Source organism: Hemiscyllium ocellatum, chromosome 9 (genome assembly GCF_020745735.1).
Source record: "Hemiscyllium ocellatum isolate sHemOce1 chromosome 9, sHemOce1.pat.X.cur, whole genome shotgun sequence".
NCBI lineage: Eukaryota > Metazoa > Chordata > Chondrichthyes > Orectolobiformes > Hemiscylliidae > Hemiscyllium > Hemiscyllium ocellatum.
The window spans coordinates 44,468,533-44,540,621 of record NC_083409.1 but is presented as its reverse complement, the minus strand read 5'-3'; the positions used below and the strand labels follow the sequence as shown (position 1 = coordinate 44,540,621).

At 39.9% G+C, this 72,089-nt stretch overlaps 2 long non-coding RNA genes across 3 annotated transcripts in view; both read left to right on the top strand.

Annotated features, from left to right (window-relative positions):
- The first annotated feature begins 18,434 nt into the window (after window positions 1-18,434).
- LOC132818685 (uncharacterized) lies at window positions 18,435-61,188 on the top strand. The gene is made up of 3 exons (XR_009645007.1): window positions 18,435-18,599; window positions 31,008-31,093; window positions 61,106-61,188. It is a non-coding gene; the product is annotated as an uncharacterized LOC132818685 (long non-coding RNA).
- Window positions 61,189-68,466: 7,278 nt separating this feature from the next.
- Window positions 68,467-72,089, top strand: part of LOC132818686 (uncharacterized) — a 21,582-nt gene continuing 17,959 nt past the window's right edge. The window contains exon 1 of one of the 2 annotated variants that reach the window (XR_009645008.1): window positions 68,467-68,522. This is a non-coding gene — a long non-coding RNA (uncharacterized LOC132818686). Of the gene's footprint in view, window positions 68,534-72,089 lie in introns of both variants that reach the window. The other variant, XR_009645009.1, reaches the window with a different exon arrangement.

Sequence of the window (72,089 nt, the reverse complement as noted above, 5' to 3'; positions counted from 1 at the left end):
TGTTTCATCACTGTTTTGGAGATTTTCAAGAATTCTCAGGGATCTTCACAGGCCTCTGAGAGTCACACTCAGAACTCTTCTACAGATCCTGTTACAGACCTGATCAGACCCACTCAAAATATATTATGAAGATAGCCTAGACCCGAACTTGTTCTTATTTTAAAGGTAGCTGTAAGACTTTGCATTCCAAATGCAATTCGATTGGTCAAACTACTCCGCTTTAAGAAAAACATATTTTATTTTTACACTACAGTTAAAATACAGACAAAATAAAAATAAAAAGAATTGGCATAATGCTGTTGAAATGCTTAACAAAATAATATATCCTTAAACTATTAATAAATAAATGTTCCATTTCAATAACATCATAATTGTTGGATACCATCAGGCTTTTGCACCATTACTATGGGTGAGCTCCAGTGCTTGCAACTCACTTCAATTATATTGCTTTTGAGCATGTATTCAATCTCCTTTTGAACATGTGCCAAATTAAGGAGGTTAAGTCTATAAGGATGTTGCTTAATTGGAATAGCATTTCCTATACCGACATCATACATACTTAGAATAATACTCAGCAGTTTATTTCTGCATATCTCCCCATGTGATTGTCATAATTCTTTCAGAACTGAAAATGTGTTGCTGGAAAAACACAGCAGGTCAGGCAGCATCCAAGGAACAGGAGAGTCGACGTTTCAGGCTTGAGCCCTTCTTCAGGAATGAGGCAAGTGTGTCCAGCAGGCTAAGATAAAAGGTAGGGAGGAGGGACTTGGGGAGGGGCGTTGGAAATGCGATAGGTGGAAGGAGGTCAAGGGGAGGGTGATCTGAGTTCATCCCTTGTGGTTGGAGGGTTCCTAGGGGGAAGATGAGGTGCTCTTCCTCCAGCCGTCGTGTTGCTATGGTCAAATCTGTTTGAGAACGTGGCTGCAGAGCTTCTGGGCAGAGGAAATGACCTGGGGTGTGCAGTGAGAGAGGAACTCACTGAAATCCTTGTAGAGGGAGGAAGAGAGCTTCTTCAAGGAAGGCATCCTTACAAGGGGATTCGCAGAAGGTTAAAATCTTCTAGGAAAAAGTGAGGACTGCCGATGCTGGAGATCAGAGCTGAAAATGTGTTCAGAGACTGTAGATGCTGCAGATCAGAGCTGGAAAAGTGCAACACAACGGCTGGAGGAAGTGCGCCTCATCTTCCGCCTAAGAACCCTCCAACCACAAGGGATGAACTCGGATCACCCTCATCTTGACCTCCTTCCACCTATCGCATTTCCAATGCCCCTCCCCCAAGTCCCTCCTCCCTACCTTTTATCTAAGCCTGCTGGACACACTTTCCTCATTCCTGAGGAAGGGCTCATGCCCAAAACGTCGATTCTCCTGCTCCTTGGATGCTGCATGACCTGCTGCGCTTTTCCAGCAACATATTTTCAGCTCTGATCTCCAGCATCGGCAGTCCTCACTTTCTCCTAGAAGATTTTAACCTGGTGCGAGTCCTCTTGCAAGGATGCCTTCCTTGAAGAAGTTCTCTTCCTCCCTCTACAAGGATTTCAGTGAGTCCCTCTCTTACTGCACACCCCAGGTCATCTCCTCTGCCCAGAAGCTCTTCAGCCACGTTCTCAAACAGAGTTGACCATAGCAACATGATGGCTGAAGGAAGAGTGCCTCATCTTCCGCCTAGGAACCCTCCAACCACAAGGGATGAACTCAGATCACCCTCACCTTGGCCTCCTTCCACCTATCACATTGCCAACGCCCCTCCCCCAAGTCCCTCCTCCCTACCTTTTATCTAAGCCTGCTGGACACACTTTCCTCATTCCTGAAGAAGGGGTCATGCCCAAAACGTCGACTCTCCTGCTCCTTGGATGCTGCCTGACCTGCTGCATTTTTCCAGCAACACATTTTCAGCTCTGATCTCCAGCATCTGCAGTCCTCACTTTCTCCTCATAATTCTTTCGGGTCATTTCAATTTTCCTCTGGAACGTAACTCAATAATTTATCCCAATTTTTGAGAATGTCTTCATTGTCCAATTTAATTTGAAGAATATCCAATTCAGAATCATCTGAACTTGGTCCTTCACTTGGTCCTTAACTGGTTTGTTACCAGTAACACATCTTCCTTTTGCTTTCCTTCCCCATCAAAATACCTTTTGATCATATTCACATGATGTAATGAGATTTCTTTGTATCTGGCCTTCTTATCAAATAATTCACCTTACTCAATTTCTTTTCAATTTGATAAGGCCCACTAAACCTTGCCTTTGAAGATTCACCTACCAATGGGGGTAACACTAGCACTTTGCCTCCACGAGCAAAATTATGAATTTTGATTTCTTGTTTGCTTTGTGTGTTATCACATGCTGAGCCACTTTCAAATTCTATCCAGCCAACTCCCCCACTCTATTTAACCTTTCCCTAAAGTCTGATGTGTAGTTCAAATGTGTGGTCTTTGAACTCTGACTCACCAATTTCTCCTCAATTAAATTCAATGATCCTGTCACTTCATGCCCAAAAACTAATTCAAATGGACTGAATTTAGTTGAATCCCTAATTGGAAAATAATACAAATGGAATTCCTTTATGTCAATCCTCAGGCAAGTCTTGACTATAAGCCCTCAACATGGTCTTTAAAGTTTGAGGCCACCTTTGATTCTGGATGGCTGCAGTGGATTTGAATTGTTTTATTCCTAAGCAATCCATAACTTCCTTGAGTAACATTGATAAAAACTTTGACCCTTAATCCAATCATGTTTCTGTGAGTAGTCTGTATCCAGTGAAAAAATTAATTAACACTTCTACAATGCTTTTAGTTGTGATATTATGTAAAGGAATGGCCTCTGGAAATCTAGGAGACACATTCATTATGGTCAACAAATACTGTTTCCCACTTTTTATTTTAGGTAGGGTCTTATGTAATCAATTAAGAGTCTTGTAAAAAGGTTCCTCAAACATGGGAATGGGTATTAAAGGTACTGTGGTTTTTTAATTAACTGACATGTATGACATGTCAGGCAAAATTCAACTGCATCCTTATGCAGTCCATACCAATGAAAATGTTTTTTGTATTTTAGCTCACATTTTCCTTATTCCCAAATGACCTCCCTACTGGTAATTCATGCGCTACCTGCAACATCTCCTTCCTGCAGCCTACCAGTAATACAACTCGATGAATTTCTGCCCATTTCACATCCACCTGAATATGTGATGATCTCCATTCCTCATCATGACTTCATTTTTAAGATTGTCCAGAATGTTCAGATTATTCAGATTCTTCATCTGTGTATGCTTTTCAATGCAACTGCTTTAGGTTTTCTTCTTTTGCCATAATTCGTCTAACTTATCTGAACTAAAAACATCCATTTTGTTCTCCGCCTGTTCTTGGTTTTTCCTTAACCATTTGATCAAACATAGTCTCTGCTAACTGAACATCAACTTCCTTATCTTTATTCTTTGATTTTTCCTCCTGTTTCCACCCTGGACTTTGCGACCCTGTTACCACATAGTCAGGAAACATCCCAGGATACACTTTGTGTGACACTTCAGTTTTGACTGGTGTTTCAACCACAACATGCATCACTCCCACCTATGATCTAGTGATATCATGACTAGGATTTGTATGTTTGGATCCAAGAATTTCTCTATTACTCCGACCATCAGTTTTCACTGGATTCTCCAACCGCACTGAAGTGATGAAATGCTTCACTTCTCACCATGAATTCTACAATTAACACTTTTTCTAGCAATGCTCCTTCTGAATGACATCTCTCATCTCTCATCAAAGATAGACTTGTTCTCGTATCTCTTAAAATCTGAATTTCATTATCGACTCCTCCTGGCATACATGAGTAAACCCTACCCACACAAAAAAGTTCTTTAAAGAGATCAGGCATTTCCTTCTCAACCAACCCCTGACCAGGTTGTACATTCTGGTGCAACATTTTAGTTTTCAACGTGCTTTCCATTACCACTTCAACAAAACTCACTGGCTTCTCCTGTTTTTTCATATCCATCTTCTCAGAGCTTTTTCTAAACTATCAACTCTGTGACTTCATGTGGCCTACTTTATTACAGTGAAAACACCTGAGCCTTTTTTTAAAACTTCGCTTTCCCCTTCGTGGGTATCCTTTTTACCCTGTAGTAAACTATTTTGCACGAGATCCCGTTTTCCCTTATCACCTGAAGATTTTCCTTTCCCGACTCAGGTGACTGACTGTGTGGAATTTGCACGTTCTCCCCTTGTCTGCGTGGGTTTCCTCCGGGTGCTCCGGTTTCCTCCCACAGTCCAAAGATGTGCGGGTCAGGTGAATTGGCCATGCTAAATTTCCCGTAGTGTTAGGTAAGGGGTAAATGTAGGGGTATGGGTGGGTTGCGCTTCGGCGGGTCGGTGTGGACTTGTTGGGCTGAAGGGCCTGTTTCCACACTGTAAGTAATCTAAGTAAGTAATCTAAGTAATCTTTTCCCAAATTTCTATCCCTCACAGATCGAAATTGATGCCAAACTTTTATTTTGGAACAAATTCAATCACCTGCCATTTCCACTGCTAATCTTGCAGTCTCAACTCTCTGCTCTTCCACACGTGTTTCCACTACTTCAAGAAGTAAATTTTGAACTGCTCCAAAATAATTCTGTCTCCAAGAGAGTCATGTTTGATCTATTTTCAATGCCCTTATCCACCTATCAAAATTACGTTGATCCCTTCAATCTCTATGCACATTTGACCAGGTTCCCTCCTCAAATTTCTAAAACATTATCTTTAGGCTTCTAGTACTACCTCGTATACACTTAAATGGCTTTTTTCACTTCATCAAACTCCCCATTTACCTCCTGTGATAGTGATCATCATTAGCTCTACCTACCAACTTTGTTTGAAGCAATAATACGCATATTTCATTTGTTACTTTGTCAAATGAAATGAAAAAGGCTTCAACATGCTCCTCATCCAGTTTAGACAATATTTGGACATATGTAAACAGATACCCATCTGGCCATTGGCTATGATGGGATTACTCTCCATCACTGCCCTCATCATTACTCCTACCTTTCACCTCTACCTCTGCCATTTTAAGTCAATTTTGAGTTTTCAATTCAAAAACTCTCACTTTCTCCCTTTCTTCTGGTAAGGTAATCTTTTCCGTCCTCCTGTGCTAGAGATATTCTGTTTCTGCATTTCTTCTGCTATCAAACATAATGCAAACTGTTTCATTTCTTTTTCATAGAATCCCTACAGTGTGGAAACAGGCCCTTCGGTCCAGCAAGTCCACACCGATCCTCCGAAGAGTAACCCAGCCAGACCCATTCCCCCTACCTTATATTTACCATGACTAATCCACCTAAACTACACATCCCTGGACACGATGGGCAATTTAGCATGGCCAATTCACCTAACCTGCACATCTTTGGATTGTGGGAGGAAACTGGAGCCCCTGGATGAAACCCACGCAGACACGGGGAGAATATGCAAACTCCACACAGACAGTTGCCCGAGGCTGGAATCGCATCCGGGTCCCTGGCACTGAGAGGCAGCAGTGTTAACCACTAAGCCACATGCCACCCATAGCCACCAAGAAGGTCTTACGAGGAAAGGCTGAGGGACTTGAGGCTATTTTTGTTAGAGAGAAGAAGGTTGAGAGGTGACTTAATTGAGAGATATCAGACAATCATACGGTTAGATAGGTTGGACAGTGAGATCCTTTCTCCTCGGATGGTGATAGCTATCACGAGGGGACATAGCTTTAAATTGCGAGGTGATGTAGAACAGATGTCAGAGGTAATTTCTCTACTTAGCATAGTAGGGGCATGGAATACACTGCTTGGAACAGTGGTAGACTCACCAACTTTAAGGGCATTTAAATGGTCATTGGATAGGCATACGGACGAGAATGGAATAGTGAAGGTTAGATGGGCTTCAGATTGGTTCCACAGGTCAGCGCAACAGCGAGGACTGAAAGGCCTGTACTGCTCTGTAACGTTCTATGTTCTAATGGTGCAATTCACAAGCATCAACCCTGGAATGAGTTACAGACTCAAATCTAATCAATGGGTTTTGGGTGGTTTATATATAGAACAACAGATACCCAGGAGTGAGTTACAGACTGGAATTTAATTGAGGGGTTCCAGATAGTTTACATATAGAACAACAGACACCTCACAGAGAGTTACTCAGGCATTACAACACTCCCTCAGCACTTATCTTCCAATCGTGCGGCACTCCCTCAGTACTGACCTTCCAATAGTGTGGCACTCCCTCAGTACTGACTGTCTGACAGTACGGCACCCCTTCAGCACTGACCCTCCCACAGTGTGGCTCTCCCTCAGCACTGACCCTCCCACAGTGCAGCACTCCCTCGACACTGACCCTCCCACAGTGCAGCACCCCTCAGTACTGATCGTCCCATAGTGTGTCATCCTTCCATAGTGACTTTCTGACAGTACGCCACTCCCTCAGTACTGACCCTTCGACAGTGTGGCACTCCCTCAGCATTGACCCTTGACAGTGCAGCACTCCCTCAGTAATGACTTTCTGACAGTACATTGCTTGTCTTTAATATGAGAATAGTGTGGTTTTCATTATCTGACATTATTCGCTCTGTTGTTTTTCAACTGCTGAATGAAACACTTGTCAGCAGCCAATGCATGCTAGAAAAATAGAGGGTGGGATCCTGGGTCACGCAGTCCCCACAATAATCCTCTCCCTGGTGTTCACTCGCATGACCGGCTTTACAAGGCCAGTGGGAGGAAAAAGCCCATGGTGGTGATTGTCAGAAATATCATGCCCACTGATGATGAATGTTAAGTACCATTTTGTCAATTGTTTACAATTTAGAGTTTCAAAGATGTATAGCACGGAAGCAGACCGTTCGGCCCAACTTGTGCATGCCAACCAGACATTCTAAATTAATCTAGTCCCATTTTCCAGAATTTGGCCTATATACCTCTAAACCCTTCCTAATTCATGGACCCATTCAGATACCTTTTAAATGCTGCAATTGTATCAGCCTCCACCACTTCCTCTGGTGGCTCTTTCCACACATGCACCACCCTCTGTGTGAAAACGTTGCCCTTTAGGTCCATTTTCCCTCTCACCCTAAATCTATGACCTTTAGTTTTGGACTCCCTTACCTTGAGGAAAATATCTTGTCTACTTACCCGATCCAGTGCTTTCATGATTCTATAAACCTCTATAATGTCACCCCTCAGCCTCTAATGCTCCAGGGAAAATAGCCCCAGCCTATTCAACCTCTCCGTGTAGTTCAAATCCTGCAACACTGGTATTATCCTTGTAAATCTTTTCTGAACCTTTTCAGGTTTCACAACATCCTTCCTATGGCAGGGAGACCAAAAATGAATGCACAAATTTCAAAAGTGGCCTAATCAATGTCCTGTATAGCCACAACGTGACCTTCCAACTCCTACACTCAATGCACTGACCAGTAAAGGCAAGCATATCAAATGTCTTCTACAATATCCTATCTTCCGACAACTTCACTTTCAAGGTGCTATGAACCTGCACTCCAAGGTCTCTTTGTGTATACGTGTATAAGTCCTGCCCTGATTTGCCTTTCCAAAATGCAGCAGTTCACATTTATCTAAATTAAACTTCATCTGCCACTGCTCAGCCCATTGGTCCATCTGGTCAAGATACCATTGTACTCTGAGGTAACCTTCTTTGCTGTCCACTACATCTCCAATTTTGGTGTCATCTGCAAACTTATTAGCCATACCTCCTATATTCACAACCAAATTATTTATATAAATGACGAATAGCATTGGATCCAGCGCCAATTCTTGTGGCACTCCATTGGTCACAGGACTCCAGTCTGAAGAGCAACCCTCCATCACCACCCTCTGTCTCCTACCTTCAAGCCAATTTTTCATCCAACTGGATAGAAATTATTACTAAACAACTTAAAATTTGATGCTATACCATCATATCCCTCTACAATCCCGAGCAGATACCATCTTCACGCCTTCTCTCTCTCACTCATACTGCATATTTCTTCTTCTCTTGTTCCAATCTCTTCTTCCGTTCTTTCTCTCTTTGTTTCATTGCCATTTTCTGTGCTCGCTTTTTCTTGTATTTTTTATCTCCATTTCAGAGGTTAGTGGTCATGTTCCAGCCGCTTCATTTATAATTGAATTTTAGCCATTTCCACATGATTCATTAGCATTTCTGGCAATCGTTAATGTCACACTATTGCTGCAATTACCTCCCCTCTTCGCCGAGACAATTCCAACTCCAAGCTTTGTCATGCTCACTTCCTGTAAAACTACTAAAGTGACTTTTTCACTCCCAAAAAACTCGTAGTAACTGATACAGCCGTTACAATACAATGCACACCCTGATTAAACCAATTGAATTCAACACCCAAAACAAAAAAAAAACCAACACTCACCACTTTTGAGGCCAATAATCCCAAACCCAACCCAGAATTAGAGAGTTTGATCCTGACAAGTGTCCCCAGTTTGCTTTGGACCAGACCAAAACACTCAAAATATATTAAGAAGGTAGCTTAGACCATATTGTTTCCTTAATTTATAGGTAAGTGTGAGGCATTGCAATCCAGATGCAATTCCACTGGTCAAACTACTCACCTTTAAACAAAACACACTTTAGTTTTACACTGCAGTCAAAATAGAAAAGAAAAGAATTAGCTTAATTGTAACTCTACCGAAATACGTAACTATATATATTAACTACTGCTAATTAACTGTTCCAATATAACAACACCCAACAAACACACCCTTGGCAAAGGCAAATTCTGCAAAATAGATAATCTCACATGCAATTCTTGCACCAGTGAGTGTATCGCAGCTTGTCATGTAACAGAGAGAGGAATAAGAGCTTCCACAGCATGTGCAGAAAGCTAAAACTGAAAATCCTGGTTTTGTGGGAGCTTGACTCCATCCATTCAGGCTGCATCTGTTGTTCCAACATTTAAAATAAAAAAGTCCTCACAAGCTATTTACTGTATTGGCTTTAAGCATGCTTCTGTCTCAACCTTTCTTCTTAGATAAAACTGGACAAAATACACCTCAAAGTCATAGTATCATTACAATCCCAACATGGAAACTTTCTCCTTTTGTTCAAAGAATCTCTCTTTTAATAGTTTAATGATTAATACCTGTAAACTAACTCAAATGGAGTAAAATCAGTGCAAATATTGCTGATCATGAACAGAAGCATTCCTAGTCCATTATTCAAATCATGGTGGTCCTCATGGGAATGTGCCCTGATCATTGATTTTAAAGTCTAATAGTACCATTCTAGTACCCTGTTTGACTGACTGATGTACTAAAGGCTTCCACTACGTCAGGCACAGGTTACACACAACTTCCTAGAATACGTTGGACATGACATTTGTGCCCTGGTCTGACTTGATCTGAATGGGCAGACCACACCAGGTGGAAAATCGGTCAATGCCCCCACCAATGATGACGGATATGATTCTTAGGGGAAACCACCTCTGGGAAATGGATATTGTCATCCCTGGAAATAAAGATATTCTGCTTATCACTTCTTCTTTAGTTAGGTGTCCCACGCAGTCCACTAGCACCTGTTGAATCGGACCTCAGAAGCTAGAACCAGAGTCACTGTATTGTTGCATGCTGGGGGGATTTCCCACAAGTTAGCAGGTGTGACAGACTCTGCTAACCCTTACAACATCCATGTGGAGCTGTCCCCAATAGGAATGCTGGTGGACATGGGTTTGGGTTTTGCATATATCAACCTACCCAGCTACAGTATTCAAATCTCATGAGCTGGCTGCGATATTTCCCTGTGTTATCTTGACAGCACAACTACCTGGTGGAATAGTGGCTACACTCATTTGCAGGTCATTGAGGGAGGTCTCCTTTCATCATCAGCACCTCATTTTGAAGATAGTGCCAGTCAGGGACTGCTTTTATCCCAGTGTCAGTGTAAGTGTTCTGAGCTGCTGTGTATTGAAGTGGGTCAGCTTGTTGGGTTGCTATTAATGAATGTATATTTGTTACTTCCTCTGGGTTTTCTGGACTCCCAAAAAACATTTGAGACAAACAGACTGGGGGGCTATTTGTTTTCAGTGCCACCTCAGCCTGCACTAGTTGAGCTTATCTGATCACAATTAGGGAAATACCAGGCACTACCCCCTGAAACTGTTCACTGTCCCTAAACTCAATAGGCTTCCCAGAGACTGCTGGGGGTGCCAGTACCTATCATACAATCCCTACAATGTGGAAGCAGGCCATTTGGCCCATCGATTCCACACTGACCCTTTGAAAAGCATCCTGCCAACATCTGTCCGCCTGCATTTCCTGAGGCTAATCTGCCTAGCCTGCACATTCCTAGACACTATGAGCAATTTAGCATGGCAAATCCACCTAACCTGCACATCTTTGGACTGTGGGAGGAAACCTGAGCACCCGGAAGGAACCCACGCAGACACAGGGAGAATGTGCAAACTCTACACAGCAGTCACCAGAGGCTGGAATTGAACTCAGGTCCCTGGTGCTGTGAGGCAGCAGTGCTAACCACCTTGCTGCCCCTAGAATGCTGTCAGGTCATTGCTGAGAAGCAATTCCATCACCTCCACAGGCAAACCAGGTATGACTTGCACAGTCACTGATCCCAATTAAAGGTACATAAGAAAATATAAGAACTAGGAACAGAAATAGGGTTTCCGGTCCTCCTAACCTGCTCTGCCATTCAATAAGATCATGGGTGATCTTTTCATGTCCTTAGGTCTGCTTACCCACCCTCTCACCATATCCCTTATTTCCTTTGCTGTTCAAAAAATGATCTATCTTAGCTTTAAAAATGTTTCCTGAAGTAGCATCGACCACTTCACTGGGCAGGGAATTCCATAGATCCACAACCCACTGGGGGAAGAAGTTCCTTCTTAATTCAGTCCTCAATCTTTTCCCCCTAGTTTTGAGGCTATGCCCCCTTGTCCTAGTTTCACCGGCCAGTGGAAACATCCTCTCTACTTCTACCTTACCTATTCCCTTCACGATTGTACATGTTTCAATAAGATCCCGCCTCATTCTTCTAAATTCCAATGAATATAGTTCCAGTTTCCTCAGTCTGTCCTCATAAGCCAATCCCCTCAACTCTGGAATCAACCTAGTGAACCTCCTCTGCACCAGTTAGTGCTCCAGATGCAGCCAGTAAAGGAGGATGAGCATGTATCCCTTCAATCCTTTCCCCAGCACCTTGGGACTTATTGCACTGTGATGGGGAGGTTATTCTTCCCCCAGCAGTAGTGTTTGGCTGGTATTCCTCAATATCACGACAAGCCTGCTTGCTTTATCCTGGGAAATGTGACCAAAATCCGAATGAAACCAGGGATTTGTTTAACCTCATCCACACTCTCTGGACTGCCTTTGCATGGATTCACAGCTTCAGTCAGAGCCATAGCCTCATCTCCTATGGTCCCACTCTCTGCATTAACTCTACATGCCCCAAGGAGTCCTGGTTTTCCGTGTGGCCTCCAGCAGTTAGCCCGGTTACACCCTGCCTTCCAGCTGTTAAAGCACACAGGCTTCCTGGCCTTACACTTTATCTCACCAGCACACCTTTCTTCACTCCCATTTGTTTCCTACCAATCTCCCCACCTCGATCCTTTCCGGCTGGATGGAGGTGACTAGGGCAAGGAGTTTTTCTGGGAGAGGGAATTGTTGATTAGCTCAAACCAATGTTGGAGCCTGCCTGGACCCAGTCACTCTCTGTTCCTTTAGGTGTCTTCTTATTGGGATGGGGATGATGTTCAAAATAATTCGCCTTGAGAAAACAAAGAGATTTCTGTAAGTGGCTTCTGTTTTAAGTGCCCATAATCCTGGTTGAAAGCAAGCTGTTTAAGCATTTCAAATTTCAGGTATGGCTGGTTAGGCCATTACTGGACAGTATCTGATTTCTGACAATATTTGGCTTTTCTGGTATCTAAACTTTAGGGGCATGGTTAATTTTGAAGGAGCATAAAGGAGATTGCAGAAGGTCATGGACAATGTAACAAAGTGGGTAAGTTAGTAGCAGATGCAGAGAAATGGAAAGCAATACTTTGGGAAATGAAAACTCAGTATATTAGAGGAGAGGTAAAAGAAAGGATACTCTAACTGGTGAGATTCTGAACAATGAAAGATCTAGGAATGCATAAATCATTAAGAGAGAGACTGTCAAGATCACAGAGCATAACCCCAGTGGATAAATACAACATGGCATTTATTTACACGCTCTGTCTTTTCAACACAATTTACATATTACAGTAAATACATCAGATCCAGAGTATTACCCTAGATATCTTTTGAACCATACACTAACTTCATCTCCACTCCACCTTTCTGTCACAATCAGTGACGATCCACTTCACACTCCGATTTTTGAATTCTATTAACTTCTCATGATATGCTTTAATTTTGAATTTTTTTTCCAGTGATTATCCTTCTGTATCCTTCTTTTGATTTCTGGTCAGGAAACATTTTGCCCACATGCTGAACAAATACTTAATAGTGAGGTCTCTAAGTAGACAATGCTTTTCAAAATTATCTCTTTAATTCGTATGCACTGATGAGAACTCTTTTAGTTTCCATTTTATGTTGTCACTAGCCTTTCATCTTTCTTGCCCAATTAACCCTTTTCTTTCTCTTATTGAACCATCTAAGATGGAAACAGACGAATTTTTGATCGACGCAGGAATTTGGAGTAACAGGGCAGGGGGTGGTGCAAAAGGTGGTGATTGTGCCACAATCAGATCAAACTGATTTTTACCGAGTAGAGGACCAAGCCAGAGGGGCTAATTGGCCAACTCTTGCTCCTCTGTTCCTACGTTTCATCTATTTGACGATGAAACCATATAGATTTTTAATTCCAATCTAACTTAGAAGTTAAGGTTCCTCACAATACCAACTCTTGTGACAATAAGCACATAACGTTGTCATAGAGTCACAGAGATGTACAGCACAGAAACAGACCCTTCGGTCCAACCCGTCCATGCCGACCAGATGTCCCAACCCAATCACCTGCCAGCACCCGGAACATATCCCTCCAAACCCTCCTATTCATATAACCATCAAAATGCCACTTAAAAGTTGCAATTGTACCAGCCTCCACCACATCCTCTGGTAGCTCATTCTATACACACACCACCCTCTACGTGCAAAGTTTGCCCCCTATGTCTCTTTTATATCTTTCCCCTCTCACCCTAAACCTATGCCCTCTAGTTCTGGACTCGCCGACCCCAAGGAAAAGACTGCCTATTTATCCTATCCATGCCCCTCATAATTTTGTAAACCTCTATAAGGTCACCCCTCAGTCTCCGACACTCCAGGGAAAACAGCCCCAGCCTGTTCAGCCTCTCCCTGTAACTCAAATCCTCCAAACCTGGCAACATTATTGTAAATCTTTTCTGAACCCTCTCAAGTTTCACAACATCTTTCCTTTAGGAAGGAGACCAGAATTGCATGCAATATTCCAACAGTGGCCTAACCAATGTCCTCTACAGCCGCAGCATGACCTCCCAACTCCTGTACTCAATATTCTGACCAATAAAGGAAAGTATACCAAATGCCTTCTTCACTATCCTATCTTCCTGCGACTCCATGTTCAAGGAGCTATGAACCTGCACTCCACGGTCTCTTTGATCAGCAACACTCCCTAGGACCTTACCATTACATTTATAAGTCCTGCTAAGATTTGCATTCCCAAAATGCAGCACCTCACATTTATCTGAATTAAACTCCATCTGCCACTTCTCAGCCCATTGGCCCATCTGGTCCAGATCCTGTTGTAATCTGAGGTAACCCTCTTCACTGTCCACAACATCTCCAATTTTGGTGTCATCTGCAAACGTACTATCTCTACCTCTAATGCTCGCATCCAAATCTTTTATGTAAATGATGAAAAGTAGAGCACCCAGCACCGATCCTTGTGGCACTCCACTGGTCACAGGCCTCCAGTCTGAAAAACAACCCTTCACCACCACCCTCTGTCTTCTACCTATGAGCCAGTTCTGTATCCAAATGGCTAGTTCTCCCTTTATTCCATGAAATCTAACCTTGCCAATCAGTCTCCCATGGGAAACCTTGTCGAACGCCTTACTGAAGTCCATATAGATCACATCTACTGCTCTGCCCTCATCAGTCTTCTTTGTTACTTCTTCAAAAAACTCAATCAAGTTTGTGAGACATGATTTCCCACACACAAAGCCATGTTGACTATCCCTAATCAGTCCTTGCCTTTCCAAATATATGCACATCCTGTCCCTCAGGATTCCCTCCAACAACTTTCCCACTACTGAGGTCAGGCTCACTGGTCTATAGTTCCCTGGCTTGTCTTTACCGCCCTTCTTAAACAGTGGCACCACGTTTGCCAACCTCCAGTCTTCCGGCACCTCACCTGTGACTATCGATGATACAAATATCTCAACAAGAGGCCCAGCAATCATTCTCTAGCTTCCCACAGAGTTCTCGGGTACACCTGATCAGGTCCTGGGGATTTATCCACCTTTAACCATTTCAAGACATCCAGCACTTCCTCCTCTGTAATCTGGACATTTTGCAAGATGTCACCATCTATTTCCCTACAGTCCATATTTCCATATCCTTTTCCACAGTAAATACTGATGCAAAATATTCATTTAGTATCTCCTCCATTTTCTGTGGCTCCACACAAAGGCTGCCTTACTGATCTTTGAGGGGCCCTATTCTCTCCCTAGTTACCCTCATGATTGGCTTATAATGCATTCTAGCAAAAGAGATACAAAGGCTACTTAAAAGTAACTCAACCAATAGGGAATGGAGATCTCCAATGGCACAAGTTGTTCAAGATAAGAATACAGGACGAAGAAAAGTATCTGTCAAGGTACCTCTGAACATAATGCTCATTGTAATCAGCAGCTGAGGATGCCATGGGGGATAAATTAAGATTTTCAAGGATCCTTTGTTCACTCTCTGTACAGTTGACAAAATCCTCCCCTATTATTTATTATGTCAGCTTATGTAGATGCCATATGAGTATCATCACCAGAAAGAATTTTGCTTTCTAAGGCTTCAATAGTGTCCATAATTATTCATCAGACCTCTTCTCTTTTTTTCTTCTCTACTCATCCTGAAAATTTTTAGAAAAAATTTTCTTTATCCCCTAAAGATGCATTTGGTTAAAATCCAGTTACTATTATGTTGTGTCTTCCATTCTAATTAGTCCTTCCCATAACTAAAACATCCATTTTATTGAGCTTTGGATATTTAAATATAGACATCATAACTCTGGCCGCATTACATTTTCACTATTTCTATATTTCTTGATGATCCTTCTGATAAACCTCTTTAATTCTCTGCAGCTTACTTTATTTGAACATTTAGCAATAGATTGTAGATGCCTTCACTATATTTATTCTCAGCTCTCCCCTCTTTTAATCCAAGATAATCCTCTCCCTTGCGCTTCAAGTTTAATTTCTGATTTCATCCTAGTATGGTGAGCATATATCAGTAAACTGCTCCTGATTTAACATCAATAGACAATCTCACATGGTCTGGTGTGGGGAATGGAAAATATTATTCTGGCACAAAAGTAATTGAAGGATACAATTAAAGCAAGGAAAAGGAAATTGAATTAACCATCATTGCACACTAGCAGGTGCATCTCATGGACAAGATGCAACTTCTAAACTCACAACCTGTACCATCTAGATGGACAAGGGCAGCAAATACATGAGGCTACTATCACCTGTAAGTTCTCCTCCAAGTCACTGAATCCAGACTTGGAAATATACTATTGTTCCTTAGTGTTGCTGGGTCAAAATCCTGGAACTCCTTCTCTAGTAACATTATGGATCTACTACCAAATGCGCTGCAGTGATTCAAAAAGACAGCTGACTGCCATCTTTACCAGGCCAGTTAGGGATGAGCAACAAACACTGGCCCAGCAAATAATGGCTACAAACCCAAATGAATAGCACGGTTGAACCAAAGTAAACATTACCACATGATCAAAGAATCGTAGAATCCCGGTAGTGCGGAAGGAAACCATTCGTTCCATGGAGTCCGAACCAACCCTCTGAAGAGCATCCCAGCCAGACCCAGCCTCCTAACTCATCACATTTCCCATGGCCAATCCACCTAACATACACATCCGTGTACACTACAAACTATTATATCAGCATGACCAGTCCACCTAACCTGCACGTCGCTGGACGGTGGGAGGAAACCCCCAGACACTGAGAGATCGTGCAAATTCCACACACAGTGGTCCAACGATGGCATTGAGCACAATCACTGTGAGGCAGCAGTGCTAACCACTGATCCACTATGCCGCCCCTAAAACGGTAAAGTGATGGGAAACTTGCTCTTGTTTTCCTTAGGACATACCCTTTTCTGATAACTGGTGTACACATCAGCTTGCACAGCAGTTTAGTGTTGCTTCAGGCTGACAACCACTGAATGACTCTTCCAGTCAACCCTGAAGTGGAAAAATGTCTTTCCCATTCCCTGATCATGTTAAACACAAAATTTAACTCCTCCACGCAACTGGCTAAACTGCTCACATTATGCATTAATGTTTGTAGCCTTGCACGGAAGTGGTCGCACAGAAGTCAGTGATTCCAAAAACACATCCAAAGGCTCCAGAGGAGACATTCCATTCAGTTCTGCAAGCAGCACAGGAACAATTTGCAGATGGGGCTGACACAAGGTTTGCAAAGGTGTCATTCACTGTAATGACATTAATGGGATTATTATGTAACCACACAGAAGCTCATCATCTTCCTTATCGCCTCATTCCCTCAATCGCCAGCCATCTTAAAAGTGCTGCACAAATTGCGGAGAGGAAAACCTAATAACATTAACATTACACTTTTTAGAACAAAACGCAGCACCTCTAACCAAGGAGAAGATGGGTTCAAGTTAATTTCGGCAGCCATATCAAACAAGCAGATATTTGCCAAAAAGAATTTGACTGGGTTCACAATTTATGCCAGATTGATAGTGCAATATTTGCGCGGGAGAATTCTTCGCGTCTGCGTTATTCCGGAATAGTGTGAAGAGGTTTTTCTCAATTGTCCACTCACTAAAGGAACAATGTAGGACACTGATGATTTTAGGTGTTGGACTACTGGGATAATATCCTCGTCGCTGAGTTTATAATTGCACAGCCCCACAAACCCAACATCTAGGCTGAGACTCCCAGATGGTTAAACTAAAACGTCCTGTCCTTCCTTCTCAGACAGATTTTTTAAAAAATCACCATCTCAAAGAGCATTTGGCTTCCTCCCCAATGTCTGGTCTAATATTAATCTTCGAACTAACACAACCTAAACAGATTCTCTGGCCACTTAACTCATTGTGGGGAATTGTTGGCACAACACGGACCCCTGTATCCTTCATGTCAAAATAGTGGCTCCACCTCCATGAGTTGTCGTGTGACTTAGAACTCCGGGAGGATGTGAAAGGCAGAATGGAAATGCAGTTGTTTTCCCCACCCCCTTCCTTTCCCGTGTGCTGTTTTGGTTTGAGTAGGCTAGAGGACAACAGGCCTTGCCAAGGGCATGGCAGAACCAAGCTAAACTCTCAACCAGTCTCTGACCGTATCCTTGCATTTCTACTGGGAAGTAGAACAAGACTGACCCCTGTTCGGACGCATACTCCAATCTCCCAATAAGGAAACGACGTGCTGCTGAGGAAGCTGGACTGGGTCACTGGTGTCAAGATTAGAGTGGTACTGGAAAAGCACGGCAGGTCAGGTAGCATCCGGGGGCAGGAAAATCGACGTTTCAGGCATAAGCCCTATATCAGGAATGAGATCCCTGGTGTGTCAGGAGCTGACCAGAGTGGGAAGCGTATCTTAAAAGGTGAAAACACTAATTGGTAAGAACAGTGTTTCAATTTTAACATCCTTTTGAGTCGCGTCATCCTTAAATAAAATTTCAATCAGATACAACCAGACATTGACCTTAAAATAATGTAAAATAAGACTCCTTGTTTGCAGTGCACTCATGCCATTGGATCCCATGAAACTAATCTAGATTGCAACTGAGGTTTCTGTCATTTAAAAGTTATGATGAGAGTTTAAGACCCAGATGATCATTGGCCCTCGCTCTATCCTGTGCACGGGTTAGCCAGTCACAAAAGCAGCAACAATGATATAGTCACTGCTAAACCAGTTAAGCTGCTCATTCCTCCTCCTCTGACCTCTGCCTAATGATGGCTTCAGATTCTTTCCCAGCTAATTCCCTTGTCAGTCTAACTCCCACACAGTCATTCTTCTGCGAAAGCGGCACAGACTGGGAGGGACCGCGTGCTGTCAATCTCCAGACGCAGCCAATGGAAGAAAGAAATGTCTCGCTTAATGATGATCAGCTGAGCCAATAATGTGAGGCGGTGTGTTCCACGTGACTACATCTTCCTTCCCCCCCCCCACTCCCCCGCCTGTCTTTCACATGAGTATTATATAGTTCAATTCAGTGTATCTGATAGAAGAAATAGTAGAGTGCTGGGGTGTTTGACTAAAGTAGTTTTAAGCTGAATTATGTTTCTTTGTATAATTAATGGAGTTTCCTGATTCCATCCCTTGCTCAGTCTGTACCCAAACCCAAATGAGGCACTGTACAGCTTTGAAGAAAATTGATGTCTATTTTGGCAACTGAACTGTAAGTATTTTATTTTGCATACACTTGCCTTCTGATATCGCTTTTCTTTGCACAGTTCCAAAAGATCTGTCATTTGGCTGAGAGACTCCTGGCCAGTGACAACGCTCAACGTGTAGAAGAACGGTGTTTTTTTTTGCTCTTGGAAGTTTTGATGAAAACCGCTCCCGTACCGCAGAGTAACCTTAGATCCTTTCTGCTGAGAGTGTGGAGGTGGTGGTGGTGTTGGTGTAGGGGAGAAAGTCGACAGCCTGAGGGAACTGTCTGTCTGTCTGACTGCAGCAGAAGCTTTTTTTAAAAAAAAGACAGCCCATTGCATTATTCAGGGTACGGGATGAGATGAAGTGGGCTTCATGTGATAACACATACACCGTGTCCAATCAGTTCCATTGCCAGCACTAAGTAGAACAAACTGGACTGACCCCGAGACGAGGGGGTACAACCCTGTCCAACCAGCTCCCAGAGTTTAGCTTACAATGAGTTGCTGAAAGGACCGGAGCCTTCAGGGACACAGCTGAGGAGCTTTCAAATTCAAACAAAGAGCAAAGAGAGGAGGATTGTGTTTTTTTTGTCGATTTATATTAATCGTTGCTATCTATTAATATACAATTGAGCAGTGTTTTTTTAAAAAAAACCTGAAGCTGTGGGGACCTTCTATATAGACATGTTTAAATTCACCTCTTGGCACACAGCTAAAATCAAACAATTTAACAGGAAATATGATTTTTTTTAAGCTTAAGTTCTTTTTGTTTCTCCCCCTTTCTTTGTCTGCCATCATGTCATTCACGGCTCCTCCTCTTCTCCCCTCCCGCCCCCCACACCACCCACTGTGAGCTAAGACACCTGAAGGCTAGACATAATGATCAACAGAGCTCTCTCCTGTCTGGCCGGCAGCTTGCTCGCCCTTTCTGTACATTCGAGGAGCCTGCGCCCAATGTCTGACGAGACTGCTCCTGCTGCACTGAGAGACCGGCAACTGTACGCCTCTATTCCTTGCAGAGTTAACTGGAGCGAGCATTTCCTCCCGGGTTTCTCTGACATCAATCGGTGTGTTTTTTTTAAAAAAGCACACAATCAGATTTCCACGTTCATCTCCGCGCCGTTCTAAGTACCATAAACTTTGTACAGAGTTTGACCAGACCAGATGGCCATGTGCCCTTTTATTATTTAGATGAGATTCTTCCTTTCAATAACATCACTCTTCCTGCTCATAAGGCCCTGCTTAAAATTTCCAACAAATGCAATCAGCTGAGTATCTTCAATACTAATTGACCATATGCAGAGGAAAAGGCTCGTGTGGCAATCAGTAGGACCATTGTAACATTACAGGGATCAAGCTGGTCTTTGTCTCCTCTGGAACACTGTGGCGGGGGGGGGGAGAATTACCAAAATATTAAATATTTTTGCAATCCTGACATGCTTTATTTCAGAGCCGTTCCATTTGACATCTCATTTATAGTAAAGCTCTGGGGCTGCTGTCGGGGAGTAAACAGACTGATGTGTTCCAGACGGTTCAATTCACTTGCTTCAGTATTACTGCAATAAAATTCTCTCTTGTAATGAGCTGTTAGTTATGGACGTGCAGACTTCCCTATTGAAACTTTGCCCCCCCCCCCGGATTCATGGGGAGGGGGGAGGCGAGAAGAAGCGGTTGAAAGTGAGTTTGTACATGTCTGTACAAATTGCGCAAGATACAAATGTTGAGTAGGGCTTGGAATCGAAGCGTGCAGGCTGGCTCAGCGGCGGTATTCAGGAGGGCAGCTTTTTATTTTGGGATCGTGATAGTGAATAGATGGGAGAGAAAGATTGGCACTGGTTTAAAATAGATCGGGACAGGCACGGCTGCTGTCTGTACCGGAATAATTCTAGTTATTCCCAGACACTACCTGACTCCCACCGTACGCGACTTGCATTTTTTTCTCTCTCCAGACAAAAAAAACTGTCTGGAGTAGACACCAAATTCTTTTTAGAATTGCTGATGCCTGTTTAAGTTTACCAGGTATTCCATACCTTCCCCCTCCAGACAAAAAAGACCATCTTCGCTGGTCAGTCTGGCTCTTCGAAAGCAAATGATTTCCACCAGAGGGAAAGAATTTAACTTTGTGGCGATCAAATGAATCCTGTTACAGCTGTACTGAAGTGCACACAATGTCCTCCTTCACAGGACAAGGTACTAGTTCGACTTACGGCCCCAAAAGAGGGGGAGTTTTTTTTCTGGGGAAAAAAAAACTTACAAGTGTCTTATTACCCGAACCCGCCCTTAATTGAACCCTCCTCCTCCTCCTCACCTGGATTTGAATGTCTGTCAGACGGACGAATACTATGCTGATAGTAAGACAGTGTTTTCTTTTAGGGGGGTGGGGGTGAAAGAGATGGCGAGAAGGCTACTACTCCTATTATGAAGCGTAACCAGAGAGGTGTCGCCAGAGGTGGCTGGTGACCTAACCCCGAGTGGTCAGGTGTGTCTGAGGAAGACACTGCTTGTTTACTCCTGTCAGGCTAGGAATTTTTAAACAAAAGATGCACAAATCTAAACTTTTTTTTTTGCAAACAAGACTCAGCTTTAAATGATGCATCTGGCGGTTGAAACAAATCCTCTCCATGCCTGAAGAGGAGCTGTGTGGAAATGAATTTCCTTTTTTTTTTGGGGGGGGGGAAATACCAAAGGCGCTGTCTTTCTCTCGATCCTTCTATCAAAGCACCAAAAAAAGCAATCTCTCTCCAGCTCCAAATAATGCGGATTTAGATCAGTTTGATGGAATTAAGAGGTAGTCATAACAAGGGGTTCCTGTGAAATCTAATCTTTATATTTGCTTTTTTTTCCCCCCAAAAAAGCACTGCCTATTAACGTTCGGAATTCTCCCAATACTGAACAAAGGGTGTTGGGGGGGGGGGGGGGAAGAGAGACTGAAGCTGGTAGATAATTACGCTGCTGGTGATCTTAAGTATATTCTTTGGATTACCACGTCTGGAAAAGAAGAAAGGCGAGTGTCGCATGATGAAATCCGCAGGGGTTGTCTGGACCTTTTTTTTTCATACAGGACAAAGTCTGTGTAGTCAGTGTCCTAGCCAGGGTCAGTGTGCGCCCTCACGCTCCTCCCTGCTCCAGGTGCAGCCTCTGTACTTACTGCCTCTGCACAGACCAAGCGGCTTGCGGATGATGTAAGGTAGGAGGAGATGGTTCAGCTACTCGGTGCCGACACGAGATCTACCTTCCGAGGCTTGGAGCTTGTACAGCGCGAACAAGTGAGCCAGACGGAGTACACGATGCTGCTACACTTCACTGTGCACCACCAAGTGTCGCAATGACCCGTTATGAAACATTTTTTTTCCCCCACAATGAGCTGGGCCACAAAGCCAGTTTTAACTCGCTTCTGTTTTTCCCTCTGCCTAAGAAATGTTGCACTTGCCGTCACTACTTAATTCTACTTTTGCGAAAGCACTTTTTTTTTTGAAAACAAAATTATTCCCCTTTTTTGAGAACGGAGATTCATGTATAAGTTAAAGGTGCTGTCATATCTTTTCTCCACCCCCCCCACCCACACACACACACACACACCCAACCCCAACACCAAGCTGTTGCCATGGCAAATGTTCCATTCAGTTCAATTTGTATCATCACTCATTGGTCTGCAATGGAGAATTTAACCTGGAACATTTCCATTCGCATGTTGTGATGTCTGGAAATGATTCTCACTGTGGGAACTGTGCACGAATTGCACTTTCACTTTTTCCCAAAACCCCCAAACTGTGTTCAGCCATAATGCATTGTCTTTAAAAAAAAAATTCCCCTTTAAATCTTTAACATTCAAGCACATAATTTCTACACTACATCACTTTCAATTAAATAGACATTTGTTTTTGGTCAGATGGGTCACATACTATTTATCCAATTGTATGATGATGGACCATGACATTTGAAAATTAAAATAAAATCAGATTGTGGTGTTATCTTAATGATTGGCTCACTCAGTACTATTTGACCATATTTTGAATTACTTCCTATTTCAAACCAAAGCCCACCCACTTTCATCCATTCATAATTTAATTCAAGCCATTAGTGTATGCTTCTAGTCAAGGCATTTTTAGCACACTTGATTATCTGCAAATCATGGGGTGATTTTCTTCCTAAGAAATGTGTTCTCTAACCCATTTTGCCACCTCTGTCTGGATGATGAAGCCAAACTTCATGACAATCAATAATTGAGCAGCTAGCAATTGAATTGTGAAGAGATGCATTTAGAATCAGGCGTTCAGACATGCTGTGAGCCTGACTGGTTGGAATGCAACAGACATGCAAACCAGTATGGAGAGCCTTTCAGCAGAGCTGTATCACTCGACTAAAACCTAGTGTTAAAGAATTCTTCCATCTCGTGCATTAATTCAACCCCTTTCAACAAACTGAGTATTACTGCACCATTGCTGATTTCAGAAATCATTAGGAAATGGGCAGTTAAGCACAAATCTTGTTAAATTTGTGACAATTCTGGTCAGTATTAGTGGACAAATTAAACTGCATCAGAAGTACAGTCAGTTGCCCATTTGTTAGACACCATGAGCTACTGAATTAACCACTACTGATCATACTTTTTTTTGTCGTTTAATATATCATTGAAAATATTCTTTTTAAGAATTTGACTCTTAAGTTTACGTTTTTCTTCCCAAAAAGCGTAACGATGCTGAAAGTATATCCAGAATTCACTTTTTTTTAAAAAACTTGACCTAGTTTTGATTACTCACTTGAGAATGCAAAAGTCCCCTGTAGCAGAATTTGATGTTTTCCCTCAGTGAAGTTTTCCTTTTTGCTGTATTATGTCATGGAAGTGCAAGGTAATGAATAACTTGGTTGTGACCGAGGGGCATCCTGTATAGCTCGACCCACTTCATTTGCTGTGCATTTGTTCCACTCCTGGTCACGTAGCCTTTTCAGCAACCTTTCCACCAGGGTATTCAGTTTCCTATTTGTGGATCATAATTTATATTTTATGAAGTTGTACATAACAAGAATCAACTTTTCTTGAGCACCCTGAAGCTTTTTTGGCCAGAAGTGATTTTTTTTTCTCTTTTAAAAATTCCACAACTGGCTATGCAAACATAAACCAAATCAGAAGTATTCTTTACAAAGCAGGAAAAGGAAGGCAGTTGAATTGTGGGTTTATTGAAGAGTGCACCCAACTAAGAACAAATTAGTAAAATATCAGTCACTTATGTTGATGTGAGATATAAATTCAGGATTATTTCATCTATTGAATGTTTGCTCTCTGTCTTCTGAACATGTCAAATCATGTTTAATGCATTCTTGAAAAGCAAGCTTATTTCTCAAGAGTTCATCCTCTAAAGTTAACATTAGAAAAGAGTTGATGCAGTATTTGGTAAAGGGAACTTTGCAGTCAATATCAGTCCTATTCATACATCAGATTCTAAATACCAATGTGACTTGCTGCAGGAAAGTAATCCTGAACATTTATAACTGCTATGTGCATGAGTTTTTAAGACTGATTTATTGGATTTCCATCTCTCCTAACCAAGAGTAGGAATAGAGCATTGAACAGGGCACTGGTTCATAGTTTTGGTTCAGAATCTTTGTGCAATTTATCAAACAATCAATGTTCATTCACAAAAGCAAAGTATTTCATTGGAATGTGAAATGGTTATTCATCAAAAATAATCCATCCAGATGTTCCTTTTGCAGACAAGTGTCTGTATTAAACAACAAAATGGCTGAAGCATTACAGACAACTGTTTACTCCCCTCATTATTATCCATAGCATAGGTGCATGACAGAAATGCAATGCCTTTTCCCACCTCAATAGAAAACCAGTTGGTTTATGAACCATCACCGATTCAGTTCCTTTTACAAAGTGGTTAGGAGAAAAAGCACATCCTCCTTGAGTTCATCTTATTAAATGTTAATGAACTTGGTCAGTAGGCCTCTTGATGCTGTAAGTTACCAGTCCTATTACCTTGCTTTCCCTTTCGCAGTGTGAAATTTGCTGACATCACCATTCTTCCAACCCTAAATTTTATTTTTATAAATAAACAGATTAGGATTTACCAGCCCTATGAAAGGGGGAAAGTTCTGATAGTCATACCACTGCATTAATATTGATTTCTGTCCATTAGGCTTTTCCACTTATTGTGCGAGGAAGAGGCAGGATTATTTGATTTTCACAACAATGTCAGGTGCAAGGCCATCACCGGGACTTTCAGGACTTTTTTAAAAAAAAACTAACAAATTTGCTGTGTTAATTTTGGAATTGACATTTTCCTTGTACAACTGATTAGATTAAAATTGTATTCCACCCTGTCATGTATCTCATAATTGAAAACAACAGCCTGAAAAATTATGCAAATTTTTGTTCAAGCCAGATGCAGCTGGCTGAGTCTTGGCATTTTTGGCCATTTTGGAAAAAAATCATAAAATGTTGATGGAACACCTTCTAGACAACTGACTAATAACTCTGCCTACACTATTTAATACAAATTCTATTCTTCCTTTTATGAGAACTTCAGCCTAGGAGCTTAAACTAAAACCAACTATAACCACACAAAGCTACCTTTCATTGGTCTTGAGCAGTTGCTTAGTTGAAAAATAAAGGAGGCTGTCAATAATGCATGAAACAACATACACTTTCTCTATAACAGCTTACCACCAAAAGGGTACATTTTACACAGTTCAGTGAGAACAGCAACTGTGAGGAATTTTTGGTTTTTTCAGTGCTTTGCTTTCTCCCTTTTAGTATATTTGCAGTTATTTAAGAGTTATGGATTTGCAAGTGGTTTCAAAAGTACAGAATGTCCTTCACCAGTTTCAGGATAGCCACACGTTTCCTGTCGTTACAACATCTGCAAAACTTAAGCCTACTTTTTTTTTCGTTTTGTGGAATATTGAAAAGTTGAACCAGAAAAACGTAAAACCTGAGAACTTCTTTCAATCAGGGTATTCCACAATGAAACTAAACATTGTTTTATTTTTTAAATCCCCTGTAGTTCTTGAGAGGTTAATAAAAATATATGTTGGGTCATAGTATAATAACGTCTTTCTTTCTCGGCCAGCTTTCTCATGAAGCAGAACACCATGAATTTGGATAAAAATTGTTCCAATACTTGACCTTTGGCCAACTGAAAATGTGAGAAATGTTTGGGCTTTTGATGCGACACTTCATTTAAATTGTGTTCAACCTTATACATATAATAATCCTGTGTACTGCGTGTACACATCTTACTAAAATCATCTAAAATCCCAGGATGGACTGGATCCAAATCACATCATTCATCCTGCTAAAGTTATTTTTCTTCAATCTTATCAATTAAACATGGATTATAGCCAATTTTGGCTAGGTTTAGTCTAGAAATTATAAACATTCATTATTACTGAATATAGCAGTAAAGCTTTTGAGTTAGATTTCACAGAGTGCCACCATACACTATTCTTCCACTATTGTACTTCGTCCATTGTTTGATATATTCTTTTAAGGGGAAAAAAAACATGTCCAGTGACCACATTAGCAAGTATTAAAAGCTCAGGATGAATCAGTTGTATTTGGAAGAGAAGCTTTAAGATTGGGTAAATGCATGTGATTCAATATGCACCATCTTAGCATAGACTTCACACTTGATCTGCAAAAGTGTGGTGGAGCAGAGGGCTGGTGTGCACCACATTACCAAGTATTTGAACAAGGAATGAATTAATGCAGAACACTAGATTATCCAATCATGTTTAATGGCCCTCATGTAAAGAGCATGAGGGAACATCTTTTTTTTTTGTTTTGGTCAGGAAAAGATACTTTTTGTTTAGTTTTATCTTGGAGATCTTGGTAAAACTGGAGTATTAAATAGTAATATATCTTGCAGCATGCATCTTGGCCATTCAGCCCAATGCTGGTGTTTATGATCACTCAACTCTTCACCCACCTCCAGGAAAATCTAAGGAAACTAATTAGAGCATTTAGACTATTAATCTATGCATCGGACTTGATGCAGAATGATCACGGTTGTGATGAGAAAATGGTACAGCAAGAATATGCTCCCAAAGGAGCAGTCTGTGGACATAGAAACTTTGAAAATATGAGCCGGTCTTTCCTTGAGCACATGTGAGCCAGTCTTTAACTTTGACCATTATTTCACGATGTTGGTCACCTCTGGATGGGGATTTTTATTTCCTTTCCGAGAGAGGGTTTCCTGCATATATGGATTTGTGCCAGTCCTTCCTTCCTTCAGAAAGGACTACATGGTGAATCTTGACTGAAAAGAACATCTAGTAAAACAAATTTTAGACCAAGAGAGCATCTCTGCCATTTTAGGGTGGGTATTGCACTCTATTTACATCACATCACAGATTTAGTACCTAATTTGTACATAGTCAGACCAAACATTACAATACACTAATTGCCAAATACTCTTCATCATGACAGTTATTCTACACAATTTGTTCAAACAAGGAGTGATCATATCAAATTTTGTGGTTAGTATGATTAATGACCATTTTAAAGATGTACTATAAAAATACACATTTCCTGGTATACATGTACATAATAATAACACATGGGAATGAATAGCTAAAATCTTTGAGACTGAATAGAATGCATTGATTTGGAGCATGCTGTCGAGAAAATTGATTTAGATTTGATGATAGATGGCCTTGACCTTCAGGCTTTTTCCTTCAGAACGGAACCTGAAGTTACACAAGACTATATCTAACGGTCTATTGTTCCTTTATCAATAAGGACAATGCTGAATAGGCTAAGGTAGTTCAGCTGTCTTTAGGTTTTGTTCAAAAACAGGAGAAGCTTAAAGATGCCTTCCAACTGCAATTTAATGCCAAACATTCAATTTGCAATTTATTTACAACTTAGACTTTTTAGATATGTAAAATATTGCAGGTTTTATTTTACAATCCTCTATTCTCCCATTGTGTTCCTCAAAACTTCCAGAACTCTGCATGATCCAGAATGAGATCATAAGTGCCAAAAGGCAAGGTTAGTTGAGGCATTTCTCTCTACTCCTTATTGGTGTTGTCAAAAGTTTTACATTGAGTCATTTTTTTTTAAAAGCATCTTCGTTGGTGTGTAAGGTGATGCTATGTCTGTCATTAATCTGTTTCTCAACATCCCAAAATAGTTCAGAAATGTTATGTAAATTTTAGTTTGCCCTTGGTGACTTTTGGTCATTCTTGTTGGAGACTACCATTGGTGGGTTTTTTTTCTCTGTGATAAAGACCTTTGCATGATGTCTACGTTTCATGTTTTCTCCTGTTATTTTAAAGGCCCAGTCGTATGCACATTGACACTGGTCTAGATACAGATTACTGAATGGTATTTCAATTTGTCATCTAAATTAATGTATCTAGTATTCCAGGTGTATTACCATAACTGACTTTTCTGTGGTGAAAGGAAACAGCACAATAACAATCTATTCAGGCCAGGGTGCATTTAATTGAAGCAATAAATCTTTTCTAATATGTGATGTCTATTGGCTAGGTCAGTTACGTTGGAACACCATACCATCTGCACATTTCCCTCCAAGTCCCATACCATCCTGACTTTGGAACTAGAGACATTCGTTTATCATTGCATCAAAGTCCTGGAACACACTCCCAAACAGCACTGGATGTCATAGAGCAGATAGACTGCAGCAGTTCAAGAAGGCAGCTCACCAGCATCTAGAGTGCAGTTGATGGACTATAAAGTCTAGCTGAGACATCCATGCCCATGACCATTGAAAGAACCTTGAAAATGGAGTGGATAACCAATGTTTCATTTTAATGAACTGTGCAGTGTATTGACCATAGCTAAATTTACCATATGCAATTGAAGTAATTTTTAGTCATAGTCTCAGATTTTTGAAATGGTGAAGAATGACTTGGCCCCAGTAAAGTTACTAGAGTAATCTAGTTTTTCAATGTTACAAGTGAGTATGCTGGGCAGCCTGTGGACTTTCAAGATTTTATCACTACAACATGGTGGCTCTGGTCCTAGCCACGAGTGCCATGTCAATTTTGCAGGAGTTTAGCTTAAGGTAATTTATTTTCAGTATTAATGCACCATAATATAGCTAAAGGGAAGCCAAATAAGTGGAGAAAAGAATAAAAGGATGGTGTGAAGAAGTAAAGGAGGATCACTTTAATGTATAAACCAGGCCCTTGGACTGGCTGTAGTTTTATGGAGAATGAGCTATCAGACTGGTGTTAATACATCAGCATGAAAGCAGTAAGCTACAGTTCCTAGTTTTCCCTCCATGATCACTACACCATTGTGAGCCACTCCCTCTGGTTACACATCTTGATTTCTAATACCCGTGTGCTTAAAGCCACTTTTTCTTTTCCACTTCACCCACATTTGTGGGTTTTTTTTTTCAAAGTACTTCTTCTAACTTGGTTGAGTATGGTCGAAGGCTGGTCAGGGCTTTGCAAGTTTTTTTTTCTGAAAGAAAAACTGTTAACCGGTCATCAAATGTGACCTTTTTTTGTAGAAGAATTAATAAGAGATGTGAAATGATACAATGAACCCGACAAAATATTTGTTAACCGCAGGCATGTTTCCATTGTAAGTACCTGTACATGGATGTTTGAGGCAGGGGAGGGGGAATAAAGTCCCTTACAAAGACACCAAAACCAATCTTTTACCAAAGCAAAGAATCAAATGGAAATCCACAATGCATGGAATTCCAAAATGTAATATCAATTTTAACTTTTTGTTCTGTCACAGTAATTCATTTTAACGTTGATATTTCTACATTTGAGCTGGGCCTGTTCATGAAGGCCCTACCATTGGTGTTTGGTCTCTGGGTTCACCACCAGCTATTGAGCTTAAATTTTCCTTTTGCAAAGTCAAACTGTGCGACACCTAAAGTTGGTTTTTCCACAGTTTGTAAAGGGCATCTCGATGACGGCACAAGCTGTTTTCTTGTAACTGCTTTGGTAGCAGAATTCTCTTGAAATTCATACTTCCTCACTGGATCACTTCTCACACATGCCTCCTACAACCAGATTAAAGTGCCCCCATACACACTTTTTTTTTGAGATGCATCTCTTATGATCCAATGTATGACATTTCTGAATGTTAAATTGCTGATGTAAGGGCCTGAGAGAAATTGGGCAAATCTGTTAGCTGGGGAAGGTTATGATATGTTGATTATTGTTAGTTTACTTTAACAAAAACTCTAAAGGTACTTGCCATTAGCCCACTTATTCATCAATTTGTATTAACAATTCAAGTAAACTTTCAAACAACTCCGCTTTTTCGGGTTGAAAATCCTTTCTTTTAAAAAAACCTGAAGATCACGAGTTGTGTGGTAGCCACAAATCATTCTTAAGAGAATAAACTTGGGTGATTCCAGATCTGTTGCACCCAACAGTCACTAAATATGTGGAGCTAATGGTTTTCCCACTTGCTGTACTATGACTCCAAGGGTTTCCATTTTTCTGGTGTCAGGATATTTAAAAAGTAGCTGTTCACTTGCTCCATTTTTATGTTGATTTTTGGCTGTTTTAAATTTGGAGATGCAAAGTGACAACTATGGCAGAAAGCTCCAGGTATTGTTGTCATGTGAAATGAAGGTTAAGAAATTAGCTGTTTCTTTAGTGTGGAGTACAAGATCAAGATTAGGCCAACAGGTTGGAAGACTTGTACATCTGCAAACTACAGTCATAACTCAGCTGGCTCATGAGATTTATTCTCGCTCTTCCATTTTTTTTTCCCCTCTACTTTCCTATGGAAAACTAGCTGACTCCTACAAGTTTTTTCAGATGTTTTCTGTGCCGGTTCTCTTAATTAAATTTATGTGGAAGATAACATTTCTGGATCAGTAATCTCATTATTACTCCCACTATCTAAACAGATTGAGAGTTTCTGGAAATTATGATTCAAGGATGACATCATCAATTCCCCTTTTCTCGCCCCTCAAATGGTGCTGAGTTGATAGAAATTTCAGGGTTGAGAGAGCCTGACAAATGACTGCCTGTCCCCTCCTCCACCATCTCAGCAATACTGAGCTCTTGTCAAGACATGCCTGAGAGCTAACAGTGAGACAAAAGCAAATAGACTGAATTTTTTCCATGAATAAGAGTGCACTGTTGCCAGCAAAATCCATAGGAAAAGGGGAAAAAGCAGGACACTTTTCTCTCCTACTTTGCCACCTATGCACAATGGCTGCTGAGAACTAAATTGAAACCACTTATGCTGTTTTGTTCAGATCTTTGTCCTTAAATACTTCAATTTCCATTTACAAAACTAACTCTCACATTGTGCACTTTACTGATTTTGTTTTTCCTGAGCTCGACAGTATGACTTTGCTTAGCTTAACAAAAACCTTGACTCCAAAATGCCCGCTTGGCGTATTTATAGGACAACATCTTAAGTATCAAAATTACAGGTGTGTTCTGACATGCAATTCTGCCTGTTTGTCCTCTAGGCCACTCACATCATGATTTTGGGTCAGCAGTTAAGTCAAGCATAAGAGCAACGTGACTAGGACATCATTCTCCATTCCACATCAAGGTAAGTGGGGCACACTATCCAGTATATTTGCCCTGGAGATATAGACACAGATTAGTGTGTTGTGCTGGAAAAATAAGATATAAAAACAAATTGTGAAGTCAATCTTTCTGACCCCAATCTAATGCCTTCTGCAACTAGAAGTTAGAATTTTATCCTCTTTATTTACTGTATCTACTGTAATTGCTATTTACTGTAACTTCAAACTGTCTGTCAGGTGATGAGAATCCTGGACGCCTCAAAGAATTAGAGGTGTCTAGCATTTCAGTGAGACAAAAATTCACCTGCATGGACTTCTGCCCCATGTGATGTCTTTTTATAAAACGAACCTTTTCATTAGAATGTCTGTCTGGTTTCAATTTTTTTTTTGATCCTCTGCTCTTTTAAAGCAGAATGTATGCAGTGTTATTAAAGGATTTATTTTACTTTTTGGACCGCAAGCTGTCTAATTGCAGCCTGAAAGTGTTTCTGTCTTCATAGATTCTGGCATTTTGTTCCTTTGTGCTCTTTCCTCAAAAGGTGGTCACTCGCTTGTGTTTTCAAATGTGCTTTTGCCTTCAGATTTCTAAACATTGGAGGGGTGAAGTCTTTTTCTAATCACAGCAAATCAATCAGCTTGCTAGGGTGGTCAGACCGACTCTTAAAGTACAGAGAGTAAGACATACTGGCAATATGAAAGCTAACTTTTTTTCTGAGCCTGAAAGATGCTGCAGTTTCACCTGCAGTCTGGGAGCAGAGAATTACTATCTATCCAGCAAACCCTCTCTGTCTTTTTTTTAAGATGCAAGTAGTGTCTCTCTCTCTGTGTCTCTCTCTCCCACTCCCAGCTGGTTTACATCCTGTCTGTCCTCATTCACAAGGAGTTACCATTCGCTGCCTTCTCCCAAGCTTGTACTTTTTTTTTGTCCCACTGATTTAACAGTAATTCTTAGCCTTTTGACCAGTGTTCCGTGCTGGGAGTTTCCAATCCTTAACAGACAAAAAGGGGATGCTTTAAAACATGAAAGGAGGAGGATGTGTAGACATCTACTTTACAATTCCAAGTTTCCTTTGGTCCAGGTTCCGAAAGCATGTTCAAACAACTTTCCTCATAACAGCAGATTCAGCAGGAACACTGCTCAAATCAATCATCCTATCTCAACCTGAGCCTCCGCTACCTTTTGTTTAATCAAGACAGGCTTCTCTTCACCGATTCACGATTTTTCATACCAAGTAGCTTTTCAACCTTTCCTGAACCCAATCTTTTCCATGGTTCACAGAATGCAAACTAAGTTAACATGCCCTTCATTCATCAAAATGTGCTCCAATTGTTGCTTGCAAAAGGGTGTTGGCTGTGCATAAGCGGATGATTTTTAGATTGCTGCTGGTTTGTTTCAGTGGGATTTTCATTAAGATGGCATTCATTCATTGTTAGAGAGCCACTCTGACTTTAGTTACTCTGGAGATACTTGAATTTGCTGAGCTTGTTTTTTTTCCTGTAGATCTGGTAATAAGCAAACATTTGGCAGATGGAGCCTTTGAATACGATTGTCTGTCAGATGCTTAAATGAGGGGTACACTAGAATGAAGGACATTTGCCAGTAAATTAACATTCTCCATACTAAGGATGACTACAAATCTGGGCCCCAAGTAGATCAAGTGATAGTTAATCCAAATCTGGTCTGTTTTGATTAAATTGAGATTTTTAAAAGAAATTGTGCTTAGACCCACGCTGGAGAAGTTTTGATTCATTAAAGGCTAAAACCATCATTGACTCAGATTTGGCATTTTTGGTTTTATTTAATTACTATTTAGTAGTTTCCTCCTTTGTTGGAGGTTAAGAGATTGGGTTTATTCAGAGGAGATTAAAATCTAATCCCAGGCCAGTTAATCTCTACTTAGGGGAAAATTAAATTGTGAGCAGGAGGTACATGGTGCATTTTTCTAAAGTTTCCCAATGCTACCAAAAGGCTTTTTTTTAAAAATAAAAAGCACCTTTCTCCAGTCATACGTTAAAGAAAGCACGTGAAGATTGTAAGCATGCAAATACTGAAAGTCCTAACAGTAGCATTCTGGCTTTTTATTGTCCAAAGAAAGTGAACTGAGAATTGAATTTGTATAAAATATTGGTTGTGAATCGCTTTAAATTTTGTGACTTTTAGTTTCTTGTCTTGAACCTATATTACAATATTCTTTATCGGGAGGATGCCCAAATGGGAACACAACCCCAATTTAATGAAGTCTGTTTCAACTGGATTGTAACTTTTTTAAAATCAAATTTCTTTAGACTGTTGTTTGTTTTTTAAACAGACTGAAGCAAATATTTCTCTTTTTTTTTGTTAGCTGACAACATTTATTCTCCAATCATAAGATGGTTGTGAAGTGAGACCAATTTGGTTTTAAGATGCTAGTAAATTGAGTAGGGAACAATTAAAAGTTGAAGGTACAGACAACAGAATGGGCAATAGTTCACTCTTTGGGTTGCTTGGAGCAATGGATTTTTGTGCTATCAACCTTTTTTGTTTTAGACCATTATGATTTTTTTGTTAACTTTCTTGCTCCTAATCTGCACTAAAATTACCTTCCATCTTACAACACAGGTAAGTGGAATTATCCAGTTCTGATACCAACTCTCTTCACGTGTCAGTCAGTGGAGGTGGTGAGCATGTTTGTTGAGCTACGCTACTACTACACAATCTGCGAGTGCCCCTCACCCTACATGTCCCATTTAGAATGCTCCTACCAGAACAGAATTGTCAAAAGCCATAATATTTATGGTTAACAAGTTGAAACATTGATAGCTGAAGTCTGTTGCCAAGGACTTGAGGTGAGCAACTCAACTCTTCAATGCCAAGATGCTCAACAAAATCAAGTCTTTTGAGTGATTTTTGAACAGCGAGTTCCAGCTTGCAGTATGTTGGCATCTGCACAAGTACTGATAAGTCTTAACTGAAATTATGCTAGTTGCAAAACTTAAGAATCTAACTTTTTAAGTTAAGACAATAACTGCTCAAAATGGGGACTGCACCTATTGCTACAACGAGAAAAGGAAGTTACCTGACCTTTTCTGGCTTTTTTAGAAAAGTACTTGAGTTCAGGCTTTTATGGTTGTTTTCAGAATGGAATTATTTTAGTCTCAACTTAGGTTTTCATTTGAACATTGCAATCCATTTCATAAACAACCCAACAGTAACATGAGCAATTCAAAGTTCTAAGCAGCCGGGCAGCTGTGTAGTAAAGATTTTTAAAGTGTGCTTTTTGTGCAATAAAACATTTTTTAAGATTCCACCAATAATCTAATTTTTGTACTCTACAAGGATTAATTTCCTAACTCTATTGTATGTATTTTGTATTGATTATTAGTTGCATTTAATCCTCAAGTCATTCAGCCAGGTAGTTCTCAAACTGCGGACTAATTAATTCCCTCACTCTTGAATTGTTTGGCCTACTTTGGACAAGGAGCTTAGCAGATTTGCTTTCTCACTAGTGAGAATAACTTTTTATTAAATCAGCCCCCACTGCGAGTATGAATTTAAGGGTTATTGTTGATGTGTTTTGTCACTTATCAGCTAGCACCCTTGTTTTTAGCTATCATTGGGAAGATTACTTGTTTTGTAACAGTTTTATCATGTAAAGGATATTTTAATGCACAACCTCTCAATCAGCTGTGAATTATAGTTTGTCTTATGATAGACTTCACTGACCAATCCCCTTTTTTAGTAGGCTCTACATTCCTTAAAAGTAAGGAAAGGAAATCTAAAGAGTATAAACATCCTTATACCCCAAAAATTACAGGGGATGTAGTTTCTATCAAATTACAATTATTGTTGTTACAGGAAACAGGTTTTTTTGGGGGGGTCAGAAATATACTAAGTTACAGATGACTTAGTACTGTCTGCTGATGATTTGGTTAAACTTTAAACTCTACTGGCTCAGTAAGCCTTGTGATGTGTATATTCAATGCCTTTGCAGATAAGTCACTGCAGCAATGTCAAAAACAGCATCAGTGGTGAGAATGTCTCTGTCGGTCTGTCTGTCTCTCATCTGCTGTAGGACTGGCTGAGACTGGACAAGTTATGCCATCTTTTGGATGGGATACTAAGCCAAGATGTGTCCTATTGGAAAGAAGGAATGTTTTTCACGCTATCTGTGAAATATCCCTACCACCATCCTCTTAAAATACACTGCCTGGGTATTGGTCACAATGTTGCTTGTGGGATATCACTAAGAATCTCTGCCACATCTCATTCATTAAAAAAAAATTGAGAAATAAAACCTACTTTGAACGCATGGATGCCCCAAAGATCATGAAGCAGAGATTATTTACTTAATTGGCATTGAGTCAATCTAAATAGAAAGGGAACTTGAGGGTAAACCAGAAACTGTTTACAGTATGTATATGAAACAAAGCCTCAGGATTATGTTGGATTGTGGAAATCTTTGTTTTTTTTTCCCCAACAGATTTACATTCAATTTCTCTAGCTACCATACCTTGCTGTCACCATCTTCTGCTCTAAGTCCCAGTGCAGGACACTTCACTGAAGTAGTTGTAAATGATTTTGATGTAAAGATTTTGTACAAGGCAATACTCATTCCCACCACTAGGGACAAGATTTGAATGACAGGCCCTAGTATTGCCCATGACCCCAGAGCCCCAGCATGCTAGTACTAGAGGCATTCCGGAGCAGTAGTTTTCCACTGGTGTTGAGCAGCACACTACTGTGCCATGACAAGGTGAGAAGTGGGCTTACAGAATGTGTGCCTCTAATGTTTTCAATCTCTTCGATTGTAGTATCTGGTGCCATTTGTCTCTGCATGCAAGAGAAGGGAAATCCACTTTAGTTATGGACTTGGGTGCCTTGATACTGAAGGTTGCAAACCACTGTTCTAGAGACCTGAGCTGCAGAAATTGGGCTGCAGACCATATCCCACTAACACCAGCTCTGGCTGTCCACGCTCCAGGAAGACTCAAAACTCAGTTCATTTTTTCAAAATTGAAGCATTGTAAAAGTAAATGGGCAGTTAGCTTGAAAACATTCTCTATCTTGTGTAGAAAGGAGCTGAGTCTTTCTTTCACAAGTCCTCTTGGTTTTGCTCACAGGCCTCCCTGTGTGCCCACAAGAGAAGAAACAGACCATTCAGTCCATCAAATCTGCTCTGTCATTCAATGAAATCATAGCTGATCCAATAACCATCCACTTTGTTATTTTTTATTCCCTTTATTGATTTGTCTCTTTCTTCACTAGACAGCTGTAGGATATATACAGTTGAAGAACTCCACAACATACCCAATACACCTGCTAAAGCCTTTTGAAAATTTTGATTAGTTATGTCACCTTTGCATTCCATCCATTTTGTTTTCTACTGCCCCAGACCCTCCAGTCTAGGCATGACAGTGACTTCCAGAACACAAATCTGTGTTCCTTTTTGTGCCTAGAGGCACCATTGCTTAGAGACAGCATAAGCAATGTCTCTAAGTCATTAGAAGCCCAAGTCTTCCTGGGCTATTGGAGAAGACTTGTTTCGAAGTATTTCTTTGGTGATTTCTGACTGACTTTTTGCAGTCAGCTGATATGGGAATGTGCCCCAAAGGAAATACCAATGGGATTCGTCATTTAATTGGTCACAGCATACTAGTCACTGGGGACTTACTAAATAATAAAAAAAAGTCCTGGCCAATCAATGATGAGAGAAATAAGTAGTTACTGCATTGAACTCAATGACACTACACTCGTGCTCTTTCATTGCTGAACAAGCCTTTATGAACTCATTCACCCCTGTGGTACTCATGAGATATGAATCGTTCACCCTGCAGACAAAGGAGCTAGTGTAGTATCCAAAGTACAAGTTGAGTCTTTTTAATAACTGGTGACAATTTACAACAGGAATATGAAACTAATGATTTACACCCATGTGTGCACAAAGGGATTTTGAAACTGGAATAAAGTTTCAATATCTGTACCCCAATTTTTAAATTAAACTTTCTCCTCACATACTTTTGAACCAGTTGTTGCTTAATTCTGAATTAATGGGCTTCAGCAATTTTGATTTCAATGTTACATGTTAAGCTTCATACACTTTGCCCAGTATCTTGCCTAGCCATTCCTCTAGTGCTGCCAATACTGTCCACAATGTAAACATTAGACAAAATCAAAGATATTAACTGAGTTAACAGTACCTTTTTGTAAATCTTGAATTTAGAAAGATTCCTTAAGAACAGTGACTAAAACTCTAAAGTCAGGCAGAAAAAGTCACCATACATAAACACTTTAATCATGAGCGTGAAAAAGTCAGCTCCAAGGTATGACTTACCTGGTTTATTCTGAATGTTTGAGGTGAGGAGGAAGTGAGCTCACTTTTTTTTTGTTTTTTTAAAAAAAGTCTCCAATCAATATAACTTGGAGATGCTGAAAAACTTGAGAGACTAGCATTAGGAAGATGTTTTGGCAAACATTGAGAGAAATTAATCCTATTTAGACATGTTTTTCAGTGGAAACTAACATTTTTCCTTTTAATGTCAGATTTATGTTAGCTGGTCTGTGAAAACAGAAGTACCCATCTTCTTTGTCAAAACAAGTGTTATTAGTAAAAATGAACGTATGGCCTTGCAACTCCCTGCAAATACAGCAATGTCAGTGGATGTTTAACTGGGTCCAGTAATGAAGGTTCATCATTTGATGATTGACCTCTTACGACTGAAGGGGAACAACATTTATGGAGGAGCAAAACAAGTTGTTAATCTGATCTAATATCTGCTTATTTGTTTGTATATTCCAAAACAAAATCCACATTGACAAAAGCCCATTAATTAATTTTTTTTGATTCCATGTGCTTAAAAAGGGACCATCCATATGAAGGTTTGTTTTTCTCTCTTTCCCTGATTTTTTTTTCCTTTTGAAAAGAAACTAAAGTGCTGCATGACGTGTTTGTGTCAGTAGGTTGAAAGTTTTTTTTGAAAATCTGTATTTGCATTTTCAGACAACAAATTTTCATGTTAAAAGATAATGAAGGGTGTGCAGTCAATGCTGCAATTGGCAGCAATGCTTCACAAATCGAACAAATGATTAAAATAGGTAGTGACCGTCTTGGTCATCCCTGTTTTTACAAATGTGGCAGTGTGAATTGCAGAATGAGTGGTGTAAAATGACCATCAGTATTATTGCCCTCAGCTGCTGATTTTATACATATAACCTACAAAATGTTGCTTTTTAATGTTCTTTACCTGTGGTGTTCTCAGGGCAGTGCTTTATAATAAACCAGGCATTTATATAACCACTATACTCCAACATAGCCTAAATTTAGAAAATAGTTTCCTGTGAATAATGTAATAGGAGTTGGGCAACACCAAAACTTTATCCATATACATAGTGCACACAACACAGAGACCGACTCTTCGGTCCAACTCATCCATGTCGACCAGATATCCGAACCTAATCTAGTCCCGTTTGTCTGCACGTGGCCCATGTCCCTCTTAAACCCTTTCTATTCACTTGGCTATCCAGATGCCTTTTCAAATATAGTATTTGTACTAGCCTCCATCATTTCCTCTAGCTGCTCATTCTGTAAGCACACCACTCTCTGCATGAAAAAGTTGCCACTAAGATTCCTTTTGAAATCTTTCCCTCTCACTCTAAACCTGTGCCCTGTAGTTCTGGACTTCCCCTACCACAGGGAAAAGACCTTGTCTATTTACCCTATCCATACCCCCTTGTGATTTTATGAACTCTAAGGTCACCCTTCAGCCTCTAACACTTCAGGGAAAACAGTCCCAGCCTATTCCACCTCTCCCTATAGCTCAAATCCTCCAACACTGGCAACATCCTTGTAGATCTTTTCTGAATCCTTTCAAATTTCACACAATCCTTCTTATAGGAGGGAGACCAGAATTGTACACTATTCCAAAAGTGGCCTAATCAATGTCTTGTACAGTCACATGATCTCCTAACTCCTACACTTTTTGTTCTGACCAATAAAGGAAAGCATACCAAACGGCAGCTTCACTATCCTATCTACCGGCGATTCTACTTTTCAAGGAGCTATGAACCTGCACTCCAAGGTCTTTGTTTAGCAACACACCCAAGGACCTTTTACTAATAAATGTATATGTCCTGCTAAGATTTGCCTTTCCCAAATGCAGCACCTCCAATTTATCACTTACTAACTAACCTCCTATATTCACTTGCATATAATTTATATAAATGATGAAAAATAGTAGACCCAGCACTGAACCTTGTGACACACCACTGCTCACAGGCCTCCAGTCTGAAAAGCAACAGACACCACCACCCTCTGTCTTCTACCTTCAAGCCAGTCCTGTATCCAAAGGGCTAGTTCTCCCTGTATTCCATGAGGTCCACCTTCTGCTAAACACTACCATGAGGAATCTTGTTGAACACCTTAATGAAGTCCGTGCAGATTACATCCACTCTGCCCTCAAAATCCTTTTCATTACTTCCTTAAAACACTCTAGTTTGAGAGACATTGATTTCCCACATGCAAAGCCATGTTGACTATCCCTAATCAATCCTTGCCTTTCCAAATAATGTAAATCCTGTCCATCAGGATTCCCTCAACAACTTGCTCACCACCGACATCAGACTCACTAGTCTATAGTTCCTGGCTTTTCCTTGCCACCTTTCTTAGTCTCACCACATTAGTCAACCTCTAGTCTTCCAGCACCTCACCTGTGGCTTTTGATACAAATATCTCAGCAAGAGGCCCAGCAATCAATTTCCTAGCTTCCCAGAGTTCTGGGGTACACCTGATCAGGTCCTCAGGATTTATCCACTTTTGCATATATTAAGACATCCAGCACCACCTCTTTGAAAAATGTCCATATTGCAGAGATGTCACCACATTCTGTATCTTCTGTCTTTCTCTACAGTAAAAACTGTCTTGCTGATTTTTGAAAAGTCCTATTGAGTAGTACAGTAGAGGAATGCTATATTAAAGTTGGGTTCTTTTCAGATAAGAGTCTAAACAATTACCCAATTCTTCAACAGAACGGTTTTGTTTTTTAAAAAAAAATCCGTTGGCATTATTGGAACTCACTTACTAGTTGTGTTTACACATTCCTTTACATTTTGTTTCACGTGAAACACTTAGGATATGTAACAGAATAAAATTTCAAACTATGCTAAATCAAAAATGTTTGCAGATACCAATTATTTGATTCCTAAATTTGCAAAATTTATTCATTATTCTTTTGCACTTGGATTACTCCCTTTTAACTAATTTGTGGTGATTATTAATTTCTTGACTCTAAGTTAAACAAAAGACTCCACTTCTAGCAGTTGGTGTAAGCATTAATAAATAACTTGTTCAAAAACCAATTTTTTCTTGTAATTCATATATTGGAACATCCCTGCTTTTAAAATCTGTTTATCTAATCTCAGTGGGAGTTGAATCATTCCCTAATTTGCCAAGAATGGCCACTAAGCATTGAAAGCAAATGTAGAATTATAAACATTCTATTCACCTGTTAATGAATTCTTCAACTATAGAACCACAGGGTTGGTATTTTCAGTCCATGATGACGTAACAAATGACTAAGGTCTATGCACTTCCTGATCTGAAATGCTATTTCTTCACCTTTTGAAAATCAAGAAGTATAGTCTTTAATGAGCCAAATGCTCAACATTGAAATCACAGCTGATCTGTGATGTGAATCTCAAAAAAAAACTGGTATCGAACAAATTAACTCTAGTCCTCTCCGCTAAGCATGACCTTTTTTTTTCTTCCATCATCCAATAACCTATACAATTCATTCGGAGTATTATCAATTAGTTATCGAATGATTTAAATTAAGACTGCACTATTAACTTCCCCACAAATTCAAAAACCTAAGGTATTTATGATAATTGCTCTGTTTTAAACAGTTAATACAAGCAACCAAAAGTTTGAAGTAGGGTTTCAAAGTACTCCAGAAATTAGAAAACAGTTTACTGGTATATGGAGTAACTGTGCAAAATAGCAACTAAATGACTTTAAAATACATTTCAATAAGTACTTAGTGGGCATAGGCAGCCTATTGGCAGTCATCACTGGCTCACAAACGCAAGATTAAATTGCATCTAAAGTCTTGTAAGCTTGCCAGAAAGTGTGTGTTTATTGTACAGTAATTACCAACATTACATCTAATAAATGTGATGTGATATGATAACATCAGGACTTGACTGAGGTTTTAAATGTTCTAATTCCATGGCTATTTTTGAAAGGTCTAACATGAAGACAACTTTTGAACAAGGTATCGAATGGTATTCCCAGAAGAGCAGCCAAGGCTCAAAACCATTTTTGTGCTGAATGTGCCCTTCCTTTGTGTTTGGATTCTCCTGTCTCAGCAACAGCCCCTATTTGTGTTTTCATAAACTAAATCTCCACAAACTTTCACCTACATTAATTGCAGGCAATTGATTGGAAGTTTAGAATTTAAAAAAGCCTTTGTTTCTAGTTAAACATTCAATGGATAATAATGAACAGCTACAATTACCATTACATCAACATTTGTTTCAAGAAAAATTCAATTCAAATCAATTATATTGCTCAACCTAACATGTTTCTTTATTCACATCTGAGACAGTCTTCGACAAGCAACTAAAATTGGACCAGACAATGAATTGACTTTCAAAGTGTTTATGACCTTAAAATGTCTGTGGTACTCAGTGTTCCCTTGGTACAATAGCAGAAAACAAAACTGATGACTCTACTACTGCACTCAAAGCTATAAAATGCTTACTTTCAGAGACATCCCTAAGAAAGGCTTTCAGACATTGCTTTTTAAATAACAATGATGAATAAGCATACATGAGGTTTCCATACAATGAACTACATCATTGTCTTTAACCAGCCTGAATGCCCAGGAGGTGTGCTGAGATAAATAGAGTTTGGCTTTTTTTTAAAAAAAACTTCTACACAATTACAATCCAATGCCTAAAAGCTCCCTAATGAGGTCTTGGTTAAAGACGCTGGATGCACTTGCTTCAGAGTCTGAAGTGCAGGGCTTCGGCTGGACACAGTCAAGGCTAACGTATTGATGCAGCACAATTGGAGCGTTGCATTGTTTGAGCTGTGGATAAAGTACTAAATCATTGTCCTGCCTCCTAGTAATAACGATGCTGTTGTACTTCTGGAAGGAGAGCAGGAACTTACCCTGTTGTCCCAAGGGATTCCTTCCTCAGCTAACATCACTTTTAAAAAATAAATCTGGTAAAATGTTCACTTCTTGTTTGACAGAACCTACACTGGACAGATTCACTGCTGTAATTGTCTGCACAGTAAAAGGCAGAGTGTTTGAAATGTTCCCAATTTGTAATATTATTATTATTACTTAATGAGTGGATTTGATCATAGAGATCTGGAACGCTCTCTTCAATGTTGTAGCTATTGCAATAATTGGAGATTATGACTTGAATGGATAAATTTGACTAGAAATGGGATTGCAGAATATGAAGCTTAAGCAGCCACATGAAAACGCAGCATGAATCCTATTCTCTCTAATGGAACGTGGAGCTGGACCTACACGTTTCTCTGATCCTAATCTTGAAAGAGTTGCCAATCATATGCAGTGTCAAATAAACAAATAGCCGAAGGTGATATAGGACAAGAATACTTTAACAAGCCCAATAAAATATATCAATTGGTATTCATTTTAAACAGGGAAATGGTATGATTTTGGATTCAGCTGTGTCGGTGCGTCAATATATCTAGAAAGAACAGAAGCTGATAAAGCTGTGCTTTGCTGATCTAAAATTGGAAAGAAATGATTTGCGCCTACTTTATAATCTTAGTTTGGTCAGTATGATCTAAACTAATCAAGGAAATGTCGCAAGAGAAATAATTTACAGTGTGAAGAGAAGCAAAGAAAATGAGGGCATGTGATGAGCTTCACTTAAAATAACTCTTCATTATCTAGACAGACATAATTATTCAGTGACAGAACAGCAGAGTCTGTGACAACAATATCTATTTAATTTACTGTAAAATCACAGGCACCAATTTGATCAGGCATCTAAGTGGAGACTGCAAGCTCTGTCATACCACTACTCCTCTTGTGTCCTTCCACTTTGCTGTCCTAATAATGGTATTTAAATTACAGACTTGCAGATGCTTTGCAGTCACAATAAAACCTCAGCATATTCTCCAGTCTCTCATTACAGTCTGACTGTGCAGCAGCAACCCTCTCATCTTCTTTTCATACTCCTCAGCTGCCTTCAACGAATAAAATCCAAGGTATCTTGGTAGAATGGAAACTTTTATTTCTTGCTTCGAGCCAATTGTGCAGCACTGCAGAAATCTGATTTCAATTGCAGGCCAGTTATTTCACATTTCCTTTGAAGATATTCAAGAAATTGTAAAATGAACCCAAAGCAGCTTTCAGCAATAATGCTTGTGAATTCCCCCACGGCATGGTTTTCGAAGTGTGGACCAAACAAACAATATTCCTTCTGTTCCTTTATCCCTGCTCCCCTACCCTGCCAAATGACAGTTTCCCGCTCCCCCCACCTCACCCCGTCTGTCTCCACCCCACACTGAATCTGTCATATTGCCCCAAGATCAAACCCTACCCATTATTTATGTCAGTATCTGTTTCTTGTTGACTGCACGTTGAAAAGATGTTTCTCTCCCCAAAATAGGATGTCTGTAAGACCCTCTTTTTTTCACTTCACATGGATATGTCACTGCCACCTTAGTATCTCCTCTCCTTTTAACAGCATCCATCTTTTTCACTTCTGTTTGCCTGTTTTCTGCGTTGAAGTGTTATAACAATACAAAGCCATTGGGAGCGAATACATCAGAGATGGACACTCGTACACATCCTTCCAACCTTCTCCTTTTTAATTTGCTCCAGCTGTTCCATTCCTCCTCTCTTCGTACAGCCCGTGTCCCCAACCCATTTCTTGCAGTATTCTTAATCCCATACAAAGTGACAATTGTGCAGGTTGCCAGGAAAATAACTGGATCTGTAGTTGATCCTTATTGGAAACATGCTCCCACGCATGTGTGGTTACACACTAGAGATGGGACAGCTGACAAACCCAAGGAAATAATAGTTTTCTATGACAACTGAAGGGAAGAGTCCATGTGGTGACTTCTGAACAGTTTCTCTGCTAAAGCTCTGTAAAACATTAGCCTTGGGAATGCTGATGAACAAATGCAACGAATGCCCCCGTGCTCATCAGTAGAAGGGCATCTCTGGAGTCTGCGATGTTCAAATGCCCAGCAACACTTCTTATTATTCTGCTTCTGAAAGGATGGTGAGCTGTAGAAAAAGGATTGTTATCAAGATCCAGTTTTAAGGCAATGTGATAAATTGCTTTTCATCTAATAGATAGGAGCTGAGTGAGAATGTGTAATGGTAGCTGCACCATGGGGAATATCTTTGGTCCTATTGTATAAATCCTATGAGTAGAATGTGACTGTGCAGGGTTTTTGTTTCTGTTTTAGCTGGTGCTATGAACAGACCTCAGGCATGTTTGTTACCTGGAGTTATTGGAGCTCCAGGCAGGATATCACAAATTGTCAACCTCCCCAGAAGGTGAGGGATAAACTGCTCTTCTTAAAGTACCCAACCCTTGGTTACAAAGCAATTAATTTACAAAGGATCTTCTCCCATGTAGGTACCTTTCTCCCAAAACAAATTAATGTTGTGAAAAGGAACCAATGTAACTAAGCTTTGGAGACTTAGTGATTTATTCGCAACTAAATGTGAGGGAAGAAATGACATTAATATATGCACACAGATTAGAAATGAAAAGTGTGTCTAACAGCAGATGAAAGTTAAGAAATATGAATACATTTCTATGGGTTGTATATGAAGAGTGGAAAGTTAACAGTTGATCAGTTGGTTTTCAGGATTCATGGCTGTGGAATTAGTTGAAATCGTTTTAACTTTTGGTGCTTGACTGACAGTGCACAGTGAGGAGATTGCTCTTGCCCTGCTAGCTTGTTTGTAGAATGGAGTGAAATATTGGCCTGCAGTTGCAGGGGTGATTGTGTATTTCTTTGACTATAACCTTCCCCACACACTAGTACATGAACCAGGCTGGCACATGAGTAACCTCTGTTCACTAGCACCTTCCACAGGGCACATACCAGCTTAAGCCCTGTTCTTGTATATTCTCAAAAAGGGAAGACTTTATGTCTCAACCCGACTTCTGTTTGTTTTCCATCATTTTCACAGTTTTGGAGAACTTCCAGGAGATTACAATTCTGTTTTTTTAATACAATTTCTCCTTTTGAAGCTATTTCTCACTCGAGTGTGATGTTCCAGTGTTCCTCTCCCTGCAGCCCTTGGATATTCATTCACAGTCATTTCGGCTGCACCTGCATCCGTTTTTTTCTTTTAAAAAGAACCATATCACAATTTAGAAGTTAATGTCCTTTAGTGATCTGGGGTTACGATTTGTGGTCATAACAGTGGAACTCAGGATTTTAAGTGACGCGAGTGGTGAATGATCAAAAGGTACGATACAATCAAAAAAGACGAAATAAAGATCAGGAACAGAATTGGCAGATGGGCTAATTTATTACCCAAGACAATACATAACAGTTGTGAAATGCTCTTGCTAACTGCATTATGGGTCAGCACATGGACTGCAGTGACCACCTTCTCCAGGGTAACCAGGGAGAGGCAATAAATGCTGGGCCAGCCAGTGATGCCCACATCCCAAAGAATGAATTAAAAATAGATTTTTCTGTTTTGAAAGATTCTACAGTCACAACTCCTAAAAGCTTTATAGATTTTTGAAAGCTGGGTTTGGGAATTGTTCAGACAGACTTTGTGTCTCTAGCAGGGTTTTGAGATGACGCACATGCACAATATAATTTCCTTTGCAGGAATGGCAACTTGCAGTCCTGTGGCCTCTCTGTAAAACCTTTAAATCACTAACAATGGTCATATTTCATTTCAGCTGTCCGAGCAGTGATCTTCATCCATTTTTAATTCTCCTTTATGCCGCAGGAGAATTTAAGCTTTGGTATTGTCTTTCTGCAGAGTTTTGCTGGTCACATCCAAACTCAAAATTTCCTTTTGCATTGAACTCATTAAATTTATTCCCCTCTAAGACCCTGCATGGAATAGTGATTTCCTTCTCAGCCACAATTTCTTTAAAGAGTGGAAGCACTTGAGAGAAATCAAAACCACTGAATGCTTGCCAGAATTTTCCTGGTGAATGTTGAGTCTTCATTTAATCAGATTGGTGTGTAGACTTGTCATTTGGGAACCTATTTTCAGTTGCCATTTTGCTTCAAGTACCGAATCAACAATTCAGGACATCTTTTGCACTTGGAGCTAATTTGTCAGAACCCAGCTTTTTTCTGTACTATACTATTTCTCTTGTTAAGTGAGTTTGATTCTCAGCAAACTCAGGCTGGTTATTATCTTGTTTGTTTATAGAGTTTACTCATTACTGATTTATTTAAATTAAACCCATTATGTTGTCACGTGAACCTCCAGGAAGATTCAAGTTGCCCCATCTCTGGTAAATTAAGTTTTTTTTTTAAATACCTCTCCTTTACCTATTCTACATGTTTTATGGGATTTATAGTATGTGTACTCCTGTGGCTCTCTGGTGTGCTACATTTTTGTATAAAATTGGGGTGATGATGATGCAATGACAAACTGTAGATTAAATTATTCTCAAGTCCTTGCTTTCCATTTCACTTTGACTATGAACGGCATTGCAACTCTCATAGGAGATCTTGTGGATAGTCTAGATCAAGGCAGGGACTTGCTTATTCGAGTTTCTGGCTAGCTCTGGGTAATCCTCACAGTCCACTCCCTTACAGATGACTGATACCAAAGAGAGCAGAGCAGAGCAAGAGTAGGCAATTTGCAAGTTGGGAGCTTCCATTTCCCTGGTTAAGAAGGGAATGGATACAGCACTGGGGGACATCCTTGAGAAGGACAGAACATCAGCCTTCATTGACAGGATTGTGAACTGAATGTTTGAAAAATAGGTCATAGTTTTGAGGAAACCAAGTTAAATAATTCCTTTTAAGATTGGAAGTTTGAGAGAGTGTCACTGGTACAGTAGGTGGGTAGGGGATGGGGGTGCTACTGACACCTTTTTCAACCTATATGTGGCAGGCATTGAATCTATCAATTGCATGAGATTTGAAAGTTTGTCATGAGAACCTACAGACCTTACAAACCTGTGCACTCCTGCTGGCCTCTCAAACTATCATAGGCATGCAGGAGGCTGGAAGAACACAGCACACCAGACAGCATCAGGAGGTGATTACACCTGAAAGGTCGACTTCTCCACCTCGTGATTCTGCCAGGTTTTATTTGTTCTTCCAGCTTCCTGCTTGTCTATGATAATTTGAGAGGATTCCAGCATCTGTAGTTTGAGACAAAAAAAGCTATCATGACAGACTGTGGTCCTGTCTTAGCTTTCTCAGTGCATCTTTGAGTTTTTAATGACCATGCATATGCAACTTCCTATATTGCAACTCACATCTTGCATTGTAAGATGATTAAGCTTTGCATTGTTCCTAAAGTGCTTTGTCCAAAATTGGACATAATATTCTGACGACCACTGTGATTTTACAATCTGCAGTAACATTGCTCAGAATAACCAGAGAACATATTGATAATGCAGTAGTTTATTTTTGCCATTTTCCACAGAGGTACTTTTGTAAGTATGTGCTTTTATACCTATGCCTGGAGATGTTATAAGGACCAGAAATAACTTAATCGATATGCATAAGCTATTATGTTTACTGGATTATATTTTCAAAAGCAAGATTGAAAATTTTGCAAATCTCGATCTCCTTCCTAACTGAAGGATATTGTAAAACTTGAAAGGGTTGAGAAAAATTTACAAGGATGTTGCCAGGATTGGAGGATTTGAGCTATAGGATCAGACTGAATAGGCTGGGACTGTTTTCTCTGGAGTGTCTGAAGTTGAGAGGTGACTTTAAAGAGGTTTATAAAATCGAGGGGCATGGATAGGGTACATAGACAGGGTCTTTTCCCTGGGGTGGGGGGAATCCAGAACTAGAGCGCACAGGTTTAGGGTGAAAGAGGAAATCTATAAAGGGGACCTAAGGGGCAACTTTTTCATGCAGAGGGTGGTAAGTGTATAGAATGACCTGCCAGAGGAAATGGTGGAGGCTGGTTCAATTGCAACATTTTAAAAGGCATCTGGATATGCATATGAATAGGAAGGGTTTAGAGGGATATGGGCCAAGTGCTGCCAAATGGGACTAGATTGGGTTGGGATATCTGGTCAGCATGGATGTGTTGGACCAAAGGGTCTGTTTCCGTGCTGTACATCTGACTGTAAAATGTCTAACTGCAGTAAACCCCAATGTCCGATGGTCAAAAAAGATGAGTTACTGGCATCATGGCCCTGAATCTTAACCCCAGATGATACAAGACCATATCAATCTGTTGAATTCTGACATTCTTTTTTAAGAGGGCTTGTGCAGCCAAAGTAACTGGATGCAAATCCCGTGGCTGCCTGTAGAGGAACCCTAGACTGTCACACCTGCAGGTGCAAAATTGCTTCAAAAGGAAGAGTTGCTTTACAAACTGAAATGTAACCTTGTGGAAGCTATCTCTGATGAAGAACATAATGAAAGAAAAGACCGCAGTCTGGGTTAAGATAAATTTTGTGTATTCTTAAGAGGAAGACTCAAGAACTCAGTTCAACCCTAGTCTGTTTATGGCAGTGGAAGCAGGTGTGCTAGTGATCAGAGTGCTGGTGTGCCAATGGTCTGAAGTTATTGTATTAGAGCCTCAGTTCAAGCATTAGCATGTATGGCCGTCACGTTTGATGCACCACCCACTAGTCACCCTGCATTGCAGATAAACTATTTTCTCACTGCATGCTAGAAGCCAACTAGCTAGTCAAAGGAGACCGGATGGAATAACTTTCTCATTCCAAATGCTGCTAGCCAACCACCAACAAGAAAGTAGACAGAAGGACTTCAACTAAATGTAAAGCCAAGTATCCCAAAATTGCCAGATCAATGATCAGTATTCCACAATCCACTGTTCATAGATGGACTATGGGGACTGTTTCTTATTTTTTATCACTTACCTGTGTTTGGTTTTGCATCTCATTTCTAATATGTGCATGAGTTTTGTTTTTGCATATACAAACTGAAAATCATGATTTTTATTAATTCAAGGAAGCCTGGTTAAATTGATCTCTCAAAACATTTTTTGGGGGGGGGTTAGGCAGAAGTTGGGGTATCCTTTGTAAATTAGCCTTGTTGTAATCAGCTGAAGAAGTGATAAATGAAGAAGGGAGAGCAATTCACTTTTTCTCATTGGGGAATTTAACAATTCAGGGTATCCCACTTGGAAATCATCATAAATTTGTGAACCCTCCCTGGACTCTGGCCAGAAGACAACAGAACAATGAGGCTTCAGCAGGACCTGATCTACTTGTCATCTAATTACCTTCCTGCTTCTTTGTGACAGTGTAAAACACCAAGGTCACTGCTGAAGAAAACATTAACTGTTTCTCAATCCAAATGGAAGCCATCACAGATAATGCTGTTTTATGGTCCAAATAACAAATTCCCCACACAATTTAATAAAATACAGTAGGCAATGTACATCAACACTTTCTTTTAGTGCAAGCAGATTGCAGATTTACCATGGTTACTACATAAAGATTAGGTTATAGTAGCATTTTATCAATGGAACAATTTGAACTTGAATGCACAGCATTTGCCTAAGCTCAAGTTTTGTCTTTTGCAAAGAATCAGTGATGGAATTTGTTGGTTACTTCCTTACTATAGCTGTTATAAATCAAATATGATGTATGAGCTTCAAGACGGCAAAACTGCATTAATTGGCAATGTGCTATACAGAAAATGCTCTGCACATCACAGGACAAATGTGATGAGGCCTGAAAACAAGTAGCAACAAAGTGATTGGCCTTCAGGCTTAAAATGTACTATTTGTGTTTGAGACTGTAGTGATGAGCATCTTGTTATGTGTACTGCATGAATGATAAATAGAGTGCCCCCAAAACCTTGTTTTCACTGAATTATGGAGAGAAATCAAAATGCTTAAAATTCTCTGTTCACAATTGTAACCAGTTATCAAACACCGCCATCAGCCAGCGGCCTGCAGAATGCGGTACCTTCCCTGCTGTCAGACCTCATTGTATGAAAAAGGCTGCATTCTGACAAAGTACAATGACTATGTCTGAATCATTTCATTCCAAAGCGATGAAAGTCTAAACATGTCTGCCCTCTTTCATGTGTAACATGGCCAGGAATCTCTGACAATAACAGTATCAGTTGTGGGAGACATTTCTTTTCTGGAAGTAATGTATACAACTCTGTTTTCTGCATGTTAATACTAACTATGAATTCAGTAGTCACCCAAAACATTTTCATTTTTCCTGCCAAATGGTCTAAAATTTCAAGCAGCCAGGGCACAATGTTCCAATTTCTTCTTACCAGAAATATTGAAATAACTGAATCATGTCAGTTTTGCACCTTTTTTACTTTGTATTTCTCTCTTGAGAAGGAACATCATGAGACTACCTGCAATTTCAAAAAACGCTTACAAATGCAATACAATGCCTGACAGTCAGCTAGTTTTACAGAAATGTATGTCTCACGCTCTCATAGTAGAATGTGTAAAATGTGTACTGGCTGGGAAAGTAAAGATACCAGAGGAAATCAAACAATTGGGGAAACCACAGCAATTATGCTTCCTGTTTCAAAGGTTCATTGTTGACCTTCCTAATTCTGGCACTTGCTGATTTTAAATGAAACCTATATAACTTTGTGTGCATGAACAGTCACAATTTGGAAATGAAAGGTAAGACGATAGCACAAAAGGCCTTTAATTGTCCTGGGGAAATGCACACAGGGACAATTTGGTCTTAGGTGATACAGGTAATACAGTTTGTCCTTTTGTTTTTATCGATGAGTTAAGTATAAAATGAGATTAAACGATGGAAATGGCAAATCAGGCATAAAAAGTGAGCTTCCACATTGCCATCTATGTTCACCACTCTAAACATGTTTGATTGCGTGTTTTCACTAGTTACATATCTGTGTTAGCAAGCTCCACCTTCTTCATTAAGTTCCTAAGTTTTAAAAAAAAGTCAATGAAATGCTGACATACCCTGGCAAATCAGAAGAAGCTTTATTTAACGGCATGTCTAATTTATAACACTTTCTTCAAAACTAGGGAGTAATATCAAACTTGGCCCAGGATAGACAAATAGCAACATTACATTTAACAACCTGCTGTCCGCCCTGCCAGGATTCTTTCATTGACTTCAATAGAACCACATATTGGGTATATTGCAACATACAGCAACCAAAAGGGTTAGGTGCTTGATCCATGTCTAATTTCAGCTCACTAGCAACTTCCCTTGGAGTAATTAATACAATCTTCCATTTTCATAGCAGAGACATAGGGGGCTACCCTGACTTCTAACAGATACAACCCTTGGGAATACAGCACTGAGCACCAATGGTGATACTCCTGCCCGTTCCCAATGGTGAAGCACAGTTGCATTCAGCTTTTTCTCCCCTTGAACGGGATAAGCCAGACAAAATTCACCCATTTCAATCTGCCAGCATTGTAGACTGGACAGTACTGGAGTGGCACCAGCAGTTAGGGTGGAGCAGCTCAAAGTCCGATCAGTCCTATCATTTTATTTGCTGGATTATTGCAAGGGTCTATGCATGTTCTTTGATTCCACCCCCCACTCACCTTGTAACTTTGGTGGGAAATGGCCAGAAATCACAAAAGTCTTCATTGGGGCTCTATAAATAACACAAAATGTTGGAAAATAAATTGATTCGATCTTAATACATTCTTCAAGTTATTAACCTAATTTTTAAAAAAAATTGTGTTTTGTAATTGTACCCTGAACAAATTGTTTCAGGATATTTTAAAATAAATGTTAACCATGCACTTTAACACATTATCTTTATTGCACAAATAACTCCCCTCTTGTCTACATGTGCCTCCTTTAGTTTGCTGTGTATATTCCATTAAAGTAAAAAATGAGGTCTACAGATGCTGGAGATCACAGCTGCAAATGTGTTGCTGGTCAAAGCACAGCAGGTTAGGCAGCATCTCAGGAATAGAGAATTCGACGTTTCGAGCATAAGCCCTTCATCAGGAATAAGGGTTGCTTTGACCAGCAACACATTTGCAGCTATATTCCATTAAAGTCAGGTTTCTATACTTCTCGTTATTGTGCACACATGCTTTCTTCATTATACATTTCTCCTATGATCTGAATGAAGCACGATTGAAACCCTGGTCTTTGACAGGACAACTCTGCAATCTAATATTGAATGCTGCAGCCTGTCAAAAATGAAAGGAGCATGTTGTTGTGACTGAGGTGATAATATTTATAGGGATCCTTGAGGAAGATTTGTCATTCAGATACTATTATTGTTCAGTCTTATGAAAAAATATTGACAAAGGACAGATTACAGAGAGTCAGTTTATCAGTTAATAACCACAAGAAGAAATCATAACACAAAGTGATTAGGAATAAGAGCAGAATCCAAAGAAAGTTGAAACAAAATCCCTGCCTGATGTCGGAGTCATTAATAGCAAAACATTGAAGATGTTGCACTAGAGGTTTTTGGTCATGTTAACATTGATAGTTGAACAGTCTATATGTGGATTTTTGATGTTGATTGGATGTCTTTTGTCCTTGTTTCATTCAGCAGTGACCACTCACCACTGTTCCGAGAGACCAGGTAGCTTTTTCCCTTCTTTACCTGCAGTGCTGGGGTATTTAATGACTGTTCTCAAAACTGTGACCTTCATGGATGCTAGTCCACGTTCACTAGTTTTTCAGACCATTAATACACACACTAGGGTTGAAGATTGCCTTTTAGGCTCATTCTTTAAAATATATCCCTGGAAGGTGTCATGAGCATAGATCATTATTTGCAGGATTATTACAAGAGTCCATGCATATTCTTTGATTTCTTCCCCCCCCCCCATATCAAACTTATGAATTGTAATGTGTTTCTTAAAACGGGAGTGTTACAGCTGCCTGAGAATGTAAATTTACTAGTTGTTTCGAGAGTCCTGTTTTGAACCTATGGAATGTCACATCCAAGAAAGGTATCAAGGAAGCTTCAAAGGGATGGATTGCAAAAGAACAAACTAAACTGTGTAATTCCCTAAGAGTGACATCAGACTGTGAACAAGAAAAGGGGAAAAAGACAGCAGTATGGGTGAGCGAGTGTTTTCTTGTCTTTCTCTGCCTCTGTGCCATTGAAGCATATACAAGAACAGACTATAAAAACCAGATCAACCCGAGTCTGGGTGCTAGTGGAAGAAGATGTGTTGAGGCACTAGCGTGTATTAACCTGGATTCAAGTGCTACTGTGCTGTGAAGATCACAATTCTAAGAATGACCTATTAGTTAACCTGTGTTGCAGACAAAGCAATGTTTTACATTGTATTCTGCCAGTCAAAGGAAACCTGTTAAAAGAATTTGAAGGGAGCTGCAAATCCATTGATCCTGGAATGAGCTGCTTGACCATCAATGTCTGCTCTTGACAAATCACCAAGAGATTGAACCATATGTCTTTTAACTTGCTTTTGAACTCCTTTTGTAATGTATGTGTTTATATTTCTTCTTGCTAACAAATAAACTCACTGCATTAACTCAAGAATGCCTGGTTAAATTGATTCCTTTTGAATCAATAAATATTTGGCCTGGTAGAAAAGTAATCAAAAGGAAATTTTTCTTTTTAAGGTAATCTTTTTGTGACCAGTTAAGAGTGTGGGTAAATAATGAATGAAAATTAATTCACCCTCACCACTATCCAGGAGCTTGATGATTTGGGGTTTCCATCAGGAACTGTAGTAACATGGGGATATTTGTATGGGGCCTGGTCTTTAGTAACATTGATGTTGTGTTTGAACGTCAACCAACAATCTATATTCTAGAGAAGACTTCCCTCTTTGCAGTGTCCTGTCATTACTTGTAGGAACAAAGGTAGAGGTCTCTGAGAAAGTCATTTCCCAGGTAACTTCAGAAATGATGCAATGAAATGTCTTTCAACCGAAAAAGCTGGAATGGAACACATCATTTCAAAAGGCAATGAATTACCACAGGAGTTCTCTCATGTTTCCACAAGAACTTGGACAGTAGAGCTATGGAATTCCCAAAGAAATGGTATAACTGATCTATATAGCTGTACTGTAAAAAGGCCAGGTGGATCAAACCAGACACTAGTTTCCAGGAACACTCAGGAGCAGGAAAAGCTATCTATAGCCAAGAAACAGTCTTTTTCCAATAAATTATAATCAATCATGTACCTGTTCTGGCATTAAGCCTTCCTATGCCTTTTCCAGAAATATGGATCTAATCACCTCTTGTATCCATTACAACAGCTTTGTCTGGGAACTTATTTCACAATGTCTCATGTAATAAGCAATTCCACCCAAACTGCCCCTCTTTATTCTGGCTGTCACTCATGTCTCTAGGATTGCTTTCCTGTCCATTGTGAGGAAATAGATGAGATCAAATCGGTCAATGATCTTCATATTTTTCCAGCCTGTAGAACATCCTCAGAGGTTGATGCATTGATATTACAATTGGCTTTCCTAATACTCTCAGGTATGATACATTCTTCCCTTGTTCTTCAGCCAGGCCTGTATTCTCCCGACAGAACTCATCCAAAGCCCTCCCCCATTTTATCAAGTATATGAGGAAAATTTGAAAGAGGCTGAAATAAGATACACAAAAAGTCAAGTTATAGTCTGTCAAACTTAAAAGGAAAATCAAGGTAACATTTGTGGATGTTTACTGTGCTGAGCAAGAACAAACTCGAGCAAGAGATCAACTAATCCAAATGAAGGTTGTAGAAAAGTTGATTTTTAAAAAATGATCAAACAGTACCAAGTGCAATGATGGGCAAAACCTTCTATTTGTTTATGATGTGGGAGCAAGCAACACAAATAATTGGAATAGTGCATCCATGTGCAGACAGAGAAAAGAAATCCTCTGATATTGGGAAAATTAATACATGGGAACAAATACTATCTGAAAATAGGGTGGAGGTAAAATCGGTGGAGTCAATGTGATCAAAGGTACCTGTAGACACTCTGAAGTGTGAACATGTAGAGGGAATGTCCCACCATTATTTATTAAAACGATTGGTTGGCCAAGCCAAAAGACTATCTGGTTGAATACAAAAGATCACAGCAGTCGTGCAGGTATTAATCTGTGAGACAATTCATATGTCAATAATTTAGTTTTCAAAAGGATCAAGTGGAGCAGCAATGCTCCACCAGTGGCCCCAAGATAATTTTGAGAATTGGCCATTTCTACATGTTCAGGTTGAGCCTACACAACAGCTCTCCCAACAGAGTGAGACAATCCCTTTACAAAGTGCCAGTAATACAGTAGTTAGGCTTTTGATTCATGTGCATGGTGCTTGGTTTCAGCTTGTGGCAGTAATCCAACCACATGCATATGTAAGGAGTTTTGCCAATTTTTCAGGCTAGGCTGCTACATTGGGGCCATTCTGACCTTAATAATTTTTTTTAGTCTATTCAAATTTTGGATGGAATCTTTAAATATGGTTCTTATTAGGTATTCCATTTAAGTCAGGACTGTGAAAGGATCTGCTTACTCTTACGACATGCTCTAGAGTGATAGGCTTAAAAAAATGGGAAGGCAAGAGAAGAACTGTTCCAGAGAGCTGTGCGATTCATGTCTGAAGTTGGGTAGTCGAAGACAATCAGTTCACAATGAAGTAACATGTATATTTTTGCTGGTGAGTTGTGGTTAGCAACACAAAGGACAATTATCTCTCTGAATTACACCAGTTTACATAAATACATTTAAATTCCAATTTTGGTCATTTTTATAAAAATGTTTGTGATGTAAGTTTGCTGCCTTGCTTATTTTCAGTGTGTACAATAATCTTACCTGCACTGTTAAATAAGCTATACAGCCTTCTGAACAGGAAAGTGTTCTAGAAACAAATGTTTCCTTTTAATTCCAGCCCCTGTTTCCCCCTCTTCAGTTGTTGGGAATCCTGGTTCAGGCACCAATTACCAATTAAAAGCCAGTTTCACTCAAGCTGATAAAACTCTACTCTACACCTAGAGGGTCCCTCAGTGCCAATTCTCTACATGTATCTGCTGCAGAAAAAAACTCATTTTCCAACCATCCTCCAGGTCTATCTAAACAATGATGCCTCTTATTTCTTATACAGATTTTTTTCTGTATGACCTTGCATTAACTGAGAGACCTCAATGCTGACAAACTTGTTTCTCATAGGAGCTTTCGGGAGTAGACTTCTGGTCCTGCAATTTGAATAAATTTGAATCTGGGCAAAACTGGAGGCAAAAGTGCCCAAGTGGATTCATTCCACCTTTTAAGTTTTCAGAAACAATGTTTTATGTCTCAAAATGGTAAACACTTTCCAGGAACATAAAATAAATTCACCTAAATGGAACTATCATTATAAGCAAAACTGGTAACTGCCTTATAAAATGAACCCAGAGATTCATACATTCCCTAATTTAGCAGAGATCTTAATTGAAACATTGGACAAAGAAATTTGAAATAAATATGCTTGTTCACAAATGCAAGATCCTGCATTTTCACCAATATTTTCAGAAAGAAAATTTAAATTAAAAAGAAGGTTCTCACTCAGCTCAAGGTGTTAATCTAATTCCATAAAGGAGCTGATTACCCAAATTCCATTTCCCTTCCTCAGAAATTCATTCAATTTCTCTTCAAGTATTTATCAGATTCCTACCTAAATGTTGAGATTGTTGTTGTATCAATGACTGCTTGTAAAGGGGGGTATTTTATATCCTAATAAATCTTTTATGAGAACAAAACCATTTCATTCTTCCTGTTATTGTTCCCAATGCTAATAGTAATTTTAAAGCTGAATCACCAACTCCCGGAAGTAACTTTCACTACTCGATGTATTGAGCACTCTGATTACATCAGCCCCTAATCTTCTCAGTTGCAGTGAATGCGATACCAACTGTAGCGGCAGAATTGATCATTTCTGCACTTGAGTTCTCGACTGCATTTCATCATTTCTATTGTTCAATGGAAAAGGCAGTCAGTTCCTCTTAAAAGTCATGTACAGTCTCAAGAAATTTGGTTTTCCAGACATGGCTTATCTTCCAATCCTGTCTGCATAGAAAGTAGTGACATTGCAGGTGTTAAGTGCAATAGAACGCAAAAAAGCAGATTTTAGTTCAGTGTGTCCAGTTTTATTGCAGTGCTGCTATTTTCATTTGGTTCAAATGTTGATAATCAATTGAAAGGCTACAGGATAACTCATTCAGAGTAACCTTGTCCATTTGATATTTCCAAGAAAGTTAAGATTGTGAAAGCGACTTCAGAGTGAAAATAACTGTAGACAAAAATCCATCAACGTGGGACATAGGAAAAATGAATTTGAACCACTAATTTGCGTTAAGATTACAAGGAACAGGATTACAATAAGACTGGATAATAGGCTCAATGGTCAAATCCATAACAAACTTGATCTCCTATGTAGGCGATTCTTAAGTAGAATTTTCTGCAACTAAATCTGTAGTCTAGAATGTTCAGGCACTGATTTTGTATTGCCCCCCCACAACCACAAAAGATTAGCATCCTGTCAACTTTAAATGTTTTTTTTCCTGTTGTCCTGTGAGCTGAAACTAAATAAAGACAATTATTCCGATATGTGCTATGTCTAAAGGAGTTTGGGTACTTTAGCAGGGCAGTTTTATACAGTTTAGGTAAGGGGGTGATGGAACTATCCATGTTACCAACTGATCATTTCTTCTCAACGACAAATTTTTTGTTTTGATCTAATTTGTTTTCAATACTATATTGTGAAGACTCATTAATCAAAACTAAGAAATACTGGTTGTTCTGTACCATTTGAAAGATATTGTGCTTTCAGCCTCTGTCCTGCTTTTCAATTTATTACAACTGCACTCTCCATTGTTAAACTGTAAATTCTGTGGATTTATTTGGATTAGTTCTACCAAATCTATAGTTTTAATCTGTTCTCATCATTATAGCTGGGTTGAGGTTATCTGAGACCAGTAACAGTCTTAAATGTTGCACAGGAAGTGGGACAAGACACAGTTGGAAACTGAAACCATCAAAAGTTTAATGTCATTAGCTAAGAATGGATCAACTAAGGGGGTCTAAAATTATCAAAAGCAGCAACCCACAGACACTTGAAACTTCCGTGAGTCTCCATTTTCAGTCAGCTGCAATCCCACACCTAGTAAATGACTCCGGGCTGTAGACAGTCAGCGTTTGATGGTATCGGCTGCAGCTGAGCCCCTTGTTGCTGTTTTTTATTTTGCCGCAGACACACTGTCTCGGGTTTGCATGAAGTGCCTCTGGAGTGCTGCCCATGTGGAGCCAGAACATCCCCCAGGCCATGCAGTTTGACTTGGCTGTCATTCCCAGCACCTGAGTGCTGTCGCAGTTCCAGAGGAGCTAAGAGGTCCCTGGAAACTGGCAAATATACAGAGTCTGTAGAGAATACATCTGCTGTGCCTTCTGCTATTTGAACCTTTCATAAAATGACTCACCACTGGCTTTACTTTAGTAATTTATCATTACAGACAGACCTTGTTTGCACCTCATGCAGCACTGCAACTTCAAACACAGAAGGCTGAATTATTGGGACCTTTGATCCACGGTTAAGAAGCTCAAAGGAAAGGGGTTGATCTTGTGCCTTCTCACCTGGCAGGTGGGGCACTTACAAATAAGCATGTTCCTCACCTGCTCAAATCCTTGCAAGGTTCTTTTGTAGGCCAGAGCCTCAGCTTTGTAAATGGACGGACTTTTGCATCAATTGGAGATTCGCAGCTTCCACTCAGGAGAAAGTAGAAGCCAGAGGAGCTCCTCTCCTGTTGAGACCACTGACCTTTCACTGGATACTATGAGGGAAACCTCCTCAATCCTGAATTCTATTGCCGTCCCTTACGCCTCACCTTTCCCAGTCCCTTATTAAGTGACCAGGGCACACCACAAGAAGGGGACTGCAGTATTTGAAATGAAGTTTATAATCTCTGTGACTTCCTCTGCTGGGTGGGAAGTCTGCCCGCTGGTGTGGTTTCTCAGTGGAATCTTGCTTTGGGTTAACTTGACTTTTCTTGTTGACCAGTTCTATTGAGGCATGTAGTTGTGGTCCCAACAGCACATCAAGGCTCAACATTCACTGGACATAGTACCGAATTTTTCCATTTAAACAAAAGACTGTCTACAGCCTGGAGTCATTTACTAGGTGTGGGATTGCAGCAGACTGAAAACGGAGACTCACGGAAGCTGAAATAAAAGTGCATATTGTACAGTGCTTCATATTGTTCTTCATAAGTTGCTGATTTTTTAAAAAAAGGATGTTAGAACATGACCTGGTTGAATTCAATAATCACAAATTTACTATTGTACGATTTAAGTTGTGGTTTCCTAACATTCTTGGGGTAATCGGGACAGCAGTATTGTGGTGGAGATGATGGATTGAAATGCTAGTAGTTGCCATGTTCTTATTTGATTTATTGCACCTCAAAAAGGCTTGAAACTTAATTACAGCAAATTCGCCTAAATAACATTTTCCATTTCTATCCCTAAAGTAAGCAGTGGAAGAGAGGATTTCTCCAGTGCTACCTTTTGTTGTGCAAAGGATTTGCAGAGTGTCACAGAGAGCAAACTTGAGCATTAGGTCAATTTTGCTTTTATAGGTCAAGATTAGCATGCAGAAGTAATTGAATGAATAGTGATTCAACCCAGGAAGTAAGTAATGTGCAACCAAACTCTCATTAATTCAAACTTATCAAACTAGTACTTACCTTTATTATTGGGAGCTGGTATTTGGAAAAAACTGTGTTCAGAATGGAAGGAGCTCACCTTCTGTACTTGGGCTTGAACCATCCTAGTAACTGTCCCCACAGATGCTACTCATCATTGTTTTATCCTTACAAGACAAGTCAAAAGGGCTCTTTTGGCACAGTGGTAGGGTCTCTGCCTCTGTACTAGGAGGCACAGGTTCAAGTCCCACCTGCTCCAGGTGTGTCATAATATCTTTGATCAGAAAAATAGATTACATTTAAAACTAAATGTAAGACAGGTCTAAAGCACTCTTGCGGTGCAGTGGTAATGTTTTTGTCTCTGAGCCAGGAGACTTGGGTTCAAGTCCTACCTGCTGCTGAGGTGTGTCCTGACATCTCTGAGCAGGTGGATTAGAAAATGTTTGGACCCACTTGTGGTGCAGTGGTGGTGTCCCTATCACTGCGCTGAGAGACTTAGGTTCAAGAGCCACTGCTACAGAGGTTTGTAATAAATCTCTGAGCAGGTTTATTTTGTCAATCAGTTTGAAGCCTTATCATGCAGTTGTTTTCGTAATCTTGTGAATGATGTATGTTGTTGAGTAACATGGCAGATTTTCTTTGGCTGTTTGCTACTTTTTAGTTTGGATGAATCTTATTGGCCCGGTTGTTTGAAGTTGGGCTTAATACTTTGAGGAATGATAAAAGAAAATCCCAGTGTCTCATTTTAAAATACTTGCTGAAATATTTACTGTGACTGGTTGGGACCATTATTGCAATCAATGATATTTTCAGGGAATTCTGACAGATTTGAATATCAGGTCATTAAAAACAATAAAACACTATTCATTTTAAGATAAACTTAAAGCATCTAGAATTCCACAACTTAGTAAGGAAATTGAATGTTGGGATGATTTCTTCAATAAGCGAAAATTCTCACATTTGCGTCTGTGCCACTTTGTAAAGATTTGTGGTGAGATGAACAGTACTTAAGGACAATAATCTTCAGTTTTATTCATTACATCCCAGAGTTATTACAGTGTCAAATATCTGCATAATAAGAAAGTCTATAAGCAAGTGACCAATACACAATAAATGTGACAGTTCTGCGTCTTGAAATCATACAAAAACATTTTTTTGGAAATTGATGGTTTTCACTGATTACTGAGAGTGGTAATACTGATATGTGCAACATGTTGAAAAATCACTGAAACATCAATTCCTGTACTAAATATATCTTTACCTTCTCCTCCTTTCAGAAAGCAAAAGACAAAAATATCATGAGACCAGACAGTGGAACAGATTGAAACAAGCATAAATTCAGCTGTGAAAAGAATTCAAAAGGGCGTTTTTTTAAAAAAAAAATGTAAGTTTTTTTGCTATCAGTTTACTTTTTCAGAGTAAATAGAATTCAGACCTAATAATACTGTTTGAATCCCACTGTAAATCTTTGTAAATCAGTTTAGTTTTTATTTCCATCCTCATTTCCTTGCTAGGTGCTGACAGGGAGAAAGAGTGTTTCTATGCAACAGCTGTGGAAAAAAATACTAACAGCACTTTAGGGGTGTAAAACTGGATTGCTGTGTTCTTCATTCAGCTATTAGTTGAACGCTTGGCTTCACCAATCTCAACCAGATCATTTGTGGAATGGTTTGCTCTGCTCATCTGCAGTGTGCCATGTGAATCAGAGGGTGAAACAAGGTCTTTGACAGGCTACAACACAAGGAAGAGAAACAATTACTCAGAAAGACCAGATTGGAGTAGACATCAGAACCAAGAGAGGAGGTGGCGTGGGCTCGTGATAAAGTGCAGGAAAAAGAGAGACAAGTGACAATGAACAGGACGTAGATCTGGGGGCAGGAGAATAAAGAGGGAGAGACTGGACATTTTAGGGGAAACTGAAATTGCCAATAATTTAACAGTGGTCTACCCAAGAATTGGTCTCTGTTCTTTCAGGCCTGATGGTCTTTCCTTTTCTATGAGGGAGCCTCCATTTTCAATTTCAATCTGCAGTATGACTAAGGAACAGATTCACAACATGTATCCTGTCCCTCCTTCACGCAGCCATGAAGACTTGATCTCTGCCCTGAAACAGCTATTGTCCTAAGGTTCTATCCCTTCTGAAACTGCAAACTGGTTTCTATCATTGGGATGTGGCTTGTAACCCTGAAGACAGACAGAGACAAATAGCCACTGAATTCTCAATTGCCCCAGTTATTCCTGCTGATAATAATAGCCACAGGAAACACAATTCAGGTCATGTCACCAAACTCAGAAGAGGACAGCAGTAGTACAGAAAAAGTGAGACACTAACCCTTGCAAAAGTTAGGATGCCATTAATAAAGACATTGCATAATTCAACACTGTGTACACTAATCTTTTTTTAAAAATGCTTTTATGCCTGAGTTGTGCCATCAATTACCATTCTGTCAAACTTCTTAAAATTTTCAGGAACAGGAACATCTGCTACATCTTGCAACATCTGGTATTTTGGTCTTCAGTACAGTATGTTGCTAGTGTTTTCTTTAAAAAAAACCTTTTGAAGCATCATTACAGGGTACCTTATACTATATCTTTCTTTTTCATGATTTGAGAAAGCAAGTCTTACCACATCTAATACTTCTGAAAACAGGTGGTTCATTCTCTTTATTAAATCTGTTTATGCAAAAAATCCATTGATGAGATTTACTGTTTGTTTTCAAGCTCCTATTATAATGTTTCTGAGCCTGAGATTTGTTTTCAATGTCATTATTAAACTTGGCTGGCACAAAACTCATTTTACATTGAATGTACAGCAAACGATAATTATTTTTTTGACTTTACTTCTTTGAACACAAGTGCTGCCCATTTTATTTGGTTTAAAGCAAGCATCAAATGTGGAAGTCTAATTGATCAGACAAACTTTGTATTTAAACGGTGAAGATAGGTTTAGTAGCATGATGTGAGGCATTAACATTGTATAGTCATCTGAATCCCCTTGTATCAATAGTTTTAGCGTATAATGGAGAGATGGGGATAAATGAAGAATCACCAGTAGCAGAGTTTGGGTCCAGAATAGTATTGGTAGCGGTTGATTTGTTTTTGGGGGACTAAGATGGAGTAATTAGGTAGGGTTGTGCAACCTGGATAGTTATACATTGAATCCTGTTGTTGGCTCACACACTATTATGGTTTTGGCCCAGGATAGGATTGGGTTCGGTGGTCATTTCCTTTGTGGCCGAACTGACCACAAGTCCTGCCAGCTCGCTCATGCAGTGTGGGGCATTTTCATTAGATATCACAAAAGCAGACAGCAGGAAAAGTCTATACTTTGTATCTTCTGAAATGAAGAAAACCGGTAAAAAGAAAATTATTTATGGCTCATTTCACAACATAATTTCCTTCTTTACCACCTTCCCCACAATGGTCTGAAAATGAGACTTCATGTAGTATCAATAGGTCGTGTATATTCCTTGGCCAACATACTAACAATAGCAACATGAAAGAGCAAAGGTAAATTTTAATCACTCTGAGATATTACTCAGCAGCATACTGCTCACCGTTACTGCATTGACTTCATCTAATGTATTTTACAAATCTCTAACACAATTGCCATTTACATGCATGTGTGAACTGAGTTGGAAATCTATTGTCTTAAGATATCAAAACGCGTTAAGCTTCTGAATTTAAAAAGAGCAAGTCCTTGAAATGAGACAAAGCAGACATTCATCGCGGGGAAACAATAGGACATTAGTTTCAATTTATTCCAGCAAGAAACAAAGACATATGGCTGGTGTGTGAGCCAGTTCTTCAGGAGGTACTGTTAACTATGGTGTGTAGACAGCTAAGTATATTCTAGACATTATTCTAGACGTAATTAGTTCCATAAATAACTTCCTTTGTTTGCAATACATCTAATATTTTCCATTGTCTTTCAATTGTCAATCCTTGCAATAACCAGTCTTGTATGTGCTCATTATGGAAAAAAAATCTATAGTGTAATTACTTCCACGCCAATGACATGAATTGATCCACGCTGTGACTACCATAAGTAAAGGATTAGATCATCATCAGACTAATTATGGAAATAGGATACAGCAAATAATGTGGGACCCCTTGTTGGGTATGTTAAAGATCTAATTGCACAATATATATAATTATATATAAGTTCTTACTGCTATAAAAAGAATTCTGACATAAAGCAATCTGAACCATTATGTCAACCTTCTAATGTTACAATATTAATCACATCTCAAATTTGCCCAAGCATTCTCAGTCAGTTAGTATCCATAAAAAGTGATCACTGCAACTTCATTTTCTGGTAAAGATACTAAGCTTATTTCAAAGTAAGACATTGTGTAATTGACCAACATCTAATTAGCACAAGAACTTTTAAAATTATTAAATCAACAGCTTTTTTTCAAAAATTGGTTACTGTTGCAATTTTCAGTTTGACTGCCTTTATTTTGGTTGAGATGAACTTTGAAATGATCCTAAGGCATGATTTGAAGACAGGAAGTTATTCATTTTAAAAAAAAAACCTTCACTCAATAGCCACAACATAAGTACTCCCATAAACTGATCAGTATTCCAATACTTTTTTTGTAGATTGCCATACACAAAATGTCTTTCCACATTTACCTACAAAGTGCAAGAATAATTGTTATGAAGAAATTCATTGCATTTGAAGCATGTGAGGTATATTTAAAGGATCTATATCAATACAGACTTTCCTTCTTTTTGTTGCCCTGTGACCACTCCTTAAACAAGGGTCCTTATTTACTAGAGTACCAAGTGGAATATACTATATCATTAAGTTCCTGGGTAAGAAGAGATAAACAAGTTCACCTTCTTTATTCACGTGCTCCCTGGATTGATTGCAACAATGTTAATTTACAAAGCATCTCTTCCTTTATGGATGCATTTCTCCCACACCAAATGAATTTGAGTTTTAAATGGAGCCAATTTAACCAGGCTTTGAGTTAACAAAAGAGTTAGCTTATTAGTTACTAAACAAGAGAAGTAATAATGTAACACAATTGACCATAGATTAGGAATAAGATGTGAGACATAAGTTTGGACCAGGATGATTTTTTTTTCATTCGTGAAGAATAGATAATGGAATTTTGCAGCTGTTCTATTGGCTAGTATCAGGAGCACTGCCATTGATAGTTGAGCAGTCATGGAGTCATAGAGATGTACAACACAGAAACAAACCCTTCAGTCCAAATCGTCCATGCCAACCAGATATCCCAATCCAATCTAGTCCCACCTGCCAGCACCCGGCCCATATCCCTCCAAACCCTTCCTATTCATATACCTTTTATCATTTAAAAGATGCCTTTTAAATGTTGTAGTTGTACCAGCCTCCACCACTTCCTCTGGCGCTCATATCATACACGCACCATCCTTTGTGTGAAAAAGTTGCCCCTTAGGTCTCTTTTATATTTTTCCCCTCTCACCCTAAACCTATGCCCTCTAGTTCTGGACACCCCACCCCAGGGAAAAGACTTTGTCTGTTTATCCTATCCATGCCTCTGATGATTTTATAGACCTCTTTAAAGGTCACCCCTCAGCCTTCAATGCTCCAGGGAAAACAGCCATAGCCTATTCAACCTCTCCCTATAGTTCAAATCTTCCAACCCTGGCAACATCATTGTAAATCTTTTCTGAACCCTTTCCACTTTCACAACATCTTTCCGACAGGAAGGAGACCAGAATTGCACGCAATATTCCAACAGTGGCCTAACCAATGTCCTGTACAGCCGCAACATGACCTCCCAACTCCTGTACTCAATACTCTGACCGATTAAAGGAAAGCATACCAATCACCTTCTTCACTATCCTATCTACCTGCGACTCCATTTCAAGAAGCTATGAACCTGCATTCCAAGGTCTCTTTGTTCAGCAACACACCCTAGGACCTTACCATTAAGTGTATAAGTCCTGCAAAGATTTACTTTCCCAAAATGCAACACCTCACATTTATCTAAATTAAGCTTCTTCTGTCACTTCTCAGCCCATTGGCCCATCTGGTCAAGATCCTGTTGTAATCTGAGGTAGCCGCCTTCACTATCCACTACACCTCCAATTTTGGTGTCATCTGCAAACTTACTAACTATACCTCTTATGCTCCCATCCAAATCATTTATATAAATGATGAAAAGTAGTGGACTGAGCACCGATCCTTGAGGCACTCCACTGGTCACAGGCCTCCAGTCTGCAAAACAACCCTCCATCACCACCCTCTGTCTTCTACCTTTGAGCCAGTTCTGTATCTAAATGGTTAGTTCTCCCTGTATTCCATGAGGTCTAACCTTGCTAACCAGTCGCCCATGGGGAACCTTGTTGAATGCCTTACTGAAGTCCATATAGATCACATCTACCGCTCTGCCCTCATCAATCCTCTTTGTTACTTCTTCAAAAAACTCACTCAAGATTGTGAGACATGATTTCCCATGCACAAAGCCATGTTGACTATCCCTAATCAATCCTTGCCTTTCCAAATACATGTACATCCTGTCCCTCAGGATTCCCTCAAACAACTTGTCCACTACCGATATCAGGTCACTGATCTACAGTTCCCTGGCTTGTCCTTAAGACCTTTCTTAAACAATGGCACCATGTTAGTCAACTTCCAGTCTTCCGGCACCTTACCTGTGACTATCGATGATACAAATATCTCAGTAAGAGGCCCAGCAATCACTTCCCTAGCTTCCAACAGAGTTCTAGGGTACACTTGATCAGGTCCTTGGGACTTACCCACTTTAATGTGTTTCAAGACATCCAGCACTTCCTCTTCTGTAATATGGACATTATGCAAGATGTCACTATCTATTTCCCTACATTCTATGTCTTCCATGTCCTTTTCCACAGTAAATACTGATGCAAAATACTCATTTAGTATCTCCCCCACCTCCTGCGGCTGCACACAAAGGCCGCCTTGCTGATTTATGAGGGACCGTACACTCTCCCTAGTTACCCTTTTGTCCTTAATGTATTTGTAAAAACCCTTTGGATTCTCCTTAACTCTATTTGCCAAAGCTATCTCATGTCCCCTTTTGACCCTCCTGATTTCCCTCGAGTGTACTCCTACTGACTTTCTACTCTTCTAAGGATTCACTCAATCTCTCCTGTCTGTACCTGAAATATGCTTCCTTCTTTTTCTTAACCAAACCTTCAATTTCTTTAGTCATCCAACATTTCCTATACCTACCAGCCTTTCCTTTCACCCTAACAGGAGTATACTTTCTCTTGTTTCTTGTTATCTCAATTCTGAAGGCTTCCCATTTTCCAGCCATCCCTTTACCTGTGAACATCTGCCCCAATCTGATTTTCAAAGTTCTTGCCTAATACGGTCAAAGTTAGCTTTTCTCCAATTTAGAACTTCAACTTTTAGATCTGGTCTATCCTTTTCCATCTCTATTTTAAAACTAATAGAATTATGGTCACTGGCCCCAAAATGCTCTCCCACTGACACCTCAGTCACCTGCCCTGCCTTATTTCCCAAGAGTAGGTCAGGTTTTGCACCTTCTCTAGTAGGTACATCCACATACTGAATCAGAAAATTTTCTTGTATACACTTAGCAAATTCCTCTCCATCTAAACCTTTAACACTATGGCAGTCCCACCGATTGAGATTTTGGCTGTGTAGATTGATTGAATTTTTCTGGTTCCATTCAGTTGTGGCTGACAACATTCCAAGTGAGAGAGTATCTTTTTCCCTTTTTTTTAAACCTGCTTTGTAGGAATGCCTAACAGCTTTCCTTAAGTTGTGACCTCCACAGCACACTAGTCCACACACTTCAGGCAGTAACAACTCGAACGGGGGTTGCAGTTTATCAGTTTATCAGTTTATCCTTGGAAAGGTAAAACACACCGCTTCCTGAGAGTTGGAATAGGTAGTCAGCTTCTTAATAGCTCTTTCTTTTCATTCTGTTTAAATTTTCTGTGATTCTGTACAGACATGACATCCACATAGCACTCTGTCAGTCACTGCATGTACACCTGCAGTCATTGTTTGGCTGTAACAGTCCTCTTTTTGTAGAAAAAACATGCTGGAATTAAAAGTTCACTTCATCCATAAGTGGACTGTAATCTGTCATTATTTCTGTTGTCAGACAAGAGTAGGCAACGCTTCTTTTTTGAGAAAACAACAAAGCCGAGATCATTGGAGTTTAAGGTGAGCCACCCTCACCTGCTGAATTGTTTGATTTACAGTGAACTCCTAATACTACAACACCATCCCTTCAAAAGCAGTTTTCCTTGATACAAGCCGTGAAATGTCAATATTCTGTTACTAACCTAACTGAACAAAACAAAGCACAAGCTAGATTTGCAATATGGGCTTCTGATGTGCACTAAAGAGAAGCTGATCAGAATCTTCACCCTCTCGATTTGAAACTCTTGAATCCACTCCGAGCCAGACACCAGAAAAACACTAACATTCCTGTTCAATTGGATGAAAGTCTTGTCGATGATTGCTTTTATTTAAACCGGAGATAACTGTAGGTATTGGTTAAGTATGTAGACATGTCATTTTGCTCTAATAGACTGAAGTTAAATATATTTTTTAAGAAAGGCCTCGTCCAGCAAGCAACTGGTTGTATAACCAAATGTGTAATAATCCTCCTACAGATGATGGAAATGTTCATCCACCTTACTTGGACCGAGAGTAAGCGTCCTACGAGAGAAAATGTGAGTCAGTGGTGAGTTGCTCATAGGCAAAACCTCATGTGTGCACTTTTGCTCAAAGTCGGTCTGAATCACAGAATAATATAAAATAACTGTACTAGCAACAGGCTAAGTATAACACATCTATTCACCTGGAACCAGTGTTGTTTCCAACGTTAAATTATAATCTATACAGTTCAATGTGTCCGTGCTTCAAACTGCATCTCCACTGGAGCACAACCTTCCCTAAATTATATCCTTGGTCTTAACCCTTCCAATTCGATGAGATGTAAAACAGGGTACCTCTGCTCTTTAACGTGGATGTAAAAGGACCTATGGGACTATTTTAAAGAAGATCAGAGGGGTTATGTACACAGTGTGCTGACTAGAATGTGTCCTTCATTCAAAACTATTTGTTTCTATAAGTTTCACAAGTGTATGGTTAAGTTACTTCCTTCCTTTGATGGGAAAAGCACATCCTGCCTTGATTATCACGTCTCGTAGATGCCCAAACATTGTGAGAGTCACAGCGAGGAATATTTCATGAATGCTGCCCAGTATCAAGAGCAGAAGGTAACCAGGGAAATTCAAAATTAAGACCTAATAAGATCAGTAAGGAATTCAGGAGATGTTTCTCGAATTGGAAGGGTTAAGACTAAGGATATAATTTAGGGAAGATTGTGAAACATGCTATCTCCTGGAGTAATTAAGTCAAAGCGCTTCAGTGTATTTAAGAGAGATTTTACAGGAACCAAAGTTGCTGAAAATATTAGTTACAGTAGGATGAAAGACCACTCTTGTGGAAGATAATCACCGTCTATTTCTGGGTGTTGCACTTTAAGAAGGAGGTGAAGGCACTGGAGGGATTGTACCAGGGATGAGGAATTTCAATTCAGAAGAGAGATTGGAGAAAAGTTTAGACTGTTTGACTTGGAGGAAAAAAAAGCTTAGAGGAGCTTTGATCCAGGCATTCAAAATCATCAATGGCCCAATCAGAGTGGTTAGGAAGACATTGTTCCTGCTTGTGGAAAGTATCAAGAACAAGAAGGCACAGATGGCAAGTACTTCATTAAAGAAACAAAAGGGGCACAAGGGGGAAAAAATTTTCACTTGGCAAGTGGAATGCCCAGGCTAAGATTCTTGGAGACAGGTTCCATGGAAAGGAGAATTGGAATAGATAGGGTTATGAGGAGAAGGTGGGAGAACCATTGTTCGTTTGGAGGGCTTGCGCAGACTTGATGAGCCTCCTTCACAGATTCAATTCTGTGATACACACAGTTTAGACTGACAGCCTGCTTCAGGGCTGGAATTGCTATGTGAGTCAACGTAACATGACCACACAATTTAAAGAACCATGATGACTGGTTGCAGAGCTGGCCATGAGAACAAAGATGGATGGCTGCTAAAGGAAAGTAATACCATTCAATGGCATCCGCATCACTGACTGTCAACATCCTGAGAATTAACATTGACCAGAAATTGAGCTGGACTAGCCATATAAATACTGTGTGGAGTTTGCACATTCTCCCGTGTCTGCATGGATTTCCTTCAGGAGCTCCGGTTTCTTCCCACAGTCCGAAGATGTGCAGGTCAGGTGAATTGGTCATGCAAAGTTAGGTGCGTTAGTCAGAGGGGAATGGGTCTGGGTGCTATTCTTTGGAGGGTTTGTGTGGAGTTGTTGGGCTGATGGGCCTGTTCCCACACTGTAGGGAATCTAATCATCAAGAGCAACTCAGAGGCTGGGAATACTGGGGTGGGTAACTCACCTCCCAAAGCCTGTTCACTATCTACAAGACAAAAGTCAGCACTCTCCACCTGCCCTAATGGGTACAGCACCAACAATACCCAAGAATCTTGATATCATCCTGGATAAAAGAGAGTCTGTTTAATTGGCAGACAGACAATAGATGCAGGAGTAGGCCATTCTGCCCTTCGAGCCTGCACCACCATTCAATATGATCATGGCTGATCATCCTTAATCAATATCCTGTTCCTGCCTTATCTCCATAACCCTTGATTCCACTATCCTTGAGAGCTCTATCCAACTCTTTCTTAAATGAATCCAGAGATTGGGCCTCATTCCACACAGCCATCACTCTCTGGGTGAAGAGGTTTCTCCTCATCTCTGTCCTAAATGGTCTATCCCATATTTTTAAGCTGTGTTCTCTGGTTCGGCACTTGACCATCAGCAGAAACATGTTTCCTGCCTCCAGAGTGTCCAATTCTTTAATAATCTTATATGTCTCAATCAGATCCCCTCTGTCTTCTAAACTCAAGGGTATACAAGCCTCCAGTCACTCCAGTCTTTCAGCGTAAGGTAGTCCCGCCATTCCAGGAATTGATCTTGTGAACCTACGCTAAACTCCGTCATAGCCAGAATGTCTTTCCTCAAATTTGGAGACCAGAACTGCACATAATACTCCAGGTGTGGTCTCACCAAGGCCCTGTAGAGCTGTAGAAGACCCTCTTTGCTTCTATAATAAATACTTCTTGTTATGAAGGCCAGCATGCTATTAGCCTTCTTCACTACCTGCTGTGCCTGCATGCTTACCTTCATTGACTGGTGTACAAGAACACTCAGATGTCTTTGTATTGCCCCTTTACCTAAATTGATTCCATTTAGGTAGTAATCTGCCTTTCTGTTCTTGCCACCAAAGTGGATAACCATACATTTATCCACATTAAACTGCATTTGCCATGCATCTGACCACTCACCTAACCTGTCCAGGTCACCCTGTAATGTCCCAACCACCCAGCTTAGTATCATCAGCAAATTTGCTAATGTTATTACTAATACCATCTTCTACATCATTAATAGATATTGTAAAAAGCTGCGGTCCTAGCACTGATCCCTGCAGTACCCCACTGGTCACTGCCTGCCATTCCGAAATGGAGCCGTTTATCACTACTCTTTGTTTCCTTGTCAGCCAACCAACTATCAATCCAAGTTAGTACTTTGTCCCCAATACCATGTGCCCTAATTTTGCTCACTAACCTCCTATGTGGGACTTTATCAAAAGCTTTCTGAAAGTCCAGGTACACTACATCTACTGGATCTCCCTCGTCCATCTTCAGATTACATCCTCAAAAAATTCCAGAAGATTAGTCAAGCATGATTTCCCCTTCATAAATCCATGCTGACTCTGACCTATTCTGTTACTACTACTCAGATGTGTCGTAATTTCATCCTTTATAATAGACTCTAGCATCATTCCCACCACTGAGGTCAGACTAACTGGTCTATAATTTCCTGCTTCCTCTCTACCAATCTACCACCTTCAGCACTCAGTCCCTTCACCATGACAAACAGCAGCAGTACCATCCACAAAATGTACTGGAGCAACTCAGCCAAGCTCCTTGACCAGCACCTGCCAACCCATGATTTTATCACTCACAAGGGCAAGGGTAGCAGATGTTGTTGTGTACACTACCTCCTGCAAGATTCCCCAGCCCATGCCCTATGCTGACATGGAACCATGTAACTGCCCCTTTTCTGTTGGTAAGTCTAAATTCTGGAACTCCATCCCTAACAGTGCTGTTGATGTCCCTACACCACATGAACTGCCTGAGTTAAAGTCGTCCAACCATAAC